The sequence below is a fragment of the Lynx canadensis genome, chromosome B4, assembly GCF_007474595.2.
Source record: "Lynx canadensis isolate LIC74 chromosome B4, mLynCan4.pri.v2, whole genome shotgun sequence".
NCBI classification, from domain to species: domain Eukaryota; kingdom Metazoa; phylum Chordata; class Mammalia; order Carnivora; family Felidae; genus Lynx; species Lynx canadensis.
In genome coordinates this window covers 75,660,715-75,727,643 of record NC_044309.1, presented here as the reverse complement: position 1 = coordinate 75,727,643, position 66,929 = coordinate 75,660,715, and the positions used below count along the sequence as shown (strand labels likewise).

Sequence of the window (66,929 nt, the reverse complement as noted above, 5' to 3'; positions counted from 1 at the left end):
TCTTCTGTATCCTTTCACCTTGACTGCATCCTTTTAGCATTTGTCTTTTTTTTTTTTTAAGCATTTCTTTTTTCAACGTTTTTTTATTTATTTTTGGGACAGAGAGAGACAGAGCATGAATGGGGGAGGGGCAGAGAGAGAGGGAGACACAGAATCGGAAACAGGCTCCAGGCTCCGAGCCATCAGCCTAGAGCCTGACACGGGGCTCGAACTCACGGACCGCGAGATCGTGACCTGGCTGAAGTCGGACGCCTAACCGACTGCACCACCCAGGCGCCCCTAAGCATTTCTTTTCTTCCTAGCATAGCAACAAGTTTCAGGGTCAAACTCTGTTTTCCCGACATCAGCTCTGGAATCAGCCATTTCTCCAAGGATCTCTGGTCCCTTTTACTGGAGTATGTTATTTAGAAGCCAAGAGCTGACCCAAGTGAGTTGAAAGCTTATGTTCACATGACAACCTGCACATGGGTGCTTATAGTAGCTTTATTCATAACTGCCCAAACTTGGAAACAAGCAAGATATCTTTTGATAGCCGAGTGGATAAATAAACTGGCATGGCCATACAATAGAATATTATTTAGTGATAAAAAGAAATGAGCTATTAAGCCACAAAAAGGAATCTGAAATACATATTGCTAAGTGAAAGAAGTCCATCTCAAAAGGCTATATACTATATGATTCCAACTCTATGACATTCTGATAAAGGCAAGAGCTTGCAGGAAGGAAAGTTGCCAGGAGCTGGGGGAGTGGGAGGGACAAACAGGCGGAGCACAGAGAAGTTTTAGGGAACTGAAGCTGTCCGTATGATAAGTAATAGTGAATACATGACATTGTGCATTTCAAAACACCCATAGAACCGTCCAACGGTGATCTCTAATGTAAACTATGGACATTAGTTAAAGAATAATGTGTCAACATTAGTTCATCAGTTGTAATAAATGTATTACACCAGTACACGACGTTAACAATAAGGGAAATACTAGGGCCCCTGGGTGGCTCAGTTTGTTAGGCATCTGACTTTGGCTCAGATCATGATCTCTTGGTTCATGTTTGAGCCCTGCATCAGGCTGTCTGCTCTCAGCATACAGCCTGCTTTGGATCTTCTGTCTCCCTCTCTCTCTCCCCCTTCCCAGCTTGTTCTTTCTCTCTGTCTCTCAAAATAAATAAATAAACTTAGAAAAAAAGAAGAGGAAATACTCTCCCTCTTAGTGTGGCAGAGGGAAAGTATTTGGAAACCTCTGTATTTTCTCTTCAATTTTTTCTATAAATCTAAAAATGCTCTAAAAAAAAAAGTAAAGCCTATTAAAACAACGAAAACAGAAACCAAGAGCTAGCACTAGCTGCGTTCATGGCTATTAGGGTATTGGTGCCCCCAGTTGTTCTCAGTGAACAGAGCTAGGGAAAACAGTCTACACACACAAATATAATCTATACCCACACACACGCACGAACCCACCACATTTACATCTATATTTCTACATCTAAACATATTGAAAACCATGAATTCAAGACTAGCCTTTAAAAATCACATCATTTACCTGCTTTAAAATACTTCAAAGTTTTTCTGCTGTCCTTAGAAAACATCTTAGGAACTTCCCAAGTTAATGTGGACTCTCCTCTCTTTGCCAGACTCCGATTAATGAATCGAGATGGAGGGGCACCTGGGTGGCTCGGCCAGTTGAGCATCTGACTTCAGTTCAGGTCATGACCTCATAGTTCCTTCATGAGTTTCAGCCCTACATTGGGCTCACTGATATCAGCACAGAGCCTGCTTCAGATCCTCTGTCCCCCTCTCTATCTGCCCTTCCCCCACTCATTCTCTCTCTCTCTCTTTCTTTGTCTCTCTCTCTCTCTCTCTCTGTCCCTCTCTCTCTCAAAAAATAAACAAACAAAAATGAATTGAGATGGAAAATTTAGCAACAAAAAAGACAGAGATCAGCCAAAAGTTCATTTGTTTTAAAATTCATATACCCAGGGGTGCCTGGGTGGCTCAGTTGGTTAAGCGTCCCACTTGGGCTCAGATCATGATCTCACGGTTTGTGGGTTTGAGCTCTGCATCGGACTCTGTGCTGGCAGTTCAGAGCCTGGATCCTGCTTCAGATTCCATGTCTCCCTCTCTCTCTGCCCTGCTCACACTCTGTCTCTCTCTGTCTCTCAAAAATAAATGAATGTAAAAAAAAATAAATAAAATAAAATTCATATACCTGTTAATAATCAGACATAACCTGGGGCGCCTGGGTGACTCAGTTGGTTAAGCCTCCAACTTTGGCTCAGGTCGTGATCCCATGGCTCATGGGTTTGAGCCCCGCTTTGGGCTCTGTGCTGACAGCTCAGAGCCTGGAGCCTATTTTGGATTCTCTCTCCCTCCCTCTCTCTCTGCCCCTCCCCACTTCTGCTCAGGCACTCTCTCTCTCTCTCTCAAAAATAAACAAACATTAAACATTTTTAAAAAAATAATCAGATATGGGGTGCCTTGGTGGCTCAGTCAGTTAAGTGTCTTACTTCGGCTCAGGTCATGATCTCAGAGTTTGTGGGTTTGGGTCTCATGTCAGGCTCTGTGCTGACAGCTCAGAGTCTGGAGCCTGCTTCGGATTCTGTGTCTCCGTCTCTCTCTGCTCCTTTGCTGTTCACGCTCTGTCTCTCTCAAAAATAAATAAACACTAAAAAATTAAAAAAAATAATCAGGTATAACATAATCTAGTGTACTTTCTTTAACCTTCTGCTGGTGAGGTTTATTCTCTCATTTCAAATATTTGAGACTCGTTTGTCTTAAAAGAGGTGGCAAAGACAGGTTCATTTATGGTCAGGTTCTGTGGAGGTGGCCTGATAACTGTTTCCTTAGAAGAAAGGTGTCAGTATTCCTTTATAGACTCTTTCCCAGTGTACAAATCATAAACTTCACTCTACAATCCAGCTGGACTTGGAGGGAAATAAGGAAATATGGAACAATTTTAGAAATCCAGCACCCCTAAATCAAGCACCCCTAAAATCAACCATTTTGAAGTGAGCAATTCAGTGGCATTTAGTATATTCACAGTGTAATTACCATCTCTGCGTGGTTCCAAAACATTTTCATCACCTCAAAAGGAAACCTCATACCCATGAAGCAGTTACTCTTCATTCTTCCCTCCCCACAATCCCTGGCAACCACCAATTTGCTTTTTGTCTCCCTATTCCAGATATCTCATACAAATGGAATCACATATGTGTAGCCTACCGTGTCCAGCTTCTTCCATCATGTTCCCAAGTTGCATCCATATTGTAGCCTATATAAGCACTCCATTCCTGTTTATAGCCGTATACTAGTCCCCTGTGTGGATGGACCACATTTTGTTTATCCATTTATCCATTGATGGACATTTGAGTTTTCTCCCACCTTGTGGCTATTATGAATGGTGCTGCTATGAACCTGCATTTCCAGTTATTTGTTTGAGTACTTGTCTTTTGGGTATATATCTGGGACTGTACTGAAAACAATAAAATGGGACCTCTAGGGAAAAAAAAGAATTATCTTGAGTTCTGGCCCACTAAGAATTCTTTTAGTTCGTTCGTTTGTTTGTTTTAGAATGTGGCTAAGTATTCGTTAATTTGTTGGCATATGTTTTCTGCCATTTCTAAGGAGTTGCGCGTTCAAAGGTCAGTTCTATGTGTTGACCCGGCTAAACTACAGTCCCCAAACGCTAAGGTAGGTGTTGCTGTGAAGGTGTTTTGTAGATGTGATTAAAATCCACCATCAGTGAACTTTAAGGGAGATTATCCTGGATCAGCTGGGGAGCCTGATTGGATCAGCTGAAAGGCCTTCAGCGCACAGCTGGGGCTTCCTTGATGAACAAGAGGTCCCACCTGTGGGCAGCAGCGCTGTCTCGGCCTGACAGCTGCAGCCAGCCCTTCCTAATGGCAGCCAGCTCTGCCCCAGGGGGTTTGAAGACTGCCGTGGGAAGCCCCCCCAATCGTGGGATCCAGACCCTTGCAATAAATCACTTAATATCTATCTCCTGCTGGTTCTATTTCTCTGGTTGAACCCTGACTGATGCGGGTTTTGGTACCTGGAAATGGCTATTATAACAAACACCTAAAAATGTGGGGGTGGCTTTGGAATTAATTAATGGATAGAGTCTGGAATAACTTTGGAGGATGATAGGAAAAGCCTCGCTTGCCTTGAATAATAGACTGTTAGTAGTAGAAACAGGAATGTTACAACTTGCTAGCCAGGGCCTGGAGGGAGGCGAGGAAGCATGGTAGAGAATACCTAAATCACCACAAACAGACTGTTGGTAGAAATATGGACAATTAAGGTCCTGCTGGCATTGAGGGCTCAAAAGGAAATGGATAATATGTTATTGCAAGATGGAGGAAAGGGGATTTTTTTTAATACAGTAGCAGAAAGCTTAGCAGAATTGTGTCTTACAGTTCTATGAAAAGCAGCGTTTGTGAGGATAAACGGGGGTATTTATCTGTGTTGCCAGTGTTGAAGGTATGGCTTGATTTTTTTTTTTCCTGAGAGGAACAAAAGAGGCAAAAAGGCACCAGAACTTGGTATTTTAGAAATTCTCAGCCTACCCAGATTGCAAACAATGCTAAAATTAGGCCATTCGCTGTCAGGAAAGTGTGCTCTGAGGACAAATCCGAGGATGTACCTGAACAATCTTTTGCTAGTGCCTAGGAAGGATCAAAGGTCAGAGTATTCAATCGCACAAAGGCCCCTTTGGAGAGATTAGCCATGTGACTTGTGGATTTCCTCAGCCACCTCGGCAGAAACCAAGCAGAGAAATGGGAGTGTCTAGAAAGATCTGTGGAGGTGTCTAACGGAGTGAATCTCAGAGCCATACACAGGAGACCCACATGGCTCTTGAGAATGTCTTGCAAACAAAGACACTGCCACCTTGTAGTGAAAGAGGCAGAGAGAGGGTACGATGGAAGAAAGCTCTCTGACCCCCCCCCCCCCCCCCCCCCCCACCCCGAACTGTACGGCCAGGAAACGATCAGCTGAAAACACACAAGAAGGAAAGGGGGCCTTCAAGGTCAGGCAGTGAGGCTGGAAAGTAGGGCCAGGAGCCACAGAGGATTACTCCCAGGCCTTGAAACCTTATATTGTTTTCCCAGGTGGATTTTCAATTTGCTTCACAACTTCTTTTTTTCTTTCCATTTCTACCTTTCTGAATGGGAATGTCTGTAGCTGTTATCCTCTGCCCATCCCGCTGTTGTGTTTTAGCAACAGGTAACTTGTTTTCTAGTGTCACAAGTCTGTGGATGGAGAGGATATTCTCCCCAAGATCAGTTTCACCCAGAGCCTCCCTCACCCATACCTAATTTAGATGATTTCAGTGATGAATTTGAGATTTTCGGGCTGATGACATCTGGATGAGAATTTGCTCTTCAGCTGACGCTGCAGCGGGTTGAGATTTGGGGGAACCCTGAAACGGGGTGAATATATTTTGTGTGTGAGACCAACATGAATCTTTGGAGGCCAGAGGGCAGACTGTGGTAAGCATAATAATGCCTTCCCTTGTTTGCATCCCAATCCCCAGAACCCGTGAGTACTTCCTTATGTGGCAAACGGGATGTTAATGATGTGAGTAAATTAAGGATTTTGAGACCGAGAGATTATGCTAGATTATCTGGGTGCACCCAATGTAATAACAAGGATCCTTATAAGAGGGAAGCAGGAGGCTTGGAGAGGGAGAGAACATGATAAGCAGAGCAGAAATCAGAGATGAGATTGCTGGCTTTGAAGATGGAAGAAGGCCACAGGCCGCTGAGCGTGGGCAGTCTTTAGAAGCTGAAAAGGGTTTTCTAAAGCTGCCAGCAGGAACACAGATCTGTCATCCCATTTTATGTTTTTTAATTTTTAAAAATGTTTTATTTATTTTGAGAGAGAAAGAAGGTGTGTGTGTGTGTGTGTGTGTGTGTGCATGTGTGCGTGCAGGGGGAGAGAGAGGGAGGGAGAAAGAATCCCGAGCAGGCTCTGCCCTGTCAGTGCAGAGCCCGACCCGGGCTTGAACCCATGAACCCTGAGATCGTGACCTGAGCCAAAATCAAGAGGTGGATGTGCAACCGACCGAGCCACCTAGGTGCCCCCTTTTTAATTTTTAAAAATGTTTATTTATTTATTTTGAGAGGGGGGGAGAGGCAGAGAGAGGGAGAGACAGAGAATCCCACGTAGGCTCTGCACTGTCAGTACAGAGCCTAACTGGGGGCTCAGTCCCATGAACCCCGAGATCATGACCTGAGCCGAAGTCAGATACTTAACCAAATGAGCCGCCTACGCACCTCGAAATGCAGATTCTTAATCACTATGCTGTCAGTTAAAATAAAAATTGTACTTTTCACATTCTTTCATTAGTTTAAAAAATATTTGCTGCAGGATTACTAAACACGCGTAAGCGTCAAAACAACTTTTATGCATTTATCAACATCTGTTAATCGGTGGGAAGGGAAGTGCACAGGGGACGAGAGCAGCCTGTCAGCCCCAAGAGCTCAGCGTTTGGGACATTTGTTGGTACGTCTCAGAGAGGGAATGGGAAATGTCAATTAGTCTGTTAGGGCTGGTGAAGTGGGCATCTTCTGTGAAAGGAAGAGAAAGCAGAACCAAAGAAAGTCCCAGAAGTCAGCATGCAATCGCTATTAGGCCATGGAAGCCATAAGACAACCGAGACCAGAAGTAAGAAGGAAGTAGGAGTTAGCAAAAGCCAGGGTGGAGGATGAGGTCATTTGCTCATTGTGACAGGAGCAATGGAAGCAGTAGGGACCCTGCGTCGGGGAGCAGTGGGCTCCTGCTGCCGAGCGGCCTGTCACTTCTGTTCGGTGAGGCCTGCGGGGCTACGGAGTCTATTCTTCCTGGGAGGCCAGGTCACCCAGGTGTTTCTGGGTTCCTGTGAAGCCACTGCCACTCGGCCCCAGGCAGCGGCAATTCTCATTCCCCTCGTTCCCATGTGTAAGCCCACAATTCACCCCCCCTTGCCTGAGATATTTGATTAGTCTCTGTTCCTTGCGACCCAGATAACCGAACTCCTCCGACCCACTGCAAGTGGCCCCTGAGGAATTATCCCTGCTGCAGTCGTGGGCACCTCCCTGGGCCCCGGGACCCGCGCCTGCCACATCCGGTTCCCTCTAGGAACTACTAAATAAATGCGGCCACATCCTTGCTTCTGAGATGACCTTCTAATAGATGTCATGGATCTATCTCCCTGCTTCCAACAAGCTGAGTACAATAAAATCAATGTGGTATAAGCTTTCTTAATTACAGCGAAATCCCAGCCCTGTCTTCCGGAGGTTAACATGTGATCTCCTTGGTTAGAATTGGATTTGGAGTTTCCCTAAAACTCTTCAATCACAGCCAAGTCCGAGTTTGTGTCACTTCAATAGGTGGTTGGGCCTACTCATGACAACCCGTTTCTTTCCAGTTCTCCCCAGCATTTAAACGCGTTCACGTCGCTACCACAATCCAAGATTTAAAAAAAATACATTTTATGTGACAAGCCGATACACATGTATGTAAATACATTGAAAAGTTTCACCCCACCCTAACACCCATTCATTTCCTTTTAAAATGTTGGTCTTGGGCTGGGCAGCTCAGTCGGTTAAGCATCCAAATTCAGCTCAGGTCATGATCTCATGGTTCATGAGTTCGAGTCCCACATCAGGCTCTCTGCTGTCAGCGCAGAGCCCACTTTGGATCCTCTGTTCCCATCTCTCTCTGCCCCTCCCCTGCTCACGCCTGCTTTCTCTCTCTCTTTCTCTCTCAAAAATAAACATTTTTTTTAATGTTGGTCTTGACCCAGCAGTTTATATCACAATGTTTCACGATGCACGGTTTGAAAATTATGGGTCTCGTTTCTCCTTTCTTCAAAATTTCACTTCTCAGACGCAGGTCTTTCTTTGCTCTGGTTCTTTCTGGTCTTTCTTCCAATATCTGGAGAGAGTGGTCGGCTCTCCACTTTCTCATCTTGAAGTCACTCATCAGTCGGCCACGTTTTGTTTCTGGCACCCCCCCTGCCCTGAAGCAGCCCTCCCTGAGGTCTCTAACAGCTTCCTTGTTGATAGAGCCCAGATTTTCGAACTGTTGTCTAACCCTGGGTTCCCAGAATCCTCTGGTGCTGCCAGCCGCTTCCTCCTAAAAGCCTTCTCTTGCCTTGGCTTCCCGAAGCCGCATTCTCCTAGTTGTCCTCCCCCATCTCTGCCGGTTCGTTGTCAAGATTCTCTTCCACTGCTACTCTAGGAGTCTCCTCGAGGCCCTTCTCTGTTGTCATTTTAGATACTGTTCTTAGGTAGTTTCATGCTTTCTCATGTGGGATACCAGGGAGGTCTCATGCCCTTCTCTTCGATTCAATCTCTCTTCTTTGTATCCAGTACAAAACATAGGACACAGATGTGAAAGTAGCCAAACTTAAAATCGTGCTCACTTGAAAGCCTGAACATTGAAATCCAAAGTTTTGGTCTGCTTTTCTGCAGTGATATGTCTCCTCCGAGGTAGTAAGTTGCAAATGAGCCTCAGCGGCTACTCCGCATCAGATGATTAGCCCAAGCCCATCAGTAGCTTTCCCTGGCAACTGTTACTGCTCCAGGATTGGGCACGCCAATGACCTCAGCCACACAATCTAAAGGAAAGGACTGTATCTCATACTGGGCAGGAGGCTTTTCTCTTTCCTCCACTGGATGTGAGGAGAGAAGCATCACCAGGTAGCTACTGGCAGCCATCTTGGGACCATGAGGAGACAGGACAAAGCTTCAAGGAGGAAGGCTGAGTAGAACCTTGGACAGAACTTGGGTCCTTGATGGTATCTTTGAACTGCTGAATCAACCAACCTCAGAGCCTGCCTACCTCTGGCTCCTTGTTATGCTAGCTATTTCTTTCTTTTTTCTTAAAAAAATGAGATATTATGTTACTTGTAGCAGAATGCATCCTGATAGAGTCAGTATTTCAAAACATCTCATCACACCTGAACTCCAGACCTGTGGATCCAACTGCCTGCCAACTCTTCCTCTTGGCTGTTCCATAGCATCTCACACTCAGTCAGCCTAAAACTGACTGTCGTCTGGGCCCCCACCTCCCCCTCTTCTAATCTTCCCTGTTTCTGTGAAAGACCCACCATCTGCCTGATTTAAGCCAAAACCTTCGGTCCTCTTTGCTATTTATTTCCCGTTCACCTACAGTGTCAATCTCTCCTTGGGTATTCCAGAATCCACCCCCTGAATATTCCTCAAACCCACCCCCTTCTCTGCTCACTGTCACCTCTGGTGCGTTTCACTGCAACAGGCTCTGACCTGGTTCTCCACCTCCTTCTAGTGGTTTCTGCACACTACAGCAAGAGGGATCTTCTAAAAATGCAGATCTGGGGGCGCCTGGGTGGCTCAGTCGGTTAAGTGGCCGACTTTGGGCCAGGTCATGATCTCGCGGTCCGTGAGTTCGAGCCCCGCGTCGGGCTCTGTGCTGACAGCTCAGAGCCTGGAGCCTGTTTCAGATTCTGTGTCTCCCTCTCTCTGACCCTCCCCTGTTCATGCTTTGTCTCTCTCTATCTCAAAAATAAATAAACGCTAAAAAAAAAAAAATTTAAAAATGCAGATCTGAATACTTCACCTCCTGCTGAAACCCACTTTCTGTCCCTTTTCCTCGGGACATATTCTGAATGCCTCAATATGGCACGTAAGGTCCTCTGAGGCCCAGCTCTCATTTCATCTTTCCAACCTCAGCACTATTCCTCCTTCCAACCCTTCATTCCAGAATTATAGAACTAGTATAGTTCTGTACTCTCTTACCTCCTGGCTGACTTACCTACCTGGAAAGTCCTTCTCCTCTCCCTGCTTTAGCTGAACAACTCCTGCTTGCTCTTCAGTGCTCGGCGTGATGGCGTCACTTTTGGGAAACCGTGGCTGGGAACCCCAAGGCTGGGTGAGATGCTCTTCTTCATGTTCCCACAATGTCATCTTCTTTCCCAGTCATAGTACTCTTCACAAGGTTGGAACTATCTACTTGTTGGTTTCTCTCCCCCACCCCCAGACGGCCAGCTCCTTGAGAGCAAGGACTCTGGCTTCTTCCTTGGCATGTAGCACTATAATTGAGTGAAAAGGATTATTTTAAACTCAGAAGTGGATTTTGACTTGAAAGTGAGGGCAGGGTGGAATAGAGTCGGAGGGCAATGTAGAAACAGACGTTTTCAAGTGGAGGGCGTGGCTAATGTGTTGAGTAGGTTTAGGTGGGTGGCAGGGCCAGGCCAGTGGCAAGAGACCACTGAGGGAGATGATGTAACTCAGGCAAACGGTAACAGTGGCCTGGACTAGGGGATGGGGAGAATGAAATAGACTTGAAAGAGTTAAGAAGTGGCATGAACAGAATTGGGGAGTAGGTGAGGAAAAGAAAGGGGCAGAAGATGAGGTGAGTTCTAATATGGCAGCAGAGGTTCTTGGTGGTGCCTTCTTCCAGAGTGGGGAACCCAGAAGGAAGAACATGATTGCAGATGGTGGAGAGGGAAATGAGGAGCTCTGTTTTGGACATGTTGAGTTTGAGGGGTCTAGGGCACACCCAGAAAGCACTTGGACATTCAGGGCTGTAGATGGCAGACAGAAGCTGAGAAGGAGCGGACGTAGAACTAGAAGTACAGATAGGACCATAGATGCCAACATACGGGATTCAGAAAAGAAATGACCAGAGACAAGGGGAAAATACTGTTACGCCCCCTCCCCACAGGCACCCTCACTTCCACAGACACAAATGCACTGGCGAGGTTTCTCTTGACAGCAGTTTTATTTGATTCAAAAGCGAAACTCAGACCCTGGCCCAGTCCACTGGTCATGGGATAATGGTAGGAGTAGACTCGATCGGGGGATTGCTGGCCTCTGACTAGGATGCAATAAGGGGCACATATAGGTCATATATATGTATGTCAGGGCAGGGAGAGGGCTGGCTGGGTAGCACTTGGCCACAGGCCAGGGAAGGGGTGACTTGTGCCATCCCCTAGACACATGCAGAGTGAGAGAGGACTAATTCAGTACTGGTGTTAGGGTCTGGGACTTAGAGTAGGCCTAGGGCAGGGTCAGGAAACTCTGGACCAATGGGTTCAGTAGCTGTGAGTCGAAGACTTGTCCAGCTCACTGCGCTGCTCCTTCTGGGACTCAGTCACCACCTGCTGGGGGCAAGGCATGTGAAGGGCACAAACCATTAAGCACCACACTCTTTCAATCTCCTTTGGGGTATGGTGTCTCCTTCTCCAGCAAAACCAGCTGAGGCTCCAGACTGTCCATCCACCTTCTCTATCTCCTTGTCTCTCGGCCACCCCAAGGACCACTAACCTACAATACTCTAAGATGCAGCCAGGCTGGCGCTCAGAAATAATATGTGCCATGATGGGATCCTGGGCTCAAGTGGCCCATCTCACCTCCCCATCCTGAGTCTCAATGGTCTTGATCAGAACCATCTTCCTGCTGTGGATGTCCTGGGGAGGCTCCACCTCAGGCACTGGAAAAAGTAGGATGAGGAGTGGAAGAGAGGAGGCTTGGGGTTTCTCTCCTCTTAAGCCCTCACTCCCATCTGTGGGGGGAGGGGAGTGGCAGGACATGAGGAGTGGGGTAGCATGTAGACCAGGACTCAGTAGTTCGTGGACAGAATCGATCCCTGAGCAGGGCCATAGCAAGAGTCTGGTCAGGGCAGAAGTGGACAAGGGGACAGGTAGATTGGAAGCCAGGCATGGGAGGAGACTCACCAGTCGTCTTTATACTTAAGGATGCAAAAGAATGGACTGGCACGGAAATCCTGGGAGCGAAGCCAAGTGGTCGGTTACTCAGCCCAAGCCCCTCCCCTTCCCTGAACACACCCAATCCCGACCGTCCCCCTACACTCCCACCCTCCAGCAGCTTTGCCCCCCACCTGCTCTCTTCGCCCTCCAGCAGCTTCCGGTAGGTGGCGATCTCGATATCCAGGGCCATCTTGACATTAAGGAGCTCCTGGTACTCGCGCAGGTGCCGTGCCATCTCCTCCTTCAGCTGTCGCAGCTCCTCCTCGAGCCTCGCGGCGCCCGCCTGGTACCCGCCCGCCTCCAGAGCAAACTGCTCCTCCAGCTCCCGCAGCTGTCTGAGCAGCGCCTCGTTCTGGGGGGACCAGAGGGTCACCATTGGGGTAACAGCCTTCATCCTCCACCCACCCCACCCCTGCTCCCCGGGCCTGGGCGCGAAGCCTGGTACTCACCGTACCGCGGAGTCCGTCCACTTCGCATGTCAGGCTCTGTATCTGGCGTCGGGACTCATTCATCTCCTGCTTGGCTTGACGCAGGGCCTCGTGATTCCGGTTGGCGGCGTCGGACAGGTCCGCGTACTACCGCGCGCGAGGCAGTGCCGCTGTGAGCTGACGGGACGCGCCCTCCCCTTAGCGCCCAGCCTCCCCGACTCTCCCTAACCCTCCCGGGCTTTCGCACTTTGGACTTGTACCACTCCTCTGCCTCTTGCAGGTTCTTCGCCGCGATGCTTTCGTACTGCGCGCGGATGTCCCTCAGCGCCGCCGTCAGCTCAGGCTTCACGGTGGCCTCCACCTCGACCTGCTGCACCTGCTGGCTCTCCACGCTTACCTGCAGGTCTCGAAGCTCCTGCCGCCCAGGACAACAAGTTGTCGAGGTTGCGGCGCGGAACCCACGCGGGCCGCGCAGTTCACGCACAGAAAGAGAAGAAACACTCGAATGAACAGAAGGGGGCGCCAGGGAGTGCAGCGCGCATATGACGGTGCGGTCTGCGCCCTGGCCGGCTCCAAGCCAGCGGCCAAGTTTTATGGGGTGCAGCTCCGCTGCTCGCCACCAGGTGGCGCAGGGGTGGGAGTCAAACCACCTGTAGAGAGGGGGTTGAGGGGCTGCGTCTGCCCAGCGAATCTCACTACTCTTGCCCAGGCAATTCCTCCTCCCCATTCGCCAGTCTTCTGAACCAGCGCCTGCCTTCCAGCTCCAACGAGACCGCCTGCTACCTTCGAAGCCTCCCCTGACACTCGGATCCACCTACCTCCTCGTGCAGCTTCTTGAGGAACTCAATCTCATCCATTAGAGACTCAATCTTGCGCTCTAGTTCCAGGCGGGACAGGGTGGCGTCGTCCACATCCTTAGTGGGGTTGGAAATGAGGGTTCAAGAGCCGGGAGGGGCTGCTCAGGCTGAGAAAGGGCCAGGACCTCCCTGCCTGTCTCTAGAGGTTTCTGGTCGCCTCCTCGCGCCCACAGATGCCACCCTAGTACAAAGGCGAGGGCAGAGGTGGGGAGTCGGAGTTGACATGGGGCCCGGGCTCACCTTGCGGAAGAGCACGAGGTTGTGCTCCGCATCCTCCCGCTTGCGCGTCTCCTCCTCTAACCTGGCAAGAAGAGTGGGCAGAAGCTGAATTGTAGGGTCACCGCGCACCCCAGGGTCTGGGCTAGAGGCTGCTTACTGTCCAGGACTCTGAAGAGGGGTCTTCATGCTGACAGATGGACTTGCCCACTATCTAACGGGCTGAGATGGTCAGATATAGTAACTCCCCCCTCCCCTCCCCTCCCCAGAGAGTCAGCAAAGTGGTAGAGGGAAGGCAGGGGTCTTAGAGCCCACAGGCGAGCATGCTGCCTGCACACTCTGGGGTGGATGAGGGGAGCCACGCCCTTCGGCGGCTGGTGGGGAAGGGAGCAGAGCGAGGAGCAGCCGCCTCGACGGCCGCCGCCCAGCCCCGGTCCTGCCCCCTGACCTCTGCTTCAGCGCCGCCAGGTCCTCGGCCAGCCCGTCACGCTCCACCTGCACCCGGTCGCGCTCGCGGCCCAGCAGCTCTAGCTCCCTCCGCAGCTCGCGCAGCTCCTGCTGGCACAGCTGGTCGGCGCGCGCCGGCTCCTGGCCCCGGGCCTGGCTCAGCTCCCCGCGCAAGGCCGCGTTCTGCTGCTCCAGGAAGCGCACCTTCTCAATGAAGTTGGCGAAGCGGTCGTTGAGCTCCTGCAGCTCCTGCTTCTCGTTGCTGCGCGTGGCCAGGAACTCTTGGTTGAGGGCCTCGGCCATGGAGAAGTCGAGGCGCTCCGAGGGCAGGCGCAGGAGGGCGCCCGCGCCCGCCCGGGGGCCGCGGAAGCTGCCCAGGCGCACGGAGGAGCCAGGGGATGCCGAGCCCAGCAAGCGACTGCTCGAGAAGCGGGAGCTGGACGCGTAGGAGTAGGACCCAGGGGACAGTGAGGGCGGTGGCCCGAAGGTGCGGCGGTATGAGGTGGAACTGACGCTGGCTCGGAGGCCCGACGGGTGGCTCATGGTGGCCGAGGATGGGCAGTCACCGCTGGCAAAGCTGGTCCGGGAGCGGGGAAGGAGCCGCAGACCGCTGCGAGGCGGCTTTATAGCCCTGCGGGCACAGGGGGGGCACGGGCAGCTCCTCCCACTGGCCTGACGGCGGGGCTATGTGGGGAGGGGGATGCCCCACCCCTGCGGAGCTGCAGGAGCGCCGCACCCTCGCTCCTAGGTTTGCTGGCGCCCTGCCTAGTTGATTCCCCCTGTTGCAAGCGGGGAAGGAAGCAGGCCTGGCGACCACTGGCAGGCCTGGGCTGGGGGTCAGCACCCTCCAGCAAGCATCCGGAGCTGGAGCCTTGGGTGGGAGGGCCTGACTGGAGCTGGGGTTCCTGCCTGAGAGAGCTATTGAAAATCGGAGATCTACAAATGTAGAATCATTACACTGTCCACCTGAAATTAACGTTATGTCAGTTAAACCTCAGTTAAAAAAAAAAAAAATGGGGGGATAGGAGGACTGGAAGTTAAAGGGCAGGCTTCTGGCATATGAGTGGGGAGGAGATGGCCCAGGTAGATGGTGAGTTGGTCTGGCTTGGGCCCCAGGGCCTGTGCCTCCACTTGTCCCCTGAAGGCTAGGCTCTGCTTTTACCTGCTGTCAGCTACCCCTCTGCTACCACGCCCAGGGAGAAATGGGGGACGGGAGGGCAGGGGGAGCTGAGGGGGGTGGGAAGGGCTCATCCCTCCCTAGTCCCCAGGGCCCTGTGGAGGGCTGCTGCCTGGCGCCAGCTCTGCCGCTAATGGACTGGCCACTTCCCCTCCCCCTCCTCTGGACACTTGGCCAGGGGGTTGCCTGCTGATGGCTCAGCCTTAAAGACACAGCTCCCAAACTTGGACCTACACCAGGCCCCAACAGGGTGGGCACAGCAGAGGGGGTTGAGGGTGGCTGGGCCCAACTCTGGGTCCCACTCAGTCTGTGTCCTGCCAGAGGCTGAGCTGAGGGAGCTAGTTGTATGCTGTCTGGCTTTACTGGATTCTCCCTTCCCCCAACCAACTGCTGCTCAGTCATGGGCCTTACGGGAACCAAAGCAATTCCTGAGGTAGGAAGGGGAGGGGGCTGAGGGGCCGCAGCTGCTGCCAAGGCTGAGAGATGAATGGACTGGCAGGAACCGGTTACCCATATCGAGAAGTTGCAGGTACCCAGGGATGGGTGGGGCTGGATGGGGAAGAGATGCGGAAAGAGAAAGTACTCATCCCTAGTGGTCCAGGGACTGAAAGAGGAGAGATAACGTCCCAAAGCAGATCTACAAGCCTGTGCACACACACAGATGCATATGCACGCTAGCCACATTACCTATGTGCACACACATTACACACACACAACCACACATCCCTTCCTGCCCTCCCCCACCCCCGTTATCGTGAAGGCTGATGTCTGGCCTTTGCATGTCTGCGGCTTCCAGAACTCAGGCACAGGCCGCCCCGGAGTGGATAGAGGCAGCTCAGATGGTCTGCAGGAGCCAGGGTGCTGAGGCCTGCTGGGTTTGCCAAGAGCCATGGGGCTGCTGCTGCCGGGGACTCCAGGGCTTTCCAGCACGGACAGGTCCACCTCGACTGGCCCTGAGGATAAGAGCTGGGCATCTGGGGAAGCAGGTTTGGGACTCCAGGCTGACTCTCTGGCAGGGGGGGATGAGGAGGGCGGCTCCTTGGCCAGCCAGCTCCTCGGCATTGCAGGGCAGAGGAGCCGCCCCTCCTTTGTGTGTCCTCTGAGATGGGCCAACGCCCGCCTGCTCACAACCCTACCGCCTTCCTTCGTCTCCTCTCCAGGCCCCTCCTTCCTTCCGGGCCATTAGTCTCTCCCTGCACAGCTGCCAGGTCCTTCTCCTTGATGGGTCTGGTTTGGTTGCCAGGGGAATGGGAAGAGGGAGGATGGGAGAGAGGGGACAGGATGGATAAACCTGGGCCTGTCCCCTCTGACTTCTAGGAGTGGGGTGGGGTGGGGTCCAGCCTGGGCTGGGGGTGGGGGCTTGGCAGCTATGTGTGGGGTGGGGGAGGGGGTGATGGAGAAGCTTTGGTGTTTTCTGCTGCAACCCTAGGCTCTGAGCCCCAGCTGCCATTGGCCTGGAGTCCCACCAACTCCAGCCTAGGCCCTGCCCTGCCTCTGCCTGCTGTACCTAGGGAGCAAACTGGGAGTCTAAGCTGGTCCTTTATAGGGAGCTGCTGGTAGGTCTGGGCCTTTGAGAGTAGAGCAGAGGCCCCTTGGGCTGGGCCCAGGGAGTTCCAAGGGGAGTTCCCACCCCTTTGCTGCTTAAGCTCCCAGCTCACCACTCAGATGCCTCAGAGGAAAAGGGACCAGGACCTCCTCAGCAGGGCTCTGGGACCTGTGGAGGGAGTAAGGAAGGCCAGGGCCTGGGTGGGGGAACTAGGCCTGCAGGCAAGTCAGAGGAGATCCCTCCCCCTTTTTTACCCCTTACTCCTCCCCCCTTACGCCAGGGGGCGCCTGTGTGGCTTAGTTGATTAAGCATCTGACTTTTGATTTTGGCTCAGGTCATGATCTCATGGTCATGAGATGGAGCCTTACAATGAGCTCCGCATTGGGCTCTGCAATTCTCTCTCCCCCTCTCCCTCTGCCCACCCCTGCAACCCCCCACCATACTAGGAAAGAAAGAAAGAAAGAAAGAAAGAAAGAAAGAAAGAAAGAAAGAACGAACGAACAAGCCAGCCCTGGGAGATCTTGAGGCCAGAAGAAAGGTAGGAAAGGGTCACCATTAAGAGCCAGGGTTCTGGGGGCGCCTGGGTGATTCATCAGTTAAGTGATCGACTCTTGGTCATGATCTCGTGGTTTCATGGGCTCGAGCTTCAAGTTGGGCTCAGCGCGGGCAGCGCGGAACCTGCTTGATATTCTCTCTCTCTTCTCCTTTCTCTCTGCCCCTCCCCCACTCTCACTGTCTCTGTCTCTCTAAAATAAATACACTTTACAAAAATTTGAAAAAAAAGAGAGCCAGGGCTCTGGCATCCAGCTGCCCAGCTTCCCATCTGATTCCAACATTCTGTGTTGTACGAATTTAGGCCTGTTACAATGTCCTTCCATGTCCCCTAGTAAAACGCGGACAATTGTAACTTCTACTGCATACTGCTGTTGGGAGGATTAAACACTTAGGATAATAGAATAATGGATGAAATGTAAGTTAGTTTTATTATTATCACGGATGTCTCAAATGATCTTGTCAGCTGCCGAATGCAGTGAGGTTCTGGATTTCTTTTGGATTGTCCCTACTAGTGGCTGAGAGCAGTTCTGGTCCCAGAGTGGAAGGAGCCAAGTACCTCCTTGCTGATCTCTTCTCAATGTCAGGGACTCTGGACAGACCTGGGTTTGATCATGGCCTCCTCAAATTAATTAGCTGTGTGCTTTTGAGTTTGGGTGAGTGATTTCACCTCTATCCACTCCATTTTCTTTATCCATAAATGGGGACAATAAGAATCGTACCTACCGCATAGAGTTGGAGGATAAACTGAGTTAAATATGTGAAGCACTTAGCACTTGGCACAGAATATGTGCTGTGTACGTAGTAGTCAGTGGTATTATTACCCCTCCCCCTTCCACTGCTCCAGTGAAGGCTTGGAGAGAAATGACAATCAGATGCATTCAGAGGTTTGCAAGGAAGGTGAGCAATGAAGTTGAGGTTACTGGCAAGAGTGCTACTGAATGACAGGCCACGGACTCAAAATGGTTCAGGAAGGGCGTGTGGGCAAGAGGGTGGGAGATTGGGAGAGTAAAGAGGTCCGGAGCTGGCCTCCCAGGCAGGGCCAGAAAACAGTCACAGTACAATGGAATTGAAAGAGGCACCGAGAGGGTGGGGAGTGGATGTCAGAGAGCAAGATGCATGAATTTGTGATTCTGGAGCTGGGGTATTTATGGATGATAAGACTTCCAGGGCATTTCTAAGGGAGTGGACAACTGAGGCTAAAGCCAAATGACGGAAAAGGTCATGGGAAAAGAGATCAGGCCACCAGCCTGGGCACTTACTAGCTGCATGACGCTGGGCAACTTACTTGTCCTCTCTGAGCTTTAGTTTCTTCATCTGTAAAACAGGAAAAATGACACCTTCCTTCCTGGGCATTGTGGTGTCTAGGTGAGATATTGTACATGAAGTAATTAGCACGTCATGAGGCTCATAGTAGGTGCTCAACACTGTTGATGGCCTTCTTCCCCTCCTATGTGACAGAGAGGAAGCTGAGACACGGGGGAGCAATGTCATAACCCTACTCACTTGTAACTAAGTGTCAGCTGGGGTCCCCCTGCCCTCCAGAGGTGTAGGACCAGCTCGACCTCCATTCCACATCCTGGGGAAAGTCCAATGTCATCCTCAAGATCTCTTTGCCTTCTTAGTGCTTCCTCTTTACACCCCTAGCTCCAAGTCCCTGCTGCCCCTGAATTGGCTGACTTTACAGCTGACTCTCCAGTGGTGTCCAGATGTGGAACTCAGTACCATCCCTTGGTTTCTGTGGTCCCCTTTCCCCACCACTTAGTAGCACTTGAAGCTCAGAGGGACAAAGTTGCCAGTCTGAGGTTGCACAGCAGGCAAATCGTGGCTCCCTCTGCTGGTTAGGCCCTGCTGATGTTCTGGGCTCTGGGCCTGTAGGAGCCAAGATGAACCTAGCCAGAAGGAGTTCAGCTCCACACCTCTCAAGCTGGGTTGTCTCCCAGGCTGGTCTGGCCACAGGGTCCCCACTGACAGAGTGGCTGCACCAGAGTGGAATCCCTTCCCCATTATCTCCCTCTGGGGACTCTGCTCCTCCCAGTTAGGGAGTACTCTGGGTATCTTTTCCATCCCATCACTTTTCTCACTGTATCGTATAGTAATAGGTAACATTTTCTATGTGGTATACATTTTACACACATTATCATTTCTAATCCTCGCAATCACCCTACAACATAGGTACTATTATGATTCCCACTTTACAGTTGAAAAACCAGGCACAGAGTGGTTAAGCAATTTGCCCAAGGTCACACAGCTAGTAAACTAGCACTAATCTGTTTATAGGTCTGACTCCCCCATCCCTGATAATATGATCTTTGGGAAAGGGATCGAGTCTTAGTCACCTTTGTGTCTGTGGAGTATAGCATATGATCTAGGTCAAAAAAGTGTTGGTTAAATTGTGAAGGGAACTCTGAGGCACCTGAAAAAAAATCTTTCCCATGATAGGTGGTCTGGAAAATAAAGAGAGATGTGTTGCTGCCACCTTCTGGTCAGAAGTTAGAATGACATGCCTGCAGTCAATCCATCTAAGACTCCAGGTTGGTTCACCAACATTGGAATTTGGGGAATTCACAATTATTTCACCTTCTTTCTACAGCTAAGAAAAATTCATAAGATTGTGTAAAATAGAATAGCAACACTGGTCTTAGGAGTTCAGAGCCCTGATTCTATTCTTCACCTGGTCTCTAGGAGCCTCCTCTGCACTGCCCCAGCAGCCCCCACCCCAAGCAAAAAGCCACGGAAGCAGGGCAAACTCTGTTCTCTGCCTGCAAACACTGCCCCCCACCCCAGCCCCATCTTCTACTATGTTCACAATCTCCAGTCCTGCCCCATCATAAAATCACGTCTCCATCTGCCTTCCTGACCTTTCCAACCAGCCACCCCTCAGCTGGAGAACAGGAGAGAAGCTTATGGCCATGGAATGCTAAGTGAATTTTCCCTCTCATAGCATGGCCTGGGGGCCTGACAGAGTCACCTGAGAGACTGTTAAAAAGCAGATGTCAGTGTCCAGTGCCTCAACCAGATCTTCTGAATCTCTAGCATCTGCATTTTAACAAACTTCCTAGATGATTTTTAATGTGCATGAAAATTTGAGTATTCCTGGATTAAGATTTTTTTTCTTTAAATTGTCTATCTTTTCCCCATTTTATTTTTAAGAGTTTCAAACCCAGAGAAGAGTTGAAAGAACATTGCTAGAGGCCCCAATATACCCTTCTCCTGGACTTACAGTTGTCAGTATTTTGCCACAATTCCTTTGAAAGTAAGTTTCAGACATCATGATATTTCACCACTAAATACTTCAGCAGGCATCTCCTAAGAACAAAGACATTTGCCTACAGTACTATTTCCCCACTCAGGAAATTTAACATTAATACAACAATATTATCTAATATACAGTCCTGTTCAAATCCCCCCAGTTATCTCAAGGATGTCCTTCATAGCTATTTCCCCCAATCTGGGATCAAAGATCAAGAGTTGTATTTGGTTGTCACCTGGGCAGAGGAAAGAACCAGAGCATAAGGGGTAAGATTGGGATGAGCTTGGCATGTCTGAGGAATTAGAGAAAGGTCAGTGAGGCTGAGTGAGATGAGTGAGGAGGAGAGGGAAAGGTGAGGCTGGAGGCATGGGAGGGAGTCAGGGCACGTAGGGCTTTGTAAATCAGAGTAAAGAGTTTATAGCTTATTTTATTTTAATGCAATGAAAAGCCGTTGGAGGGTTTTAAGCAAGGGAATGACTTGATCTGATTTATGACTTTAAAAGGTCAATCTGAAGACAATTTCAGAATTGGGACATTCGATAATACAACAATTCCTAGACTTTTAAAAAAGTCAGTGTCATTTTTTTAAAGGGGGGGGGAGCATATGAATTTCCTAGGAAAATAGGAAGGTCATAAAAGATTACCACAACTTGGGGGCTTCAAACAACAAAAATTCATTCTCACAGTTCTGGAGGCTGGAAGTCCAAAATCAAGATGTTGGGAGGGCTGTTCCTCCAAAGGCGGTAGGGGAGAATCCTTCCTTGCCTCTTCCAGCTCCTGGCGGCTCCTGGTGTTTCCTGGCTCGTGGCGGCGTCTCTAATCTCTGCCTCTGTCTTCACATGGCCTTCTTCTCGGTGTCTGTCTTCTCTTTTCTGTCTTGCCATTAAACTGGATGACCCGGCTAATCCGGGATAATCTCGAGATCCTTAACTACATCTTGCAAAGACCCTTCTTCCAAATAAGGTCACCATCACAGGTTCTGACACGTCGACACCTTTTTGGCAAGCTACCATTCAACCCAGTACAGTGGGAGATTGTTCTAGACAAAAAAAGAGACCGAGAGCTATAACAACTAAATGCAATGTACAAACCTAGATTGGATCGCAGATTCAGAGGGGGATAAAAAAAGCACTATTGGAGTAATTTGTGTATTATATGCTATGGAACGATTATTCTGTTTTTAGCTGTGAAGATGGGAATATGGTTGTGTAAGGGAATGTTCTTGTTCTCAGGAGGTGCCCACAGGAGCATTTAGGAGGGAAGTGTCATGACATCCCAGACCTTCTTTCTAGTAGGTCAGTCCCATTGTCTTTGACGTCCTTGTGGTGCAAGGCAGAGGCTCTAGTTACTGGGTGAGTGAGACCGGGAAGGAGCTGTTGCAGGGTTGGTCACACCGCTTATGAGAACAGAAACTGGGCCTCTTACCTTGGCCTCCACCTGATTCTGGGGTCTCTTGTAACAAGACTGTGCTTGATGAGAGTTTGTCCCTACTCCCTGGCAGAGGATGTGCTCTCCACAGTTGGAGAGCCCCTGGAGCAGAAACTCCTCTCCCCTCAGCCTATAGTCTCCACGTGGAGTTGGCCTTGTCAATCAAACATGGGTGCATGGGATATTCTGAACTTACCTCATTTCCTAGCAGTTCCCCCATGGGTTCAATGCCTTTCAGAGTCAGTTTACAATTGATAGGCCATTCACCGGTCAGTAGGTCCCTGAGGAGGAGACAGGGCCACCCCACATGAAAGGATGAAGGAGGTCAAGGCAGGGGTTCTTCCTGGGCCAGCTGATAATGAGCTCTGTAGTCTTGACAAGTCTCCTGCTCTGGTCCAACAGCATGATCATTAAGAACATTCTGTGCTGAGTTGATCCTAAGGCCTTGAGGGATGGCTGGGATTTGGATGGGTAAACTCCGGGGAACACGATGGAGAACAACAGAGACCCAGTAAGGACAGCCTGACTAGGGCCGAAGAGGTTTGTGGTACAGCTGTGGGCATCCTGAGCAGGGAGGGCTGGTTTATGGAGGGCAGGAAAGCTAGGCAGAGGGGTTTACACTTAAGATGGCTCTTGTTGGAGGCGCCTGGGTGGCTCCGTTGGTTAAGCCTCCGACTTCAGCTCAGGTCACATTCTCGCAGTTCATGAGTTCAAGCTCCGGATCAGGCGCTGTGCTGACAGCTCAGAGCCTGGAGCCTGCTTCGGATTCTGTGTCTTCCTCTCTCTCTGCCCCTCTTCCACTCGCGCGCATGTGCTCTCTCTCTCTCAAAAATAAACAAACATTAAAAAAAAAAAAAACACAAAAAACAGATGGCTCGTATCGCATGGAAAGATGACCTAACCACAAACCAAGACACCTGGTCCCAGGCCTAGGCCAGTCACTGGGACTCGTCTTCCACATTGGTTAAAGAAAAGGGTTGGGTTAAATGATATCTGACATTTTTTCCAAGCGTACATGCTGTTGAGTAGGGGACTCAGGGAATAAAGGAAGCATGTATTAAACATCCTTGTGGCTTTCAGAGCCCTGCTCCCCAGAAGCTTGACGCTGCTCCTTGATCGGGCGATGTGCCAAGATTCTCTGGAGGAGAAGGAGCAGCAGTGCCTGTACAGAGAGGGGAAGCGTGGGGAAAGCCGGGGCCCGTGTGTCAGGATGGAGCCAGGGCTGGAACATACACGCGATCTCATCTGTGGTCGAAGGATGCATTTTCAGAGGAGACCGCAGTCAGGTGGTCCAAGGAGGGCAGTGACTTCCCCAACTCTCTGGTGACTTCGATTACCCGAAAGGAGGTGTAGACTTTATGCTGGCCCACCTGGCAGACTCTGTGAGCCCTTCTGTCTGGCCTGCAGAAGCTTAGAGCCGGTGGAAAACTCTGGGATGCGTAGGCACTCCTCCCCCACTTTCCTCAAGAAGATGCTGAGTGGTCCTCACGATTCCATGGGAACGAGGAGGTAGGCCCCCGGCTCCCAGCCCCCGCTAGAGGAGCCCTGGTTACCCCCTCTCTAACCAGGCACAAGCTGGAGCACATGCACGCGCCTGAAATGAGACAGGAAGGGGCTCCTGCCCATCAGGCCAGTCACCAGGAGGCTCTTTTGTGCGACCAGATCGTGACACTCTGCCATCCATCTCCCCCTACCTTCTGCGTGGAGAGGCCTAGTGACAGCTGAACAGTCAAGTTCAAAGAGTCTGATACCCGACAAACTGCCCTGCCTGCCCTCTGCCTGCAGGCCACACAGGCTCTCATCTGACAGCTGGGCCCAGCCGGTCCGAGCTCCTGGATCGTTGCCTGTGTCTGTTACAAGTTCTCATAGTGGGGCAAGATGAGTTTTCACAAAAAGATGTGCAACAATGTTACTAGCAACCAGAGGAAGAAATAAAATATTATTTGCATGTAAAAAAAAAAAAAAAGAAGGAGGAGGGGGAGGAAGAGGAAGAAGAAAGAAGAGGAAGAAGAAGGAGGAGGAAGAGAGGAAGAAAAAGAAGTTTTGTCCCTCCCTAGGTGAATTCTGTCTGCAGCACACTGTGGTGCCGACACCTGGCTTGAGGGAAGGGAGGTGACCGAGCAAATGGAGACGGGGAAAGTGGGAGAGAGAGGGAAGGGAGAAATGAAAGTGGAGAGAGAAGAGGAAGGGTGAGGTAGAGAAGGGAGAAAGAGTAGGGGAAACCAAGGAGGTCAGAAAAGGTGAAACAATCTCACAGGCTTTTTCCTCTCGAGGACGCAAGGGTCTCCATGCAGGGGAACAACCAGTGGAGTGATCCCTATTTATACCTTGGAGCCCTCAGACTCTGGTTTGGTTCTTGTCCCAGGCATCATGCTCCAAGCTCCTTAGGCTGGGGAAGTTTTGGAACCGCCCTGGGATCAGAATCCTCTGGCTGGGCTTCCTGGGGGAGGTGATTCTTCCGGAGTGAGCCTCCTTGCTCCTCAACACCACCAGCAAATCAGGCTGCGGCTCCATTCACGGTTGCACGTAAAAGGAGAGAAGGTATATTTTCCGAACCTGCTGATGTTCTCTGTGTGCCTTCGATTTATGGTTTAAGTTCAGCCAAGACTCCTAGGGGCGCCTGGGTGGCGCAGTCGGTTAAGCGTCCGACTTCAGCCAGGTCACGATCTCGCGGTCCGGGAGTTCGAGCCCCGCGTCGGGCTCTGGGCTGATGGCTCGGAGCCTGGAGCCTGTTTCCGATTCTGTGTCTCCCTCTCTCTCTGCCCCTCCCCCGTTCATGCTCTGTCTCTCTCTGTCCCAAAAATAAATAAACGTTGAAAAAAAAAATTTTTTTTAAAGACTCCCGGAAAAGACGGAAAGGAAGAAGCAGATCAGTTTGGTTGACCAGGAGCTGCAGGCAGAGGAAGGCCAAATGCTGAGGAAAGGAAGGGGGCATAGAATCTCTTTGCTCTCCCAGGGTTATGTTTGCACTGGCAGAGATATACATAATTAAAAGGATCTTAATATTTTTATTATTTCAATAGTTACATGCTCAGACAGCTCTTCCTGCCCACAGATCCTGCCCTCATGCTTGAATAGAATCACCCTTTTGCACTGAAGATGTCTCAAGAATTCTTTCTTGGCCGTCGGCCCCGGACCCCCATGACAGCTAAACCGTCACGGACAATCAACAATTATTAGAATGAAGAGGGTCCAACTTAGAAAAAAATCACAGTCTAATACCTCACCATCAAGAAGTTAGAAGGCGCCCGGGTGGCTCAGTCGGTTAAGCGTCCGACTTTGGCTCAGGTCATGATCTCACGGTTCACGAGTTCGAGTCCCACCTCTGGGAGCACGAGCCCCTCTTCAGGTGAGCTCGAGCCCTGCTTTGGGTGAGTTCCACTTCTCTCTCTCTCTCTCTCTCTTTCCACCCCTCGTGGGATTCTCCCTCCCCCCCCCCTCTCTGCTCCTTGCTCACTTGCGCCCCCCCCTCAAAAAAGTAAAATAATAATAAAAAGAGTTACATGCTCTAATGCTCTACCAACCGAGCCAGCCAGGCGCCCCTACATAAGGCTCTAATATTAGAACACTTGTGGCAGGAAGCAATAGAACACCTAACTCAAAATGTCCCCAACAATCAGGGGGTTTTTAATCTCACATAATGAGAAAACAAGAGGCAGAGAAGTTTCAAGGCTGGTTAGTTCAGGGGCTCAATGTCCCATCAAGAACCCAGGTTCTTTTCATCTTTCGGCTCTGTCACACTCAGAGTGTTAGCTTTTTGTCCTCACGTTTGTCCCCTCATGGTCATAAGACGACTGCGACACCATCAGGCATCATGAGCTCACACAATTACATCCAAACATTGCAAGACAGAAAATCCTTTCCCTGCATTCCTTTTCAAAAGCAAGGGAATCTTTCTAAGAACATCGTCCCCCCCAACCCCCAACCAGCAGACATTACCTCACCCCTCATTTCCGTAACTGTGTCACATGCTGCTTCCTCACCAGTCCCTGGCAAGAAAACTGGAATTACCTCGATCAGCTTAGACTCAGATTCACCCTGGTGGTGGAGAGGCCCAGCTTCCCCTGCTGCACATGGGTGCCCAACCCCTGAACCAAACCAGGTGGTGTTAGCAGGTAAAACGACCAGCTGGGAGGGCTCTGGGGTAGATGTGCCATCGTGGCTGCTACATGTGACAATGCCTTCAGACAAGTAGCATATACTGCCTTGAATTAGGGTAGTGCCCGGGTGATCTGTGTCTACAGTCAGGGGGTGGGGGCAAGGGGAGACAAAAAAGCTAAATATATTCCCTATAGTACACAGCACAGAGACTTGCACCAATTAGGCTCTCCGAAAACAAGGAGTTCAGCTTAAAAAAGAAAATGATTGTTATAATAGTACAACCGGATGCGATTACCTTTGCCAAGGACATTTTAGTATTAGTTTACTGTCAGGCCAGACATCTCCTGTGAGCGAAATGAGATAGTTGATAGGAACAGAGCGCGGGGAGGGAGGTGAAGGGTGACAGCGATGAGACTGAATTTGCACCCACCTACCCACCCTTAGTGAATTAAACTAATTTGCGAATGTAGACAAAACTCTTGTGTAATTAGGAAAGCTTTATATTCCGTTCTCATTTTAAAAAGAGAATGAGAAAGAATTCTGGTGGTGAGATGAGTGCTTAAAAGCTTTCTCTGGGGCGCCTGGGTGGCTCAGTCGGTTGAGCGTCCGACTTCAGTTCAGGTCATGATCTCACAGTCTGTGAGTTCGAGCCCCACGTTGAGCTCTGTGCTGACAGCTCAGAGCCTGGAGCCTGCTTCGGATTCTGTGTCTCCCTCTTGCTCTGCCCCTCCCCTGCTCATGCTCTGTCTCTCTCTCTCTCAAAAATAAATAAAAACATTTTAAAAAATTAAAAAAAAAAAAAAAAAAGAATGGGTTCACTGAGCTCAGAGAGCGGCCTGGATGAAAAAAGCCCCTTCACTGGGGAAGCTACAGCCTGGATAGTGGGAGCCAGCTGGCTTTGCCCCTCTGGACCTTCACGCTGCCCCTGGGCCCAGGAACGGGGCTTCTAGAAAGCGCTCTGACAATCAACAGCATAACAAGTTCTCCCTTCTGCAGCTGTGGCTCCAGCCAGTGCTCTGTGAACGGGCGTCAGGCCCACACCACCCAGGATGTGGCCCTTGTCCTCCAGATCTGGAGTCACCGCCAGGCAGGTTTCTCTGGGAGGCCACTGGGCAGACTGGAGTGAGTGAGGGCTTTGGAGTCAGAGTTCTGGGGTCAAATTTCAGTTTGGCCACTTGCTCTGTGGCCTTAGGCTAGATACTTAAGCTCTCTGAGTTTCCGCTTCCTTGGCTGTAGAAACGGGTGTAACAATAGCACCTTGCAGGGTGTTGGGAGCTCCTACCCTGACAGAGCCTCCCCTTCCTCCTGCAGCCCCACTTGGGGTTGCCACGCATCTTCCAGAAGTCAGAGGCCTGAAGACAGGCTCTCTCCAAGCTCGAACCCACCTGGCCACCTCTGGACCAGCCCTGGGCTGTTTGACAGGCTCCCCCTGGGGCAGAGGCATTTGCCAGCTGCTTCCCAAACACAGGACGGACGAGTTAGACAGCCAGGGCACGTCCCTCACAGCCGTTCTCTCCTCCTCACCCAGGCTCAAACAAAGCAGCTATGCCTGGGCCCACTGGACCCACGGTGGCCAGCAGCCTCCAGGGGGCAGAAGTCTGCTCCTCTGGTCAGGTCAGATGAGGGCAGCCTAAGGCCTCTGTCCACGGAGGCCGCGGCCCTGGCCGATCTTGAAGGCTGCACTCTTAGGCTTTCTCCATTTATCCCCATCAAGCCTCAGCAGCATCAGCCACTGCAGCCGATCTGAGTCCAGACTTTTCCATTTGTGCTCAAGGGCAGATCAGATGATTGTCAGCCACAAAGCAGTGACCTAGACCTTGGGGTGTATTTGTTCTTGCTGCAGGCTAACTTCTATTCACTCTCTCACCAACAGAGGAGGGGAAAAAGAATCATCATTGCAAGGACAGATCCCTCCCCAACCACTGGCATTTTGCTCTTCCAATTCCCCAGGTTCTGTCCTACTGGAGTATTTTTTCTCAACTAAAATCTTCTCTCACCTTCTTTCATCCCCACACCACTGGGGCTGCTTAAAGGTTTCCAACCTTTTTCACATCTTGTCACATGCAGAAAATAATTTATCTGTAAAGGCTTATGGAGGTCATTAGAGGGGTCGTTCCTGGCCAGGGGTGATTGGCCCCAGGGCCTTCAGGTTTCACAGGCTGGTTTGAAGACCTGGTAACCCCTAAACCCCGTTCTCAGGGCACTCTGCTTGGGAAACGCTGGCTTAGAGAATGGACCTCTCAGGTTCCATGAGGTGTCACGCTCGGCTGAAGCTGGATGATGTAAATCCACTCCTTCTCACATGTGAGTGTCCAGTTTCGTCCAGTGCTCCATCCAACTGTGGCAATTGGCAGATCTCCTAAATTGGGAAAAATATCCCGGTGCCCCTCTGGTGGCTGGGCTTCCTGGCCTTCCCAAGGTTCATTTTTATCCCAGACCCCCCATGCTCTGGCTGCAGGAGGAATCTGGCCCATCAGATAAGTAGCAATAGCTGCCTTTGTGCTCAAGGATGGCACTGGGCTGGCCCTTGCCCTGAAGGGCAAAAGACAGTGACTGCTCTCATGATAAAAGCTGTGAAACCAGGCCCACAAAGTTGAAACATCTTGGGGAAGCAGCAGCACGGTGCTCCCAGACAGAACCTGCCTATTTACTAGATGCTCTCCTCAAACAGTAAGGGGGCAGAAGTGAGCGATGTGTCAGGAGTAAACATCCCAGTGGGGAGAATAAAGGCGGCAACTGAGCCCCAATGGAATATGGGCTGACATCACGGAGCAAAGGTGAACACACCCAGAGCTGTGTACCAGCCTCCATTTCCTCCCACTTGTCTGGCATTCCCACTCAGGCCAGCACCCAAGCCTTCCTCATGAGGCTCAGCCCTTTTCCATTGCTCAGTTCAACCTTCTAAGCCCCGCGACTGGTACCTGAATACCCATCACCACGCTCTCCAGCCACGCACTGTTCCTGCCTCTTCCTCCCCCACCCTCACCTCATAGGTCTCTCCTGCCCCCCTCAAGAACCACACTGCTCCTCACATGTACTTGGAAAAGGGTCCAAATTAGGGAATCTTTCCTCCGCAATCTTTCCCACACTCTGCAGATATTCCCCACGACATAAATTGGGTCAAGTACCAATACTGTAACAACTTGTGACTACTGTAATTTTGTCTCAGCCAGCTCCACTTTCTCTAAACAGTAACTTCTTAAAATACAGTCTTATTTGTCACTGCAGGTTTTGGTTAAGTATAGAATAAATCAGCATGATTCCAAGCCCTTCCCACGTGACTCTAATAGGTTATTAAATACTGACAGTAACAGTTCTGGAAGTCTGGCTGGTTTCTTGAATCACTTGGCTCCCCCACTTACTATTATGTTACCTAACCCCTTGCTACTTCACACATAGTCACAGCAGACCAAGAGCAGAAGCTAGAAGCTTGTTAAAAAATGCAGGATCTTGGGGCACCTGAGTGGCTCAGTTGGTTAAGCATTCAACTTTTGGTTTCGGCTCAGGTCACAATCTCACAGTTTGTGGGTTTGAGCCCCACACCTGGCTCCACGCTGACAGTGCGGGTATGGAGCCTCCTTGGGATTCCCCCCGCCCCATACACACACTCTCTCTCTCAAAATAAACTTTCAAAAAGTTAAAAAAAAAAAAAATGCAATCATCTTGGGGCGCCTGGGTGGCTCGGTTGGTTAAGTGTCTTGACTTCAGCTCAGGTCATGATCTCAGTTTGTGGGTTCCAGCCCTGGGTTGGCTCTCTGCTGTCAGCGCAGAGCCCCCTTCGGATCCTCTGAACCCTTCTCTGCCCCTCCCCACTCATGCTTTCTCAAAATAAATATTTTTTTTAAATGCAATATCTAAAGCTTCACTTTGAAGCTACAGATTTGGATCTACATTACCTAAAAAAAATTTTTTTTAATGTTTCTTCTTGAAAGAGAGACACACACAGAGCGTGGGCAGGGGAGGGGCAGAGAGAGGGAGACAATCTGAAGCAGGCTCCAGGCTCTGAGCTCTCAGCATGGAGTCCAATGCAGGGCTCAAACCAACGAACTGTGAGATCATGAACTGAGCCAAAGTCGGACACTTAACCAACTGAGCCACCCAGGCAACCCTGGATCTACATTTTAATATTTACATGTGATTCACATCCACATTGAAATTTGAGAAACAATGGCCCAATCTAAGCCTGCTGCCTCATTTACAATAGGATTTTATCACCACTCATCAATCCAGGTCTTAAGTGAAACAGACAAGCCACTAAGCACAGTGTGTGGCACACAGAAGCCACTTGAAATGTTGATCAAATGACTGGGTAGACCATCTGCCAGCCTCCCCCATCCCCAACTGACCTTAAATAAGTGAGGCTAGTACTTACTGCGATACAGAAGCCAGCTGGACATTTAAAATAGAAACATCACTTTTATTGACAAGTTAGGGCCACAGTGGACAGCTTCCAGAACAGAAATAAGACAGTCCCAAGACAACAGAGTATAAAATTGTAGAGGACAGGTTAATACTCTTCACCCTCATCCTCTCCCTCAGCACTATCTGCTCCAACCTCCTCATAATCTTTCTCAAGGGCAGCCATGTCCTCACGGGCCTCAGAAAACTCTCCTTCCTCCATGCCCTCACCCACATACCAGTGAACAAAGGCACGCTTGGCATACATCAGGTCAAACTTGTGGTCCAGGCGAGCCCAGGCCTCAGCAATGGCTGTGGTGTTGCTCAGCATGCACACAGCTCGCTGTACTTTGGCCAGGTCTCCACCAGGTACCACAGTGGGAGGCTGGTAATTAATGCCAACTTTGAAGCCAGTGGGGCACCAGTCCACGAACTGGATGGTACGCTTGGTCTTGATGGTGGCAATGGCAGCATTGACATCTTTGGGAACCACATCACCACGGTACAACAGGCAGCAAGCCATGTATTTACCATGGCGAGGGTCGCATTTCACCATCTGGTTGGCTGGCTCAAAGCACGCATTGGTGATCTCTGCTACAGTAAGCTGTTCATGGTAGGCTTTCTCAGCAGAGATGACAGGGGCATATGTGGCCAGAGGGAAGTGGATGCGGGGATAGGGCACCAGGTTGGTCTGGAATTCTGTCAGGTCAACATTCAGGGCTCCATCAAATCTGAGGGAAGCAGTGATGGAAGACACAATCTGGCTAATAAGGCGGTTAAGGTTAGTGTAGGTTGGGCGTTCGATATCGAGGTTTCTACGACAGATGTCATAGATGGCCTCGTTGTCTACCATGAAGGCACAATCAGAGTGCTCCAGGGTGGTGTGGGTAGTGAGGATGGAGTTGTAGGGCTCAACGACAGCAGTGGAAACCTGGGGGGCTGGGTAAATGGAGAACTCCAGCTTGGACTTCTTGCCATAATCGACAGAGAGACGTTCCATCAGCAGGGAGGTGAACCCGGAACCAGTTCCCCCTCCAAAGCTGTGGAAAACCAAGAAGCCCTGAAGACCCGTGCACTGGTCGGCCTGCAAAAAAAAAAAAAAGTTTTAATTTAGCCTTGGTGAAAGCTGCAATGACTTCTTTGAATCCATAATTACATTGATCGATTTTTTTTTTAATTTTTTAAAGTTTTTATTTATTTAAGTAATTTCTACACCCAACGTGGAGATCAAACTCATGACCCAGAGATCAAGAGTTATATGCTCTTCCAACTGAGACAGCCAGGCACCCCTGATCGAGATATTTTTTAATCTCCTGAACAATATTTGCAAAGAAAGCAGTCATAAAGAGCTTCTAAGTGCTAAGATTCAGAGAAACTTTTCACAATTCCGGGGGCGGGGGGGGGGCAGAAATCTGCTAAACGGCTATTTAAAAATGAACTATTTTCATTTCCACAGGCAGAGGAATCATGAGGTCTGGAATAGATGCAAGGCCCAAGTTTTAGCGACTGGGAAAGCAACCGCTGGTGCCCTTGCTGTGACTGCAGAACAAGTATGACTTTTCAGCAGCTGGAGAGCTACCGAGGGCAGGCCTGGGACCACCAGCCCCATACAATAGAAGTCTTAGAAAGATCTGGCAGCTGCTTTCTGAGCTGGAGTAACACAGAATAGCCGAGTTCCAATGCACTGGTGTTGGGAGTCAGGCTGAGTCTGGATCCGGCTCTACCAGTTCCTTGCTGTGTGGCTTTGACCAAATTTATTTCTCAATCTCCGTCTTAGAAAGATCTGGCAGCTGCTTTCTGAGCTGGAGTAACACAGAATAGCCGAGTTCCAATGCACTGGTGTTGGGAGTCAGGCTGAGTCTGGATCCGGCTCTACCAGTTCCTTGCTGTGTGGCTTTGACCAAATTTATTTCTCAATCTCCGTCTTCGCGTTTATTGAGAATAGTAATCTCCATCAGGTCATTGAGAATTAAATGAGTACGTGGAACAGTGTTTGGCACGGTAAGCACTAGTTATCAGAGAGCCTATTGATTCTGAAAAAGGTGATTTACTATGATAGGACCATGAGACCTAATGTCAGTGGGGCTTTTCACCACTTAACTGAGCTATTCCAGTTAGCAAACTACCATTCTGTGAAAGCATTGATTTTTGACTTTTCAAAGTCTTCTGCTGACAATCCTCACTTCTCAGAAGTGCTGAGGGGTGCCTGGGTGGCTCAGTCGGTTGAGTGTCTAACTTCGACTCAGGTCATGATCTCGCAGTTGACGAGTTCGAGCCCCGGGCTCTGTGCTGACAGCTCAGAGCCTGGAGCCTGCTTCAGATTCTGTGTCTTCCTCTCTCTCTCTGCCCCTCCCCTGCTCATGCTCTGTCTCAAAAATAAATAAATATTAAAAAAAAAAAAAAAAAAAAAAAGAAGTGCTGAGATTTGTGGAATTCTCTACCAACCCCTCACTGTACTTCTCCTGTGGGTCCACACTCTGGGATCAATGTACAGGGCAGACTCTGGTCTACCAATTAAATCCACTCAGCCTCCTATGGACACAGTAATAATACTAAGGACAAATACAATTATTTTGGTAGTTAATCAACTTTACTCCAGAACCCTTGATGGGCTTTACTAGGTTTATTTGCCCCTAAAGGCAGGTCCTGATTTCCAAGTCAGTGCTTGTAGCTGAAGCTTGATTTATAAACATAGAACCATTACCCCAATTTTGCTAGGAAGGGTGTGATAAGCATCTGGAAAAGTATGAAGCTGTGAATGATGCAAAGTCATTCTTTTTAGACTAGACCAGTTGTGGCCAGGCTTAGAATGTGATTTTCTGGACAAACTACTCTACCAAAGCCTTTATTCTTGATTTTTGGTTAATTACTTACAAGCTGCCCACATGCCTCAGGAGTAGAGTCATCTGGATACCAGACTCTGAACATAAAATGATCCAGGGGCGTCTGGGTGGCTCAGTTGGTTTTAAGAGTCTGACTCTTGATTTTGGCTCAGGTCATGATCTCACGGTTCTTGTGACCACGGTTCTTATGTTCGAGCCCTGAGTCAGGCTCTATGCTGACAGTGCGGAGCCTGCTTGGGATTCTCTCTCTCACTCTCTCTCTCTCTCTCTCTCTCTCTCTCTCTCTCTCCCTCCCTCCCTCCCTCCCTCTCTCCCTACCCCTCCCCCCACCCACATGCATGCTTGCTCTCAAAAATAAATATTTAGGGGCGCCTGGGTGGCGCAGTCGGTTAAGCGTCCGACTTCAGCCAGGTCACGATCTTGCGGTCCGTGGGTTCGAGCCCCGCGTCGGGCTCTGGGCTGATGGCTCAGAGCCTGGAGCCTGTTTCCGATTCTGTGTCTCCCTCTCTCTCTGCCCTTCCCCCATTCATGCTCTGTCTCTCTCTGTCCCAAAAATAAATAAACGTTGAAAAAATAAATAAATAAATAAATAAATATTTAAAAAATAAATAAAATGATCCTAACAGAACATTTACTTATCGACTTTTACTGATGTGAATACCGTTGCCTAAGATTTTTCTGTCACAGTGCCGGTTCACACGGGTCTGAGCTCTAGTGGAAAAGCAAGCATACTACTTTCTGTGAGTACATGTCAATACTTTCCAAGTTTCAAGGACGACACTAGCTTCCATAATAAGGGAGCTCCCTTGATTGCACTTTCAATGTTGTTGGAAGAGTCCAGTGTCCACCATTTCTAGTCAGTGTTATACTGGCTTCTCATGCTCTGTACTTTCTGTATCAACATAAGGCACCAACCCTGATAGACATATTTTTAAAATACATATAAAATATAGATATACATATATTTTTTTAGGAGTTTGATCAATTAGTTACATTTCGGAGTCTGCCACCTTCTCAATGTGACTAAGATAACCTAAAAGGGGGCATTCTTAGCTTGAAGCAGGGAAGCTGCTTGATTAATATGAATAAGGATATTTAAAAATTTTTTTTTCAACGTTTTTTATTTATTTTGGGGACAGAGAGAGACAGAGCATGAACGGGGGAGGGGCAGAGAGAGAGGGAGACACAGAATCGGAAACAGGCTCCAGGCTCCGAGCCATCAGCCCAGAGCCTGACGCGGGGCTCGAACTCATGGACCGCGAGATCGTGACCTGGCTGAAGTCGGACGCTTAACCGACTGCGCCACCCAGGCACCCCAAGGATGTTTAATGGTCTTAAATGTCAAACTGCTACAGCTCCCTGGTTCTCACCTTCACTTTAGGTAAACTGCCCTGCCTTAAGCATTTGCCCAAGTCTGCTTTATAACACATAGAAATAGGCAACAGAGCATTTAACCCTGACCTAAATAGTTGTTCCATAACATAGGACCATCTGATTTAAAAAGTCTGGTTACCTGGGGTGCCTGGGTGGCTCAGTCAGTTAAGCATACGACTTCAGCTCAGGTCATGATCTCCGTTCATGGGTTTAAGCCCCACATCAGGCTCTGTGCTGACAGCTCAGAGCCTGGAGCCTGCTTTGGATTCTGTGTCTCCCTCTCTCTCTGCTCCACCCCCCGCCCCACTATCTCTCAAAATTAAATAAAATTAAAAAAAAATTTTTTTTAAATAAAAAATTAAAAAAAATAAAGTCTGGTTACTTACTGAGCACTCAAAGGTTCATTTTAGGATACAAAGAATGATTCTTATAGTTTGGTCTCCCTTAAAACTGTAAGAGAACATTCTCATCTCACTTTAAATAAAACGCTACATTGGGGCACCTGGGTGTCTCAGTCAGTTGAGTGTCTGACTCTTGATTTTGGCTCAGGTCATGGGATCAAGCTGTCAGAGCTGAGCCTGCTTGGGATTCTCTCCCTCTCTCTCTGTCCCTCCCCCCAACTCACACTCTCCCACTCTCTCTCAAAATAAATACACTTAAAACTTATATATGTATATTAAATAAAACACTATGTTTACCAGTTTCCGAATTCGGTCCAAGACAAGGTCGATGATCTCCTTGCCGATGGTGTAGTGCCCTCGGGCATAGTTATTGGCAGCATCTTCCTTGCCCGTGATGAGCTGCTCAGGATGGAAGAGCTGGCGGTAGGTGCCAGTGCGAACTTCATCTGGAAGAGAAAAACAAAGCAGCCACCCGTCACTCACAACCTGCACACGCCTGCTCCACCCCAGGGTGTCAATGGAGCCCTCACGACAGACCTCCTGTCTCAAGAGCCCTGAGATCTCCCTTGGGTTACTGAGGCCAACTCACCAATGACTGTGGGTTCCAGGTCTACAAACACTGCCCTGGGCACATGCTTGCCAGCTCCCGTCTCACTGAAGAAGGTGTTGAAGGAGTCATCTCCTCCCCCAATGGTCTTGTCACTTGGCATCTGGCCATCGGGCTGGATGCCGTGTTCCAGGCAATAGAGCTCCCAGCAGGCATTGCCGATCTGAACACCAGCCTGGCCAACGTGGATGGAGATGCACTCACGCTGTGGGAAGAAGAAAGGAAAATGTCAGAATATGACACATCAGATGGGATGTTTAGGAATGACTCACACCTAAATGACTAATTAACTTTCAGGATAGAAAGTCACCTTTCTGGAAGCCACTCCTGCCCAGGGTTTATTTCACAAGCAACAGTCTTTGCTGACTAATTCAGAGAAAATGCTTTGCAAAACCAAAGATATGTTAATGAACTACTAGGCAAGACCAGAGATCAGACTCTTGCTTTGTAGTCACATTAGATATTCAAGGTCAGGTTTCTACCATTTTAGAAAGACCTAAACTGTTCCACAGCAATACATTTCCCCCAGCTCCTGGGAAATATGCCTGCCAATTCCTTAAAGGCATGCAAAATTCCCCCCTTCCAGCTCTGATTCATTCCATGTGATTGTATAACTGTCGAGCTCATTCTGGTCCCTCTTTAATCCTATTCTTTAAAAGACAAGAGCTTCTCCCTCTCCCTTTAAAACCAGCTTAAACCAGCAAACTATAGCCATATGACTCATGGAAAAAATGCCAGATAAGCGGCAGTTAGCTGTATTTTAGAAACTGTGGTCAGAGGCAGCTTTTTAACTCTGTGGAAGAACTTAATCGCAAGGAAGAACATTTTTCCTTCACTATCAACAAATCTTCAGTAGGGGGTGGTGGTGGAGACACATGGTAATAAAAGCTGAAAGTGTCAACAAAACTTTACTAATAGCTTAAGAAATTCGCTGTTTCCTACCAAAACATACATACATGTATCTCTGGCACTGTGGAAAAGTCTATGGTGCCAAGAATTTAACGATATTGGGAAAATGTTTTCTTTTACTTGATGAACAAGATCATCTATAAGTTACCAAATTCATTCCTGCTTAGTAAAATAAGGCCATGAACATAGAATCCATACCCCTAGATTTAAGAGGAAAACAGAAAAAATGGGTGTTTATTATATTTCATCATAAGTCAGATTAGCTACTTTGGAGATTGACAGAGGACTTTCAAAATTGATACCAAATATCTCCCATTACATTTTCCCCGAATAGGAGGGTTTCGAGTTCTTCGAAGCTGCTAACAGGAAACTAGTTAAAGAAAACTCAAACACCGCTAAGATCTCAAAGGTCCTACTTTCATAACCGGAGATAATAAAAACCCCAATCACTCACAACCTTTGACTTATGGTCCCCTCCTTCCCACATACACTCATAAAACAACCATGGTCTTCTAACCACATCACTTGGCTCATTATGACCTGAGTCTACTCACCCAGGTCTAGGGCTATGGGAGAAAGGGGAGTTGTTTATTCTAATGAGTCCATGAGTATTTATAATTGCATCCTGTTTACCTTTAACTGGACTTTGGAAATTTTACAGCCTGAGAAAGCTGGAGAGATCTGCCCATGACAGCCCCAGGCCCAAGGAGATAAAGTTTTTGAGAAGAACCTTTCATTCTAATGAAGGGTTTCTTTGATGGATTTTTGAGCCCAAAAAACTTTCATTGGGCAGCAGTCTCAACAGCTTTCTCCTTTAGACTTTCTCCACTCTCCCCTGGCCACTCGGGGGATGAAGGGAGACACAGGTGATAGAGTCACTTAGTCTAACTTTCACTGGATAACCGGCCCCTGTCTCTAATTAAAAAACAAAACAACAACAAAAAATCCAAACTATTAACTTAGCCAGTGTTTGCCTAAATCATTGCTCTCCTGCCCTTTAAATAGTCCTACTACTTTCTGAATCGCACTTTTACCAGGTTTTTTTTGTTTTTGTTTTTGTTTTTTGTCTGCTTGGTGAAAAGCACTCAAGCAAGTTGTTACAGTCAGACTTAGTTTTTTAACAGCTGTGGTAGTCTCTGAAGAGGTGGCTGGTCTGTTCACTGTATCCCCTTTTCTTTAAAGATACTATTTTGAAACATTTGATACACAAATACTAGTTTAAAAGTACGGCTTATTTTAGGTTGACCTCCAACAGACCTTCTCCAAGAACACATTGTTAGTACTAGTTTGCTCAGAGGTTTTATACGAAAATACCTCTTCATGGACTAGTTTTTTAAAAATCTGGCTTAAGTACCAAGCTTCAGCTATAAACGTCCCACTAAGTTAACACAGAAACGCAAAATTAGACGTGACAGTTAAGAGTTCCCTTAAAAGGAGCAGCCTGTTCACATCTCTCAGGTGGACTGATGCAATTGGAAGCTCTCCCCAGAGACCAGCCACAGGTGACTCAGCAGGCAGTCACCGGGCGCTGGAGAGCGGGCGCTGGAGAGCGGGCGCAGGGAGCGTATGCACCTTGGGAGCTGGAGCGCACCTAGTGCTCCAGGGCGGTAGGTAGTGGGAAGGTGAGGTAGGTCACTGACGGAAATGGAGGGGAGGGATTTTTCGTTTCCACAAGTCCTTGGGGGGGCCGGTGTGAAGGCTTCCCGGTCTGCCTTAGGCTGTGGCGGGCCCTGGGGCGATGCCCTCTAGGATCAGGAGGGCTTTCCACTCCCACCAAGGGCAGTGTCCTGGCCGCGTTTTCGAGCCCGAAGAGAAGTTTGCGGGTGAACTCGGCTTTTCCAGCCTGGCCATCAGAAGCAAGTTTGCTCAGCTGCGTCCCACCTGCACCCGGGCTCCCCCGCCCCTTCGGACTGCTCTCACACCCACGCCACGTCCCAAGGACCCCCACTCACCATGACTAAGAATTGTAGGGTTCCTTGAGGCTGAAGGCGGCGAGGGGACGGCGAGAAGGCTCTCCCACTGACAGACTACCAAGGAGTCCGGGGGAGAAGTAGTAAGAGGTTGCGCCGCCGCGAGGGACTCTATATACCCCCTTCCCCGGCCACGTGGCCAGGGGGCGGGCACCTGGCCCCGCCCCGGCCGCCGCGGCCCCGCCTCCAAGTCCCGCGGCGCCGGGAGGGACACCCCGTCGCACCCTCCGGCGGAGAGAGGCGGGGCGCGGGCGCTGATTGGTGGGTTCAAAAGTTCAAACCAAACTCTTCGGAGAGAGCCAGATCTACGAAGGGAGGAGACGTCCTGGGGCCAGGGAAGGGCGGATGGGGCGGGGAAGAGGCTGGGGACTGAGACTGGAAGAAGGGAGGCGAAGCATCCGCGCAGTCCTCAGCGGGTGCGGGGGGCGTCGCGTGCAAAACCTCAGGGAAAAACGGGCGGAGTATAGGGAGCGCGGCCCCTCCCGCCAGTCTCCGGACCCTCGAGCGGCGGCCCTGCGAAACCCACAGCCAGTCCCCGCCGCGCACCTCCCAGCGAGGCGGGGCCTGGCCTGCGGGGCCGCCGCTTACGCCCTGCACAGCCCTGGCGCCGGCTCCCGTGCAGCTGTGGGATTCTGGAGAGAGAGGTCCTTGCGCCCCCTCCCAGCCCTTAATTACCACCAGCCGGCCTGAAGCCCATATTCTCATCTTTTTGCTTGTTTTTTTTTGTTTTTGTTTTTGTTTTTTTTTTTTTTTACTCGTTTTCCCACATTCTTTTAAATGAACTCTTCGTCTCTAACAACAATCTTCCAGTTGGTGCAAAAGCAGGTTTTTCGGTTCGTTATAGTAATAGCTTCCATTTTTGATCGCTTACTATTCAGAGTAGTTGGTTTTTCACACTATATCAATCACATTTCATCCTTGCGACGCTGTGAGTTATCCGCATTTTACAGATGGGGAAACTAGGGCTCAGAGGAATTCAACAAGTTTAAGGCCACACAGCTAGAGTAATGGGGCTGCCCATAAGCCCTCATTACCTTGTACTGCCTCATGCTAAATATACCGTGCTGACCCTCCCTGCAATGGTTTACTTTTCAGAAGCAGCCTTTTCTTTCAGTTGTTATTCTTTCTCTGCAACTTCATCATGTTATCTTAGTTCTCCACCATCTCTGGATGATAGAGTTTATGGGAATATTCAGAGAACAAAAGTGACTGCTATACATAATAGAGGTTATAGGGATTTTCCCTGAAGTAGAAAAAGGCAAAATGACAGGAAAAACTGGGTTTTAGATACAGAATAGGCAGAACTCCAGATACACTCCAACTCACACAAAATGAATGCTGTTGGAAATATATGCAGAGACTCCTTTTCAAATTACAATACCATAGTTCCATCATTAAATGTTTATTGCGCACCTATTACTTATTGTGTGGCAACATATTCTGAAAGTTGGAATAATTAGCATCTTGGTCTGTTGCCAAATATTTTACTCTTAATTAGTAAAGCATTTCACCTTTTTAATGCATTCCACAAATATATTCAGCATAGTTTCTAGGTTCTTGGGAATAGGTAGGTGAACAAAATTGACAGATCTCTGCTCGTAGAGCCTATGTTCTAGGAGGGATCGGGAAGAAAGACAAACAATGAACACACTAAATAAGTAAATCATAAAATTCATTAGAGGGTGAAGAGTTGCTATAGAAAAATACTGAAGAAAGTGGAATGAGAGGGTGGAGTGGGAGAGGGGTTGTAATAGAACCATGATGATCATGGTTAGCCTTAATGATACATGAGATGTGAACAAAGACTTGTAGGTCATGAGGGGTTAGCTAAGTGGCTAAAAGCGAGCAGTTGGAGCCCAGACCCCCAAGCAAGAGTGAGCCGTTAGCGTTCCTGGAAGGAAGAGCAGTGAGGCCAGCTTGGCTGGAAGAGATGAATAACAGAGGACGATGTTGGAGAGGAAACAGGAGCCAGATCTTACAGCTTCTTGTAAGTTACTGCAACTCCTGTGGCTTTTACTCTGACATGGGGAGCTAATGTAGGGTTTGAAACGTAGACGTGACATGACCCGATTGCTTTTTAAATTATTATTTACTTATTTAATATTTTTTTCAGTGGGCTCCGCACTACGTGGAGCCCGATGCGGGTCTCAAGCTCAGGACCCTGAGATCAAGACTCCAGCTGATATCAAGAGTCCAATGCTCAACCAACTGAGCTGCCCAGGTGCCCCCGCCCCCCCTCCATGGCCTTTTTAGAAAAAGATGACTTTGGTTGTTGTGTTGAGAAAAGATTATAGGAGGGCACAGGTAGAAGCAGGAAGACATCTTAAGATGAGAACTCATTGCCATAATCCTTCTGAGAGATGAGAGAGACTCTGACCAGAGTGGTGGTAGAGGAATTAGTGACATGTGGTTAGACAGGACCAAAGTGATTTCCTAAAGGCTCACACGTGAGGAAAAGAGAAGCCAAGGATTATTCCAGTTTTTAGCCTGAATGAAAGAGAATTTGCCATCAACAGAGGCAAAAGGCTGAGAATGGGGCAGGCTTAGAGGCGGTTGATACCAAGGGTTATTTTTGGTCATGTTAAATCAAGACGTTGTTGTCCATGTGGAGGTGGAGATGGCCAGGACACAGCTGGATATGAGAGTCTGGATCTCAAAGCAAAGAGATCCGGGTGGAGGTGGACATCTAAATGCCATCCTCAAGTCATGACCTTGGGTGAGATGTGAGTGGAGTGAGTGTAGAAACACGAGAGAAGAAGACCAATTTCATAGCTCTGGGAAAAGAGGTAAAACCAGTAAAGGACACTAAAAAGGAACAGCCGGTGAGATAGGAGGGAACCCAGGAATGTGAGGTCCTGGAAACAAGGAAAAAGGGATGATTAGCAGGGTCGAGTGCCACTGATAGGTAAGCACAGAACTAAAAAATGACCATTGGATTTAGCCAAATGGAGGTAATTAGTAGCCCTAATGAGAACAGTTCAGTGTGGCGATTTAAAAATAATAGGCATTTTATTTTTAGGTTATGTTTTTCAAAGGATTCATTAGCAAAACACCTTTATTTTTCTTTTCACTCTCTATCATCTCATATTCAAGCAGATAGCCCCTTGAGGGACCTCAATAGGCTTAAGGGCTTTGCAGGCCTGATTGCTCTGATGTGGGCTCTGATTTTTGTTTTCTTTTTCTAGCTGTAGGTCCTTAAGCCAATTTTGTAATCTATCTACATCTCTTCCCTTATAAAATGGGATAATGTATAACTCAGAGGTAGATACATTGTGGTGAGGATTAAATGAAATAAGTAATACAGAGCATATACACATAGCAAAGCTCTAAAATCGGTAGCTGTTACTGTTGGAGGTGATCGTGGTAGAGGACAAAATTAGAGATGAAGATGCATTCTCTTGCATTTTAAAATCATTTTAAACATTGGGATCTATATTTAACTTTATTGCCCCCTGCTGGATTGTTTTGGAGGGGGGAAAAAAGTCTCTTTCCTGGGTGGACAGTGAAAAATTCAACTTTTACGTAAACAGGTCTTTCTGAGTCTAAAAATTACCGAGAGAGAGAAGAGGCAGAAGCCTGTCTTACTTTCCAGTTGAAATGGTCTCAAATTCACCACAAACATGGTGAGTTAGTAACAGAGAGCCTGTGCTCTGCCACCTCTGGTGATATAACATTGGAGGGGGCACTTCTCTTCCTTGGGCCCCAGGTTCTCATGTGCAAAATGAGGGGATTGGACAGTTTCATTCTAAGGCCTCTTCCAGCCTTTACATTCCGTGATACTCTGACTTGAGGCTTCTGCTGTACGTGTGTCCCAAAGGGAGTAAAGTTGAAAACATGCTTCCTGGGGCGCCTGGGTGGCGCAGTCGGTTAAGCGTCCGACTTCAGCCAGGTCACGATCTCGCGGTCCGTGAGTTCGAGCCCCGCGTCGGGCTCTGGGCTGATGGCTCAGAGCCTGGAGCCTGTTTCCGATGCTGTGTCTCCCTCTCTCTCTGCCCCTCCCCCGTTCATGCTCTGTCTCTCTCTGTCCCAAAAATAAATAAACGTTGAAAAAAAAAAAAAATTTAAAAAAAAAAAAAAAAAAAAAAAAAAAAAAAAAAAAAAAAGAAAACATGCTTCCTTCGGTCAGGGTCTTGTAAGAATCACTGGTACGTTAGATAAATATTTACAGATGGGACTTTTGCTGGAGTCTTACAATACATTAGAGAAAGAAATGGCAGGGATGCCTGGGTGACTCAGTTGGTTAAGTGTCCGACTTTTGATTTCCGCTCAGGTCATGATCTCATGGTTGGTGATGTCAAGCCCTGTGTTGTGCTCTGCACTGAGATGGAGCCAGCTCGGGATTTCCTCTCTCCCTCTCTCTCTGCCCCTCCCTCCCTCACACTGTCCCTCTGTCTCTCAAAGATAAATAAATAAACATTAAAAAAAAGTGGCATACCTACTCTGGCTCAGGAGAGCTTGGACTTCAAATCGCTGTTGTATAACATGTCCCCAAAACATTAGGAAAGAGGAAAGAATTCAGACAAAACCGAACCCTATCTTTTCTCAAACTCCCGGTTTCTATGCTAGGATACCAGTAGTGCTAAAGAATTGATTTTGTGTTCAGTTGCAAATTACATGTTACAATAATAATGGTATGGGGATATTTTGTGCTCTATAGCAATTTATGATAAAGTATTTTCTACTCCAATAGTGCCTTCAAAGATAAATTTTTAACAAAGGTATTCATTATACAACTGTGGGAAATAAGGTCCTGAGATGGAAATAATTTACCCTAAACCCAAGAGATGGGACTCAGAATAAATGCCTAAAATGACAGTTGCCTCTTTTCTTTCTAGGCCCTCCATGAGCCTGTTACTGGTTCTAGTTCACAAGGAAAGGAAGTCCTAGAAAAATCATTTAATGAATTTACTGTCCTAAGACAAGGATTCCACTAGTCTAGCAAGAAAAAGGAGAATTTTTCCCATTCCTAAGACCTCCAAAGGATAGCTAGGACTCCTTGAAGTTTAATTCAACCACCTTCTTCACAAGTGTATTTTAAATCTCAATTTTTTTAAATGTTTGTTTTACTTTTGAGAGAGACAGAGAGAGCAGGAGAGAGGCAGAAAGAGAGGGAGACACAAAATCCAAAGCACACTCTAGGCTCTGAGCTGTCAGCACAGAGCCTGATGCAGGGCTTGAACTCACAAACCAGGAGATCATGACCTGAGCCCAAGTCGGACGCTTAACCAACTGAGCCACCCAGGTGCCCCTTAAATCTCTATATTTTGAGGTGATTTGTTTTTTCTTCCTTTTCATTCCCCGGTAAATACAGAAAGGCAGGCAAGAGATTATCTTCTAGGTAATACATTGTTTTCTTTTATGGGAAAAATAACTCTAAGATTCTTTAGCTTTCACTTACTGCTCCTGTTATCCTGCAAATATTTGCAAACTTTATAGCTTTCTTGAACATTCTTTCAAAGTTCTCCTCCCCTGGGATCGGAGCCATGTTTTGGACTTCTTCCCCTTCATCAGGACTCCTTATGCTGGCTGTGGCCAGGGAGATCACAAAGAAGACTTGCTTTCTTCTCAGGAATTTCACATTTTATTTTCACGCAGACATCATCTGGCTTGTTCTAATCTGCTTTACATTCCCTAAAAATACAGTACTTCTGACCCATGGCCTCTCGGTAGTGACAAACCCAAACAACTGAATAGGTTGTGCTTCCCGGGTCTTTCCACTCCACGGACTGCAGCCAAGCCTGCTTACCTCGGGTTCTTTCCAATCTTTCCTGTAATTGGTCACCATTCCCTCTGTTTCCTGCCCTGCCCCCCCTACCTTTAGGAGGGACTGGTTAAATTCTCTTCCAGAAGATTAAAAGGAACTACTGGACTCAAATTCTTCAAGTATCTACATTATTATTCTAATAAGTGGATCATATCCTGGAGTCTGGAAATCTTCCCTATTTATAGCAATGCTTATTTAATAATTTTATTTATTCATGTACCTAAAAAGCACCCAGGCAGCCCGAAGTGGAAGGCCCCTCAGAGTTTTCTTTCCTTTTGACTGTAACTTCTTGCCAGCAGCTAAGACAGGAGGGGATTTACTCGGAGACTGTGCCTCTCAGGATAATTTTTCCCCCTTTACTTCTCCAGGTTCTCTCTCTAGCTGTCCCTTCCCCCTCCTCCCAGGACACAGAACCAACTATTTTTGGGTGCACTAAGTATTGTTTTTTTCCTACATGATCAGTATAGTAGTGCTTCAGTACAAGGGAATATCAGTGTATCTATTATAAGACTTACAGGCAAATCAGCCTCATGTTATTCAGGTAGTTAGTTTAATTTGGCTGAACGTGTTTGAGCTCTTCAAGTCAGTGGGCTTCTCCCTAATCTGAACTGCTTATGCTTTTGTGCTAATCCCCCTACTCAGTGGTCTGCCAGAGCCAATCCTTAGATTTTCAGAATTTTTGACAACCTGTCGGACCTGGCGTGGGGAGCTTGAAATCAGCAATGCTGGCTATATGTCCATCGTAGAAATAAAACAGTTGACTACTACAGATTAGGCTCTTATCCCCTCTCCCAGCCGGTTGTTAAACATCCACAGACACACAACTTGTAGCACGGCCCCTACCTCCACACTAGTCCAAATCAGACCATTTCCCTTAGTTCTTTTACTCCTGGCATAAAAAGGTTTTTTGTTTTGTTTTGGTTTGGATTTTTTTTTTTTTTTTTTTTTTTTTTGTCTCGGAGCTTCATTCATTCTCTGGCTTCAGGCTGAACCCTCTCCTCACAGCCAACCAAAGCCAAAAACCCAGCCTGGTTTCTCCTCCCAATTCAGCTTTTTAGGGTTATGAAAAGGGTTAGCTCCTAGCCATCTGATCCCAATCAACTCATTCTTTCCTGATTCCTTCTATTTCTTGGGTTACAAAAGTCCCCAGATCCTTTACTGCCCCCACTCTCCCCCCCTCCCCCCCAGTATCTCCACCACCAGTACCAGTGTCACCATCACTCTGGGCTTTTGAAAATCTCCAGACTAAGGGTTTTCCCTGCTTTAACTTATTTATTCTGCACAATAACCCTACGGGGTAGGAACTCTTATTACTGCCATTTTACAGAAGAGGAAATTGAGGCTCATGGGGTTAAGTAGCTTATCTAAAGCCACACACTGGCTCATTCTGTTTTCAGTCTGGTCTTCCTCTCTGGGAAACTCAACCCTTTCCTCAGGAGGTCGGTTTTAAGACTTTGATTTCTGAACCACTGTTTTCTCTCTAAAAACATTAATATGGGACCACTTTTATAGCTACGACTTTAATTATATGTTTATTTCCCCAAATCATCCAAACCTGGAATGATCCCCAAACTTTTCTTTTTTTTTTTTAATGTTTATTTATTTTTGAGAGAGAGAGAGAGAGAGAGAGAGAGAGTAGGAAAGGAGGAGAGAGAGGGTGAGACAGAGGATCCGTGCTGTCAGCACAGAGCCTGATGTGGGGCTCCAACTCATGAACCATGAGATCATGACTTGAGCCAAAGTCAGATGCTCAACCCACTGAGCCAGCCAGGTACCCCTTTATTTTTATTTGTTTATTTTTTAATGTTTGCTTATTTTAGAGAGAGAGAGAGAGCACCCAAACTTTTCAATTACAAGACATAATGGAGGAAGGAGGCTGGTATCGGGCTGTAATATATGTGTGCCTGTACTCAAAGCCTTTATTTTTATAGCACTTTGCTTTTTTGACCCTTTAATCCATGTACCTTTTTCCTTATCCTCCAACATATTTTGTTCCCATAGAGTCAGGAATAGAAGTTATTTAGAAATCCCAAAGGGCTTTGCTTCTTTCTGATAGATCAAGGGTTCCTCATTTTAGATTACATACTTCTTTGTTTTGGTAAGTTGTAGTCCCTGCTGACCTTGTAAATGGATTATGTGGAACAGCCTGTAACCACAAAAATCAACTTGCTTACCCTGTTCCTTCAGCAGCTCCGTTTATTTGTACCAAACCCAAGGGACAGAGCCCAGTTCACATATTGCGGGAAAAGAAAAAAGAGAAGGAAGGAATTCTTTGTGCTCAAAACAAAGAAATTTTACATTCAGAATGTGCTTCCTCTTTACACTGCCTGAAATGGCTGAATAGTAAACCAAAGTTGTTCCAAGGAAAAAAAATTAACCTGGAATGTAGGTCACCTAACAAGCTATGAAACCTGTTTCCCTGATGCTAGTTTGCTTGATTCCGTGGCAGGAGGGAGGAGGGGGTTGGTTCATGGCCTCTGGTCAAGGCCCAGCCTGCAATGGACAGAGTGTTTGTGTGCCCCCAAATTCATACACTGAAATCCTAACCTCCACTGTGATGGAAATAGGAAGTAGGGCTTTTGAAGGTAATTAGGTCATGAGGTGGAGTCCTCAAGAATGGGATTAGTGCCCTTATAGAAGGAACCCCGAGAGCTCTCTTGTTATGTGAGGATCCAATGATAAAATGGCAGTCTGCAACCCGGAACAGGGCCCTCGCCAGAACTCAGCCACGCTGGCGTCTAGAACTCCGACTTCCAGACTCCAGAGCTATGATCTGTTGTTTGTTAGCAGTTCAGTTTACGGTATTTTGTTAGAGCAGCCTAAGCAAAGACACAGCCTGCCCCCAAGCACATTGTTATGGAAGCCAAAGAAGACAAAGTCCAGGTGTCAGGGAAAGTAGTGGTTACTTACTTAGTAAGTAACAGAGTCATTCTGACCTCCAGAGACAAGGACAGAATAAAACACACCAGGAAAGACACTAAGTGTCTTTCCACACCAGGGAGGGTGTGGGTAGGGAGAGTAAAGATTAGAATAACAAAATATTGAAGTAAGGACTTTATTGACTCCCCAGTGGCATGAGTGTAAACCTTCAGAGCCATAGGACTACTAGGAACCGGGAATTTTGGATTCTAGTGTGATTAAACAGCGTGCTTTGGCAAGGTCCCTAGCTGTATTGTATTTGAGTTTCCCCTTCTGCAGTGTGAGGACAATACCTGCTCTAAAACAGCCTTCTAGGGGTGCCTGGGTGGCTCAGTCGGTTAAGCATCCAACTTCAGTTCAGGTCATGATCTTGTGGTTTGTGAGTTCGAGCCCCGCGTCAGGCTCTGTGCTGACAACTCAGAGCCCGGAGCCTGCTTCAGATTCTATGTCTCCCTCTCTGTCTCCTTCTTGCCCACTCACTCTCTCTCTCTCTCAAAAATAAATAAACATTAAAAATTTAAAAAAAATAAGTAAAACAGCCTTCTAAATAGATTACTGGATTGTTACTTGAGAGATCTGGATACTACTTATAGCACAACTGAGCGGACAGCCTCCAAAGGTTCCTTATGTAGTTCAGTCATTTTATATACTGCTCTGAAAACATGAAGATTATCTAGAAATGCAAAATTACATTATTCTTTCTTTTATTCCATAAAGACCTATTTTGCCTCTAGTGTGTGCCAGGCACTGCACTAGTTGCTGAGGACAAGACAAAGCTACTCAAGGAGTTCATACTGCATTTGGGGAAGAGATACAATGTTGGCAGAAAAGTAAAGCCAAGTGAGAAGGCTAGAGAGTAACGAGGAGTGCCATCCTACCTGATGTGGCAGAGGTCTCTGATTTCGAGGAAGAACTGAGCCACATAAGTGTCTGGGAGAAGAGCAGTTGAGGCCGAGGCAAAAGCTGAAGCAGTGTGAGGGAGGGAGAAAGAAGCAACAGAAGATAAAGTCAGAGATAGAGTGGGGCCCAGATTGTGTAGGTTTAGGGGCTGTGTAAAGAATTTGGCTTTTTCTCTGAGTGAGACTGCAAGTTGTTGGAGGGTCTAATCAAGTCATGGCACGATTAGAACTTTGTTTTAACAGGGTCACTCTGGCCTCTGTGTTTAGGATAGACTGTAGGGAGGTGAAAATGGAAGGAGGCAACCAGTTAAGTGGCTACAATAATAATCTGGGCAGGAGCCCAGGGTGGTAGCAGAGGAAATAGTGAGAAGTGGCCATTCTGAATAGGAGAGGAGTTTCTGATGGATTGGATGTGGGGAAAAAAGAAGAATCAAGATGGACTCCATGGGGCACCCGGGTGGCTCAGTCGGTTAAGCATCCGACTTCAGCTTAGGTCATGATCTCGTGGTTTGAGTTCGAGCACTGCATCAGGCTCGGTGCTGACAGCTCAGAGCCTGGAGTCTGCTTGGGATTCTGTGTCTCCCTCTCTCTCTGCCTCTCCCCCACTTGTGCTCTGTCTTTCTCTCTCTCTCAAAAATAAGTAAAATGTAAAAAAAAAAAACAAACATTTTTTTAAGAATGACTCCAAGAGCTTGGGACTGAACAACTGGAAAAATGGAGTGCATACTAACATAAGGAACACTTTGGGAGGAGTAGGTATAAGGGAGATAAGAAAAAGGGAGATCAGGGTTTGCTCTGGACATGTTAAGTGTGAAACGCCTATTAGGCATCCAAGTGGGAACTGAGGTAGGAAGTGAACCAATATGTGTAAGGATCCCATGGTGGGAAGGGACCAAATCTCCAAACCCAGATCTTTAATAGCCCAATGGCAGAAAATGACATGGAGACCCAAAACAAAATCACCACCATAAGTAAAGGAGAAGTCTAGGCTAGTGATGTAGTTTAAGACAAGGTCCCATGTGCTTATGTGGGACCACAGGTTGTGCTCCTGGATAAACCAGATCTGGAGACTGGAAGCCCATTGGAGCCTAGCCATTCAAGTGTGTGTGTGAATTTGACCTGGGAGAGCTGGTTCTCTCTGTGCCTGGAGTGGGAACATAACCATTCTGCCTCCCTCCCCGGCTTCCCAGTTTGGAACGTGTAAACCTCCTAAGGTTTTGGACAGTGTGTGAGCAATCCTAATAGGAGGAAGAGGAGCAAGCTTTGAGAGGTGTTCACACTGTAGAAATTGGTGTTTAATTGGATTGAGGAGTGAGGGACATGAAAAGGCTTTGAATTTTCTATCTCTGGAGCCTGGGCTGATAATGGAAAATACTGGAGGAGGTTAGGGGTTACTTCTGTTTGTTTTTTTTGACGTGAGGCTGAAGTAAGATTGTTTTTAGCTTTCCAGCAGAGAGTTCTGGATACCTTCTGAACACACAAATAGCAAGGGCTAGTAAGTAAGTGTAAGTACGGGGGTCTGGAACTCAAGAGGAACTTAAAGGCACCATTGCTGTAGTGCTTATGGTGGCAAACACTAGTGACATTTCTATGTGATCAACCTTGTAATCCGTGTACGTTATACACATTAACCCATATAAGAAGCTTATTGTGTTTTCCACATTTACAGAGACACAGGAAATTAAGATAATCTCTCAACTTTCTCAAAGACTTCGGCTTCTCACATCCTTCTCTGCCCCCCCGCCCCCGTATGATTTCTCCTACCCAACTCTTTTACTCAGTTCCCAAGGCATACCAGCTGCTCCCAACCTCTTCTATATCCTTCATAGCAGATAACCTAGATTCCTAATTTAGTGATAGGATTAAGGGATCTAACCTGAGCTCTAACAGCTTCAATCCTATCCTCAACAAAATGTCTCGGTTTCTTTCTTGTTCCTGATTTTATCCTCCCTCTTGTCTCATTAGGGTCCCTTCTAATTTTATTAATATTAATCCCATGCACTTGTGCCCTAGTTTTTATTCCTGTTCACAGCCCCTGGGATCTTGCTTTATTCCTTTTCCTGACCCTTCACTCTTTGTCTACACAAATTACGACTAAACTACCATAGTGTCATTTCCTGCTTGAGTTACTACCCTGTATCTCTCCCCTTTTATTCACACTTGTGCTTTTCTTTCCAACCTCCCATTCACTTCTTAGCTCCAATAAACATCCCCACCCACAGCTCCCTCCATCATGATTTCAATTTTAAGCATCCCAGTGGCCAACGACCACCTCCACTTTTCCAGCAAGAGAAAGCCAATCCCAACAACACTTCCTTAAAGGGACTGACAAGCCATTGACCCTTCCACCTTTTCCTGTCTTTCCCCCCCCTTGTGTCCTCCTTGTGTCTCTCCTTTTATGGTCCATCACTATAATTACACTCTTGCTTACACCTGCAACTCCCTTGCTCCATTTTCTTTGTTGTGCTCACTTAGCAAAACCTCAAACCTGATTACATCTAACCCTGCCTACCCCGTGCCTGCAGGCATGGCTGTGGCATGCTGACGGAGCCATTTAAAATTCGTGACTAGAACCTCCAGTGGGCCTTACATTGCTCAGTAGTCAGAGTGTATTTCCTTAGCCTCCTCACCTTCTCACTCTCCTAAAAGTCTTTTTATATCTTCTTCACAACTTTCAAACACCCCAAATTTCCTCCCCATTGCTACTCTCAGTTCATAACCCAGTTCATAACAGCAATCAGAGGAGACTATCCACAAGCCCCCACCAATACACCTTCCTCGTTAAAATACAATTTTCAAAAAGTTAAAATCACAACTCTTACAAATATAGAATAAACATAGGTCTATGGTTTATTAACTAAGAAACCAAAAAAAAAAAAAATGGTAAAGCTGGTGCAAAGAACATCTGAGGAACAGGAGTTGATAGATTTCATCAGGAAATGTGTTTATAAATATTAGAATAAGATTGCTAGATTAGATACAAAAGTGGTTAATGCCCTACAAGGCAAAAATACCCCCCCAAAATCATAACTTGTGAGGTTACCTTTTCTACAGGACAGAAATAATTTGTATTTCTGTCAGACAAGAACTGTTTGCATTGCTATAAGTGTTCTACAGAAAAAGACCTGCAAAATATCCTAGTCAACAGTAAATAGAGGGGCACCTGAGTGGCTCACTCTGTTGAGCATCGGCTCTTGATTTCGGCTCAGGTCATGATCTCACGGTTCGTGGGATCCAGACCCGGGTCAGGTTCTGCACTGACAGCATGGGGCCTGCTTGGGATTCACTCTCTCTTCTCTCTCTGCCCCTCCCCTACTCTCAAGTTCCCATGCACACGTAGTCTCTCTCTCTCTCAAAATAAATAAACATTTTTAAAAAAGTAAATAGAAAGTAAATAGAAGTCAAGCAAAGGTAACTACTCCAAGAAAATCAGGTAATCCCCAAGGGCCTGCTGGCCACAGCACAGTTCTTCTCTAAAAAAGATACCCAGTAATCCTGTTCACCTATTTCCAAATTTGAGATGACTTTTCTTAACAATCTACCTAGTTGTGACTGTACCCATGTACAGTCTTGCCTGTCTTCTAGCTACTAAACTGTCCACACTCTTATTCAAGGCCAGCCTTTCCACTTGTATATTATGTCCCACCTTCGCCTACTCAGGCATATTAGTCTAGTGATTCTCTTTTCTATCTCCTGCCTCAACTTGCCCCTTCTATTCAATGTGTTCTTTTAGTATAAAGACATATTCTTCCATTTCCAAAACAACCTCTCTTGATTTCACTTCTGCCTGTGGCTACTATCCCATTTTTCTCCTTATCTTGAAAGAAAAGAAATATCTACAACCACTGACTCTGGTTTCTCTCCCTCCTTCCTTGACCCCAGTGGAATCAGCTTTTACCCACCCCCCCTTCTCCAACACTACTCTTGTCAAGGTCATCCATGACTTCCATATTACCAAATCCAATGGTCAGTTCTCAGTTCTCATCTTATTTAACCTATCAGCATCATTTGACACGGTTGATCACTGTGAAACACTTCAGCTGAAGTGCTTTCCTTGACTAGGTTTCCAGAACTTTTCTGGTTTTCTTCCTGATTGTCCTTTCTCAGTCTCCACTGTTGTTTCCTCTCAGTTCTCCTAAACGCTTAATGTCAAGGGCTCAAGGGCTCATTCCTATCTTCACCAGCTCCTTTGCGGATCTCATCCAGAGATATCCAAATATATATATATATATATATATATATATATATATATATATATATATATACACACACACACACACACACACACACACACATATGTATCTATATCTCCACCTTGGAATGCTTTCCAGAATTTCAGATCTGTATATCCAACTATCTGTGGGACTTTTCTGCTTGGATATCTAATCGATTCCTAAACCTAAGCTCCTAAACTTTCTGCTTAAACGTGTTCCTTCCTTATCCCACTCAGTTAATGGCAGCTCCATTCTTCCAGCCGTCTGGGCCCCCAAACTGGGAGTTGTCACTGGCTTTTGTTCTTCTATCACTCCCATCAGTCTATCAGAAAATCCCGACTGTTCTACCTTTATTTTCTTTTTTCCTTTTTTTATGTTTATTTACTTTTGAGAGAGAGGGAGAGACAGAGCATGAGCAGGGGAGGGGCAGAGAGAGAGAATCGGAAGCAGGCTCCGTGCTGTCAGTACACAGTCCGACTCAGGGCTTGATCCCAGGAACCATGAGATTACGACCCGAGCCAAAACCAAAAATCAGATGCTTAACCGACTAAGACACCCAGGCGCCCCTCCACTATAGCCACTATGGACCAGTGCCACTGTCCCTGCCTCTTCTACTCCTCCTGCCTATCTGCTGTCTTCTCCTGGCACAGCAGCCAGAAGGATCCTGTTAAAAAGTCAGATCATAACACTTCTCTGCTTACAGCCTTCTAATGGCTTCCCATCTATGTTAGCTGTCTCCATGATGGCTGCCATCAATTCCTTCATCAATTGCCAGACCATCATGGACATGCAGCCCAGTCAAGCTTGCTCTCTACCCAATGTAACCAATGATCTGCTTTCTGTTTCTATAAATTTTCCTTTTCTGGAAATTTCATACCAATAGAATCATATAATATATGGCCTTTTGCAGCTGGCTTCTTTCATTTACCATGTATTTGAGGTTAATCCATATTGTAGATGTATTAGTACTTCATTCTTATTGCTGAACAATACTCCATTATGTGAATATACCATAGTTTGTTTATCCATGCATCAGTTAATGGACATAGGATGTTAGCTGTGGGTTTTTGGTAGATGTCCTTTATCAGGTTGAGGAAGTTCTCTTCTATTCCTAGTTTGTTGAGAGTTTTGATCATGAATGGGTTGAATTTTGTCAAATATTTTTTCTGCATGTACTAAGATGATCATGTGGGTTTTGTCCTTTATCCTATTAATATAGTGTATTACATTAATTGATTTTAGGATTTTATTTTTTATTTTTTTTATTATTATTATTTTTTTTTGATGATTTTAGGATTTTAAACCAACTGTGAATTCCTGGGATAAATCCTATTTGGCAGTGGTATGTAATCCTTTTTATAAGTGGCTGGATTCAGTTTGCTAGTATCTTGTTGAGGATTGTTACATCAGTATTCATAAAGGATACTGAACTGTAGTTTCAGTAGTGTCTTTGTCCAGCTTTGATATCAGGATAATACTGGCCTTATAAGAATTGGAAAGTATTCCCTCTTCTATTTTCTGAAATTGTTTGTCAAGTATTGGTATTATTTCTTCTTTAAATATTTAATGGGGGAATGCGTGGGTGGCTCAGTCGGTTGAGTGTCTGACTCTTGATTTTGGCCCAGGTCATGATCTCGAGGGTCATGGGATTGAGGCCCATGTCGGGCTCCTCACTGAGTGTGGAGCCTGCTTGGGATTCTCTCTCTCCGTCTCTCTGCCCCTCTCCCCGACTCATCCATGCTCTCTCTCTCTCTCAAATTAAAAAAAAAATTTTTTAATTAAATATTTAATAGGATTAACAAGTGAAACCATCTGGGCCTGGGCTTTTCCTTGTGGAAAGATTTTTGAGTGTTAACTCATTTTTTTTACTTGATATAAGTTTTATTTGGGTTTTCTCTTTCTTTTTAATTGATATTGATAATTTTTATCTTTCTAGGGATTTTTCCATTTCATTTAAATTGTCTTACTGGTATAAAGTTGTTCATAACACACCCTTACAATATTTTAATTCTTATAAGGTAGACATTTATGGTCCCTTTTTTATTCCAGATATTGGTAATTTGTGTCTTCTCTCTCTCTTTCCTTGTTAAATCTAACTAAAAGTTTGTCACTATTTTCAAAGAACCAACTGTTGGCTCATTGATCTTTTTTTATTGTTTTTCTGTTTTTTATTTTATTGATTTCTGCTCTAATCTTTATTTCCCCTTGTCTGCTTGACTTAGGTTTAGTTTGCTCTTTTTACGTTTTACTCTTTTTTTATTTCTTCCTTTCCTAAGATAGAAGCTTAGGTTATTGATTTGAAACTTTCTTCTTTTCTGACATAGGTCTCCTTCAAAGCACTTTTTAGCTGCATTCCATAAATTGGGTATGTTTTGTTTTCACTTTTACTCAGTTCAAAATATTTTTAAATTTACCTGCTGGTATCTTCTTCAACCCATGGACTAATTAGAACTCTGCTTACTTTCCAAATACTTTGGGGTTTCCCAGACTCTTCTGTTGTTGATTTCTAATTTAATTCTACTGTAGTCAGAGAACATAGTGTGCATAATTTGAATTATTTTAAATTTATTGAATGCTTGTTTTATGTCCTAACATATAATATATTCTGGAGAATGTTCCATCTGTGCTTGAGAAAGATGTCTATTCTACAATTGCCAATCAGAGTTCTATAGATGTCAATTAGATCAAGTTCGTTGATGGTGTTGTTCAAGTCTCCTAGGTCCTCACCAATTTTCTATATAGCTGTTCCATCCATTTTTGAGAGTGGGGTATTGGCGTCTCCTGTTTTACGTGCGTGTATTTTGCAGATCTGTTGTTATGTACATATGTATAATTATTTTATCTTCCTGATGAGTTGATCTCTTAATCGTTATTAAATGTCCCTTTTTGTTTCTAGTAGCCTTTTTAAAACTTTTGGTCTTAAGTCTATTTTGCCTGATATTAATATAGTTACTCTGGCTCTCCTATGGTTACTATATCCATAGCATAATCTTTTTTCATCCTTTTACTTTTCATCTATTGACGTCATGAAATCTAAGGTGTCTCTTGTAGACATATTATAGTTGGATTTTGCCTTTTTATCCAGTCTGTCAACTTCTGCTTTTGATTGGGGTGTTTAGACCTTTCACAATTTATTGATGTGATTTGATTTACATTTACTATTTTGTTATTTGTTTTCTATGTGTCCCTTTTCTTTTTTGTTCCTCTCTTCCTCCTTTACTGCCATCTTTTGTGTTAAATAAATATTTTTAGTGTGCCACGTAATTCTTTTGTAGACTTTTCTTTTTTAATTTTTTAAAAATATTTATTTATTTTTGAGAGAGAGAGAGAGAAAAAGAGGGACAGAGAATCTGAAGTGGGCTCTGTTCTAACAGCAGAGAGCCCAATGTGGGGCTTGAATTCACAAACTGTGAGATCATGACCTGAACCGAAGTCAGAGGCTTAACTGACTGAGCCACCCAGGTGCCCCTCTTTTTAAAAAGTTTTTTATTTATTTTGAGAGAGAGAGAGAGAGAGGGAGCGCGCACATGCGCGTGAGCAAGGGAGGGGCAGAGAGAGAGAGGGAGCAAATGCCTCCCACACTGTCAGCTCAGAGCCCAACACTAGGCTGAACTCATGAGCTTTGAGATCATGACCTGAGCCAAAAACCAAAGGCCAGATGCTTAATCAACTGAGCCACCCAGGTGCCCCTGTAGACTTTAAAAAAATTTTTTTAAATGTTATTTATTTTTGAGAGAGAGGCACAGAATCTGAAGCAGGCTCCAGGCTCTCAGCTGTCAGCACAGAGCCCAATGTGGGGTTCAAACTCACAAACTGGGAGATCATGAAAAAGCGGCCACCTTTGGCTCAGGTCATGATCTTGCAGTTTGTGAGTTTTAGCCCCGTGTTGGACTCTATGCTGACAGCTCGAAGCCTGGAGCCTGCTTCAGATTCTGTGTCTCCCTCTCTCTCTCTCTGCCCCTCCCCTGCTCACATTCTGTCTCTCTCTCTCTCAAAAATAAACATTAAAAAATTATAATAATTTATTTATTTATGTATTTAAAATTTTTTTTAACATTTATTTATTTTTCAGACAGAGAGAGAGAGAGCATGAACAGGGGAGGGTCAGAGAGAGAGGGAGACACAGAATCCGAAGCAGGCTCCAGGCTCTGAGCTGTCAGCACAGAGCCCGACGCGGGGCTCAAACCCATGGACCGCAAGATCATGACCTGAGCCGAAGTCAGACGCTTAACCGACTGAGCCACCCAGGCGCCCCAGTATAATATTATTTATATTAAATAATATACACATTGCTCATTGTTATCATATATAATACACACATTACAACCTATCAATATAGAATTAAAATTATTACCTTATACGATTTCATATCTTTTAAAGACGCTTTTGTGAAGAAATAAGAAAATATATATTTATAGAGACTCTATAGTAACCTACATATTTTACCATTTCCAGTGCTCTTCATTTTGTCCTGTGGATTTGAATTACCATCTGGTGTCCTTTCCTAATAGCCTGAAGGACTCCCATTAGCATTTCTTGTAGGGCAGGTCTACTAGCAACAGACAAACTCCCTCAGATTTGTTTATCTGGGAATAAATCTCTCTCTCTCTTTCTTTATTTTATTTAATTTTTTTTAATGTTTATTTATTTTCGAGACAGAGGGAGACAGAGCACGAGTGGGGAGACAGAGCGTGAGTGGGGAGGGGCAGAGAGAGAGGGAGACACAGAATCTGAAACAGGCTCCAGGCTCTGAGCTGTCAGCACAGAGCCCGACGTGGGGCTTGAACCCACCAATCGTGAGATCATGACCTGAGCCGAAGTTGCACGCTTAACCGACTGAGCCACCCAGGCACCCCATCTCTCTCTCTCTTTTTAAATGAACATGAACACCTCATTCATGGTTTCATCTTTAAGTTTATTTATTTATTCTGAGAAAGAGAGCACACAAGCAGGGGAAGGGCAGAGAGAAGAGAGAGAATCCTAAGCAGGCTCCAAGCTGTCACCACAGACCCCGATGTGGGCCTCCAACTTAGGTCTCATGAACTGTGAGATCATGAAATCAAGAGTCAGATGCTTAACTGACAGCCACACAGGCACTCCTCTCCTTCATTTTTATTTACTTATTTTTTTGTTTATTTATTTTGAGAGAGAGAGAGTGTGAGTGGGAGTGGGAGAAGGGCAGGGGGGGGGGGGGGGAGAGAGAATCCCAAGTAAGCTGCACTGTCAGCACAGAGTCCCATTCAGAGCTCAAGCTCACCAACCATGAGATCATGACCTGAGCTGAAACCAAGAGTTGGATACTAAACCAACTCAGCCACCCAGGTGCCCCAACTCTCCTTCATTTTTAAAGAATAGTTTTGTGGGATATAGAATTCTTAGGCAATAGTTTTTTTCTTTCACACTTTGAATATGCAATTCCACTGCCTTCCAGCTGCCATTGTTTCAGATGAGAAATTAGCTATTAATCATATTGATGCTCATTGTTACATGATGGTGGTTCTTCTCCTGATGCTTTTAAGATTTTCTTTTTGCTGTTAGCTTTTAACAGTTTGCATCTTGTATTTAGGTGTGGATCTCTTTGTAGTTATCCTAGTTGGATTTGTTGAGCTACTTGGATATGTAGATTAATGTTTTTAATCAAATTTGCCAAGTTGGGGGGACATAATTTCTTCCAAAAATTTTCTGGCCCTTTCTGTCCTCTCCCATTACACACATACCAACTATGTAAGCTGTCATCCCACAAGTCTCTGAGGCTCTGTTTATTTTTCTTCAATTTTTATTCTTTCTATTCTTCAGCAGGTAATTTCTGTTGATCTCTCTTCTAGTTCACTGATTCTTATCTTCTGCCATCTTGAATTTGCTTTTGAGCCCCTCTGGTAAGTTTTTCATTTCAGTAATTACTTATTTTCACTTCTAGAAATTACATTTTAAAAATGTTTAATATTTTCCTTAATAAGCACCTTTGTGGATTTGTTATTGTCCTATTTCTTTTGATTCTTTTTTTAAAATTATTTATTTATTTATAAAAAAATTTTTTTTAACATTTATTTATTTTTGAGACAGAGAGAGACAGAGCATGAACAGGGGAGGGGCAGAGAGAGAGGGAGACACAGAATCGGAAGCAGGCTCCAGGCTCTGAGCCATCAGCCCAGAGCCCGACGTGGGGCTCAAACTCACAGACCGCGAGATCGTGACCTGAGCTGAAGTCGGACGCTCAACCGACTGAGCCACCCAGGCGCCCCTCTTTTGATTCTTTAAACATGAGTTCTTTTAGTTCTTTGAACATATTTATAATAACTACTGTGATGTCTTTGCCTGCTGAATCCAACTTCTGGGGACACTTAGGGATAGTTTCTATTGACTTTTACTTTTCCTGGGTGAGTCACACTTTCCTATCTCCGTGCATATTTTATTGAAAACTAGATTTTTAAATACCATATTGTAGCAACTCTGGATTCTGATTTTCCCCCCTCAAGGCTGTCTTTTGTGTCATCCACTTAGTGGTTTGCCTGGGTTAAACCTACAAAATATGTCCCTCTGAGGTGTGTGGCTGCTGCTACCTCTGCTCAGTTTATTTTTATCTTGTTTTTATTTTATTTTTTTATTATTTATTATTTTTTAATGTTATTTATTTTTGAGAGAGATAGAGACAGCACAAGTGGGGGAGGGGCAGAGAGAGAGGGAGACACAGAATCAGAAGCATGTTCCAAGCTCTGGGCTGTCAGCACAGAGCCCGACGCAGGGCTTGAACTCACAAACCGTAAGATCATGACCTGAGCTGAAGTCGGTCGCCTAACCGACTGAGCCACCCAGGCTCCCCTCTCTTGTTTTTATTTTCATCTGGCTGCATAGGGGTCACCCTTGTGTCTAAGTAGCCCCATGGTCAGCAAACCATGGGATGGAAATTGTGCTCAAACACCTCAAGCCAATAAGGCTTCCGTCTTCTGATAATGAATTTGTGTGGGGAGAGGGGAACACATTCAAAGTTCACGCTTTTACTTTTTACTTTCCACTGGGCCCTTTCAGAGCTCCTCTATTCCAGAATCCTCAAGGTCAGCCAGGAGTGTGGGGTGATCTTAGGCCCTCTGTTCTCAGCTGTAAATGTGCACAATCTTATCCAAGAATACACTTGCCCCGACCACAGCTGTAACCTCAGGTTAGCAGAACCACTGGCTCTCTCCTGCTCCAAATCAAGTGAGCCTACTTTGGCTGCGGCAGCAAGGCCGCTGGTCCTTATGGCAAAATCTCCAGGTGACTGGGCTGGAAAGTGGGAGCATCCCCAGGCAAAGGTGCCACAGATTCCCACTGTTATTACTGAATTTCACCTGTGGCTCAAGCACAAACACTTCTCGTATTGTTATATACCTCTGACCGATTTCCAGAGTGCTAAAAATGGTTGTTTTCATCAATGTTTTCCAGCTTTGTAATGGCCTTTTCAGGGAGAGGATTTGCCCACCCCACCTCTTCACTCTGCCATGGCTGGCAGTCCCACCCTCCTCAATAAATATTTGAGGAAGAGTAAGTGACTAAACACTGTGTCATCTGTCTTCTCCCTCTACCACTCTACGGAAACTGTCCCATCAAAAATTATCAGTTGCCTTCCAGGCACTAAAACAGGTTCTGAGAAAGACAGACCTGGGTTGAATTCCAGCTCTGCCACTTAGTGACTGTGCACTTGGCAAGTGTACTTACCTTCTCCAAGTTTTGTTTCTCTTTCTGTTAAATGGCTAAAATAATGCCTATGGTGTTTGTGAGGACAGTGAGGTCTGAGTAAGCGTCTGGGCGGACACTTCAGGGTTCTTTCCAACAGTGTCTGTTCTGTTCAGACTGTGAGTCTGGGATGCCGCTTGACCTTTTTCTAGCCCTTACACTCACCGGACCCGTGACGGGTGGAAACACAGGATAAGTTCATGAAAATCCTTTGAGATGGGATCTATTATCCCACAACTATAAGGTATTATTATGCCTTCTTATGATGTTCTCTGGGAACTTTTTAAAATCCCTCTCTCTGGGAAATTTTGGTTATAGAATTTCTAAAAATAGGGAAGCTACTGAAATCACTTCTCTAACTTCCTTTTATCCTGGACATTTTAACCATTATACTGTGGACATTTTCTGAAAGATCAGGACTACAGATGTAAATCTTTCTTAATATGAAACTCTCACATTTTCAGGTGTTTATTCCTCTAAGAACTGAAGAACATGCCCCCCGCCCCCACCTCCAAATCAGAAATAAAACATCAACTTGGGGGTTAAAGATGGAGAAGAATGAACATGGCCAAATAGAATGCTCGGAATTTGAAATAAAAATAGTGTGGTGAGGCCTTCACCATTTAGGGCCTTGCTGAAAGTTCAGTTTTTTCTGCAGGAAATCCATGTTTAAAAACAGAATATTGGGGTGGCTGGGTGGCTCAGTCGGTTAAGCGTCCAACTTCAGCTCATGTCATGATCTCGTGGTCTGTGGGTTCGAGCCCCGCATTGGGCTCTGTGCTGACAACTCAGAGCCTGGACCCTGCTTCGGATTCTGTGTCTCCCTCTCTTTCTGCCCCACTCCCTTGCTTGCGCTCTGTCTCTCTCTCCCTCTCGAAAATAAACATTAAAAAAAAAAATTTAAAAACAGAAAAAACAATTGTTTTTTCCGTTGCTTAAAATCTCCTCCTTATTGGTATCCCTGTAATTAGAGATGCACTATTTATTATTCACTATTGTTACTTGTTTTTTTTCAACAAGGCTGCCAGCGCTCCACAGGCAGGGATGGTCCTTTTGCGTATCTTCCTCTATGCTTGCTATCACCCTTGCTATCACCTACAGTTGATGATAATGCTCACTGTCACTCCTTTACTCAGAAACCTTCAGTGATTCTCCACTGCACCAAAAAGTGGTCCTCAGACTTTTTTTGATTCCATGTGCTTATCAGTGAACCGATGCTTGCACATCCTCTAATACCCACATATAATTTATTTTAATATCGTACTACCACCTTCCATAAGTGATAAACATCCACCGATATAGGAAATTTAAGAGGATGACATAAAAATGGTATAAACAGAATTTGTAGTATTTTCTCTCTGTACCTTGTAATACTCCACTCTGGAGACCATTGGTCTGTGGGATAAAATCCAGGTTCTCTAAAACCACAGCCTTCAAACTGGAGTCTAGGTATCCTGAGAGTACAGTTGAGCCTTGAACAACATGGGTTTGAATTGCACAGGTCCTCTTCTATGCAAATTTTTTCCCAGTACAGGACTGTGAATGTATTTGCTCTTCGTTATGGTCTTCTTAATAACGCTTGCTTTTCTCTAGCTAACTTTATTGTACTAATACGGTTCATAATACATATAACATACAAAATACGTGTTAATGTTTTATGTTATCGGTAAGGCTTTTGGTCAAAGGTAAACTATTTGTAGTGAAGTTTGGGGGGGGGAGTTAAAAATTATGTGGATTTTCTTTTTTTTTTTAAGTTTCTTTTTTTTTTTTAAGAGAGAGAGAGAGAGAGAATGCACACAGGAGGGGCAGAGAAAGATGGAGAAAGAGACTCCCAAGCAGGCTCTACGTTGTAAGCATGGAGCCCAGTGTAGGGCTCGAACTCATGAACTGTGAGTTCATGATCTGAGCTGAAGTCAAGAGTGGACACTTAACCAACTGAGCCACCTAAGCGGCCCATTTTTCTTTTTTCTTTTTTTTTTTTTTAAGTGTATTTATTTTGAGAGAGACAGACAGAGAGAGAGAATGAGTGGGGGAGGGACAGAGAGAGAGAGAGGTAGAGAGAATCCCAAGCAGGTTCTGCACTGATGGTGCAATTTGATGCGGGTTTCGAACTCACAAATCATGACAGCATGACCTGAGCCGAAATCAAGAGTCGGACGCTTAACCGACTGGGCCACCAGGTGCCCCACAAATTATGTGGATTTTCAGTGGCATGGTAGAGTCAGTGCTCCTAACTCTATGTTGTCTGAGGGCCAACTGTATATACTATAGACAGCACAGTATTAAGTGGCTCAATTTCCAGATTCTGAACTACAAAATGTACCCTCTCCTGAAAGTGATCTGCCTGGGAATGGCTGGCATTGAGCTGATTTCTTTTTTCTAGCTTCCCCTTCCCAATTGCTCAGGCCCACCCCTCAGCCATCTGAACTGTGCTTTGCCCCCAAACGAAGGGATAACATGGGAATGCACTATACTTGAGAGAGAATTTCTTGAGAGCCAAGTAAGAAACACTGACAGGGAAGCACCTTATTTCATTCCCTGGACAAATACTGGCAAGCCTCTGTGATGCAGACAATTCCTTGTAGGAATATAGTGTTTTTAATTTAAAAAAAAAAAATGAAGTTAGGGTGCCTGGGTGGCTCAGTTGGTTAAGCATCCAACTTTGGCTCAGGCCATGATCTCACAATTCATGAGTTTGAGCCCCATGTCGGGGATTTTCCCTCTCCTTCTCTCTCTCTGCCCCTTCCCTACTTGCACACATGCTCTCTCTCTCTTAAAATAAATAAACAAACCTAAAAAAAATGAAGCTAAACTTTAAGCCATGCAGGTTGTTTTTGCCAAATGATACTCCACAAGCAGAATGGGCTAGATCTCTGGCTCCATGTTTTTGATGAAAATATAAGCAAAGCACTTATCCAATACACAATACACTAGAAATGTCATCATTTGCAACTATTTCATCTTTTGATGAACGCTGCCCTACACTAACATTCCCAATATTCACGACTGCCCAGACTCTTTCTCGTCTCTTCTCCTGTCAGCCCCCTCAGGCTGCAGCCACACTACCTTCATGCTCCTAGGCACCCTTCCGGGTCTATGCCTGTGCTGTGTTCACGCCAGTTCCTCCCTTGGAAATACCCTTCCCTCCCATCTCCATGGGTTGAGTTCCTACCTAACATCTGTGTGATCTGAGGCACTAATTAGGTGCTGAAGATGGAAAATGAGCATAATGATAACCGTGACCCTGTTTTCATAGGATGTAAGAGTCTAGTATGGGTGACAGACAGATAAGCAGTGACGATATAATATTACAGAACTGTGACGGGGAGCCATGAGGGCACCCTCCCTTCACCTGGGGCTCAAGGAAGTCTCAGAGGAAGTGACCAGAAAGCCAAGACCCAGCGCTAAGCACAAGTCAGCCTGACATTTTGCAGGAAGGGGAAAGAAAAGGACTGATCTATGCTGACAGAACAAAACTGAGTTCAACCGACACTGTTAAGACAATTCCTCCGTGAAGTCAGGATTTTGACCTGGAGAGACACACTTACCTAACTGTAGGGTCCAGATAGAAATTCCTACGAAGTTCAATCTGTTTCATGCTCTTGAGAGATTGGTCACATTCTCTCTCTCTCTCAAAAGCCCAATTTAGAATAGGCCAAAAGTCAAGGGAGAGGTCATCCCTAGAAAAATTTTCTCTTGCTTTTTTCCAAAAACAAAAATATTTGAACCCCAGGCTCTACTGCTGGGGGACCAGGCAGCCTTTTTATATTAAGTTCACCAGAAATAGCGCAAAGTGAATACTCTTGGGAAGTCTGTTAAGAAAGTGACAGGTGGTTTATATATGTGGCTCTGCTCTAAGGATGGAGACACCCTCTAAACAAACAAGTTGGGGCGCCTGGGTGGCGCAGTCGGTTAAGCGTCCGACTTCAGCCAGGTCACGATCTCGCGGTCCGTGAGTTCGAGCCCCGCGTCGGGCTCTGGGCTGATGGCTCAGAGCCTGGAGCCTGTTTCCGATTCTGTGTCTCCCTCTCTCTCTGCCCCTCCCCCGTTCATGCTCTGTCTCTCTCTGTCCCAAAAATAAATAAACGTTGAAAAAAAAAAATTTTAAACAAACAAGTTAATGAAGTAAGTAGAAACACAGAAGACACAACATTCTGTTTCCAGGGACTGCCTTGTGCCACAACAGAGGTAAGATGGTGAAGGCTTCGGGTATCTGGTTCCTCACTGCTCCACCTCTGATCCTGTCCCTCACTGTCCTGAGCCAGAGGCTGTGGAAGGACCTTCACTGAGCGATGTTCGATGCTCCACTTCATGCCATCACTCACAGTGCTGATTTGTTATCAAGCTATTCATGTCTATGAAAGACTCTCCTTTTATAGTAGAGGGCAGCCTGGGTGGCTCAGTGGGTTGAGCGTGGGACTTCGACTCAGGTCATGATCTCATGGCTCATGAGTTCGAGTCGTGAGTTCGGGCCCAACATGGGGCTCGCTGCTATCAAAGGGGAGACTGCTTTGGGTCCTATGTTCCCCTCTCTCTCTGCCCCTCCCTCACTTGCATGCGCACGCACTCTCTCTCTCTCTCTCTCTCTTACCAAAAATAAACATCTTTTAAAAACCGCAACTACATTAGTAGGAGAGAGGTGTGATAGATGTAGTATCAGCCATCAAATCTTTCCTATCCTGGTCACAATTTGGTACCCCAAAACCTCTTTGTTGATTCAAAACATTAAAAAATACGCAGTCTTGTTCTCTGATACAGTCCACCCAAGCATCATTGCAGTAGATTTTTATTTTATTTCTCATCTGTTTTCTTAGTTGTGTATCTTCTTCAAGTGGCCATGTGGAGGCTGAACATTTTCTCTATGAAACTACTCACTAGGGCAGTGGAATCTGGTAAGTCTCAACCATGAGGGCTTAGTCATTGAAGCACCAAAGGATGTCATTTTAAAACATTTACCGCATGTGGAAGTCACATGACATGGACCCGGAGGACGCACATAACTAGTTATGTTCCTGTAGACTATACTGTTGGTAAACCCACTTAATCTTTCAGGAAAACCATTATAAACTCACCCCAGAACACAAAAGTTCATTTGTGCTAGAAAGTTATCATCAAGCGCTGGAGGGTCAGAACTATGTGTGCTAACATTGTTCCATTAGAAATGTATCCTATCAGTGATACCACATTTTTTCAGATGGATGGGCCAACTGTAGTTCTGCTCTAAAACTCTGCTTTCTATCAGTCCCCCAAGCATTTTCTGATTATGGCCTATAACAAAGTTTGCAACAATGGTGAAAACAGGTCTGCGTGGAAGTTATGTATATAAATGCATTTGCAAATGGGTTTAGACCTTTGTGGGAAAAGGGCCTGAAGTCTCCTAAATAGAAAAATCTTCAAGTAAATCAGAACTGACTCACAACTTTGGAAAATGGTACAGGGCTTAGTGACCTTATATCAAACCACAGCCAAGGCCACATTCTAACACGTCCCCATTCCCAGATTAATTTTATTTCTGTCACCCTCTTCACCTTTGAAATTCCTTCCATTCAGCAAAATCAGTTCCATTCAGGAGAACAAATACATTTTGACTTCTGTCCCCGATGCCTCCCTGTGTGCCTTGATGAAAAATACAGTTTTAGTTTTCAGCCCTGCAACCTGAGAGACGTGCCGGTGAAATGAAATGAATCACGCCTCCTCTTTTCCCCCAAGCCCCAGGTTTTCCTAAGAGAACACTCATATAACATATGCCAGTACATTTAGGCCTGAGGGCTCCTCAAAACTCTGCCCATTTTCTTGCAGAGGATCAGTTTAGTCTCTTTTTAGATAAGCAGACCTGCATGTGAATGCTACCTTGGTGCCAGAGCTTTTCCTGGGTAAAAGGCCGGGCCTTCTTCACCTGCAGCCGACACCTCTCCTTCCAGGGCAGGGAGTTGCAGCGGCGCGGCGCGTCCAGCAGATGGAGCCGCAGCTGAATTTTCGTGAGCTGCTCTCTACACTGGAAGAATCTGGAATAAACAGGAAGGGGAATTTTTGTTTGTTTGTTTTTAAGCATTCTAAATTTCAACATCTATTGCCTTCTTTGTCGGGTCAGAGACCCTTTTTATTTAACTAGGTTGAAATGCGTTAGAAGTTTAAAAAAAACAGTGATTACGCAATCCCAAATACATGGTTTTTTTTAAGATTTCCACTCTCTCAGAGGACCCAAGCAGCAAGTTTTAAAGTAGCATAAACTATCATTAGAGCATAGTGTTTCAGAAACGTTAGTAGGCAGCCCTGGATAAAGAAATCCTGCCTCAGAAAAACACCAGAAAGGAGTGGCATGAGGAGGGAAGCCTCCCCAGGCCGCGGCGGAAGTGACCTCCGAGCTGGGCGGTGGCGGTCGCCGCGAAAAACAGCGCCGCCTGCTGGGGAAGAGGGAAACAGCTCGGATCTCCCCGGAGGCCGTGGCGTCGCCAAGGGGACCGCTTGGACCGAGCCAACATTCCAAAGTCCGTTGCGCTTAGGATGCTGCAGGATATTACCCCCCCCCCCCCACCCACCCAACGAAACTGAAAGTAATGGGCACAGCCCGAGCAGCCTTTCTGTCGAGAAGGGAAACCTACAGGACCGTTATGGTTTTGGTACACAGTGTTTTAAAAGGCTTGACTGTTTTTAATGCTTCCTGAAGCTTAAAAGGATAATTGCTATTTAAGACCGTTCTAAAGAGTGAAAATAGAACCTGATAGAAGCTCTCTTTCATTTATCCTGTGCTGCTTTAAGTTATTTACAAAGTATTGTAAGAGGTTATCAGAAGCAAATTGGGAAAAAACGGGCAAGGGACTGAATTTCAAGGTGATTGTGCTTATCATTTCCCATAATGGCCCCTCATTTTTATTCCAGGGTTGTTGCAGTGCTGTTTCTTGAGTCCCTCCTCCTCTCCCCACTTCCCTTTTCTCTCCACTCATTTGACAGGAGCCTCCGCAATCATCTGCTTAGAACACGTCATCATCATCCACTGGGAGAGAGTTGTGGCACCACCTTTCTCCCCCTATGGCTGAAGCCCACAGAAGAAAGATGAGGAGTTGTGCTTCTGCGCTGGAGCCGCGCGACTGCCCGGAATTGTAACCTGCAAGATGATGCCCAAGTGCAGCTTCCCCCTTTTTGTGCCGCATAGAACTGTATGCTGCCCTTCTTGAAGCTGATGCTTT

At 46.5% G+C, this 66,929-nt stretch overlaps 2 protein-coding genes across 3 annotated transcripts; both read right to left on the bottom strand.

Annotated features, from left to right (window-relative positions):
• Positions 1 to 10,731: 10,731 nt before the first annotated feature.
• Positions 10,732 to 16,158, bottom strand: PRPH (peripherin). 2 transcript variants are annotated; one of them, XM_032593966.1, is made up of 9 exons: positions 13,679 to 16,158; positions 13,255 to 13,315; positions 12,976 to 13,071; positions 12,405 to 12,572; positions 12,179 to 12,304; positions 11,861 to 12,081; positions 11,697 to 11,746; positions 11,373 to 11,452; positions 10,732 to 11,123 (listed from the first exon to the last, which is right to left on the bottom strand). In XM_032593966.1, the coding sequence occupies exons 1-9, from the start codon at positions 14,218 to 14,220 to the stop codon at positions 11,055 to 11,057; spliced, it is 1,413 nt and encodes a 470-aa protein (XP_032449857.1). In that variant the 5' UTR covers positions 14,221 to 16,158; the 3' UTR covers positions 10,732 to 11,054. The 2 variants fall into 2 exon arrangements, with proteins under 2 accessions (XP_032449857.1, XP_032449858.1); XM_032593967.1 differs by having other exon boundaries at positions 10,732 to 11,120.
• A 13,976-nt stretch (positions 16,159 to 30,134) lies between these two features.
• Positions 30,135 to 38,316, bottom strand: LOC115518929 (tubulin alpha-1C chain). The gene is made up of 4 exons (XM_030322523.2): positions 38,219 to 38,316; positions 35,340 to 35,562; positions 35,048 to 35,196; positions 30,135 to 31,216 (listed from the first exon to the last, which is right to left on the bottom strand). The coding sequence occupies exons 1-4, from the start codon at positions 38,219 to 38,221 to the stop codon at positions 30,242 to 30,244; spliced, it is 1,350 nt and encodes a 449-aa protein (XP_030178383.1). The 5' UTR covers positions 38,222 to 38,316; the 3' UTR covers positions 30,135 to 30,241.
• Positions 38,317 to 66,929: the final 28,613 nt, after the last annotated feature.

Excerpts from the sequence above, each read along its gene's own strand:
- LOC115518929 (XM_030322523.2), bottom strand. Across the intron at positions 35,197-35,339 it reads CCTGGAACCCACAGTCATTG|ATGAAGTTCGCACTGGCACC; the intron begins GTGAGTTGGCCT and ends TTTCTCTTCCAG. Across the intron at positions 31,217-35,047 it reads TGGACCGAATTCGGAAACTG|GCCGACCAGTGCACGGGTCT; the intron begins GTAAACATAGTG and ends TTTTTTTTGCAG.
- PRPH (XM_032593966.1), bottom strand. The coding sequence starts at position 14,220 with ATGAGCCACCCGTCGGGCCTCCGAGCCAGCGTCAGTTCCACCTCATAC. Across the intron at positions 11,747-11,860 it reads CTGGAGGGCGAAGAGAGCAG|GATTTCCGTGCCAGTCCATT; the intron begins GTGGGGGGCAAA and ends CTTCGCTCCCAG. Across the intron at positions 11,124-11,372 it reads TTGAGACTCAGGATGGGGAG|CAGGTGGTGACTGAGTCCCA; the intron begins GTGAGATGGGCC and ends CCTTGCCCCCAG.